The sequence below is a fragment of the Suncus etruscus genome, chromosome 8 (genome assembly GCF_024139225.1).
Source record: "Suncus etruscus isolate mSunEtr1 chromosome 8, mSunEtr1.pri.cur, whole genome shotgun sequence".
NCBI lineage: Eukaryota > Metazoa > Chordata > Mammalia > Eulipotyphla > Soricidae > Suncus > Suncus etruscus.
Genome location: NC_064855.1, coordinates 28,203,719 through 28,274,317, shown reverse-complemented (window position 1 = coordinate 28,274,317; position 70,599 = coordinate 28,203,719). Strand labels below are relative to the sequence as shown.

At 48.3% G+C, this 70,599-nt stretch overlaps 2 protein-coding genes and 1 non-coding gene across 7 annotated transcripts in view; 1 reads left to right on the top strand and 2 right to left on the bottom strand.

Moving 5' to 3' along the window:
- The window catches only part of ZBTB44 (zinc finger and BTB domain containing 44), a 21,236-nt gene extending 7,491 nt beyond the window's left edge, over positions 1-13,745 (top strand). Inside the window, exons 2-6 of one of the 5 annotated variants that reach the window (XM_049778232.1) lie at positions 1,436-1,520; positions 4,511-4,674; positions 6,888-6,971; positions 12,242-12,251; positions 13,009-13,745. In XM_049778232.1, the coding sequence (XP_049634189.1) occupies positions 1,436-1,520; positions 4,511-4,674; positions 6,888-6,971; positions 12,242-12,251; positions 13,009-13,081 (416 nt within the window). In that variant the 3' untranslated portion in view covers positions 13,082-13,745. Of the gene's footprint in view, positions 1-1,435; positions 1,521-4,510; positions 4,675-6,887; positions 7,189-12,047 lie in introns of all 5 variants that reach the window. The other 4 variants (XM_049778230.1, XM_049778229.1, XM_049778228.1 and 1 more) reach the window with 4 other exon arrangements.
- Positions 13,746-28,746: 15,001 nt separating this feature from the next.
- Positions 28,747-68,180, bottom strand: ST14 (ST14 transmembrane serine protease matriptase). The gene is made up of 19 exons (XM_049778345.1): positions 67,975-68,180; positions 43,856-44,018; positions 43,341-43,468; positions 43,117-43,187; positions 41,226-41,383; positions 41,095-41,130; positions 40,757-41,003; positions 35,762-35,901; positions 35,461-35,558; positions 34,971-35,077; positions 34,756-34,886; positions 33,593-33,697; positions 33,188-33,298; positions 32,987-33,100; positions 32,613-32,735; positions 31,352-31,538; positions 30,131-30,405; positions 29,585-29,721; positions 28,747-29,201 (listed from the first exon to the last, which is right to left on the bottom strand). The coding sequence occupies exons 1-19, from the start codon at positions 68,056-68,058 to the stop codon at positions 29,040-29,042; spliced, it is 2,577 nt and encodes an 858-aa protein (XP_049634302.1). The 5' UTR covers positions 68,059-68,180; the 3' UTR covers positions 28,747-29,039.
- LOC126016482 (small nucleolar RNA SNORA29) lies at positions 56,896-57,035 on the bottom strand. Its single transcript, XR_007498279.1, has one exon. It is a non-coding gene; the product is annotated as a small nucleolar RNA SNORA29 (small nucleolar RNA).
- Positions 68,181-70,599: the final 2,419 nt, after the last annotated feature.

Here is a 70,599-nt window from a genome sequence, read left to right as displayed (position 1 = left end):
CTGGGATTTGAACCAACGTCCTTCTGCATACAAGGCAAACGCCTTACCTCCATGCTATCTCTGAGTGATTTCTGAGTGCAGAGCCAGAAATAACTCCTGAACACCACCGGGTATTCCCCCCCCCCCCAAAAAAAAAAGGAAAAAAAGAATTAAAAGATTGGTGTCAGAGAATTATAGTGGGTAGGCACTTGCCTGTATGCAACTGACCATGTGGTCCACACTGCTAGGTGTGGCCAAAAACACTGGGGAAAATAAAAGTTCTGGTGTCAAGGAGATAGCTTTGATATATGGTGGGGGAGGGGAGGGAAGGGTCAAAGGACGGACCATTGGGTATCACTGGTAGTGCTCAAGGCTGCTCTTAGCTCTCTGCTCAGGAGCTCCTCCCTACAGTACTGAGGGACCATGAACCAGAGATCAAACCAGGATTGCTGCATGCAAAGCAAACACCTTAGTCCTGTACTTTCTACTGCCCCAAGGACAGTAGAAAGCTGGAGTACATGCTTTATATGAAGAAACTTGAGTTCCATCCCTAGCACTAAATGGGTCCCCTGACTCAGCTGGCTGTGTACCCCCCAAAAAAGTTACTTAATTTTGCTGTTGTATAGAGTCATTACATTTAATTTTTTTTTAATTGATGATGTTTCTCAAATCAAAGATATAATCCTAAAGGACTTAAGTAATTATATATCTTACAGATGATTTCTTTCCCTTTCTTTTTGGCTATACTCAATGGAGCTTAGACTGCTCCTGACTCAGTATTCAGGCCACTCCTGGTGGTGCTTCTTAGGCAATCAGGAGGTGTTGGGAATCAAACCCAGGACACCCACGTATAAACATGAGTTCCAGTCCTTCGAGCTTTTTCCTCAATCCCATGATATTTTTTTTTTAAATCATTTGAAGGAAACTTGAGAGACCCACTCTTGCCTCGGTACTGAGGGAATTCTAGGTTCACTGCTTAAGAGTCGCTCCCATTAGTACCTGGGGGACTGTCCAGTGATAGGCATCAGATTCAGGGCCTCACACCTGCAGGCAAGTGGTTAACTAGTAAGCCACATCCCCATACCATGATTTATTTGTTTTGTGCCATGTCCAGAGGTGCTCAGGATTTAATATTAGCTCTACACTCAGTGAATCACTTCTGGTAGTGCTCAGGGAATCGTATGTTTTACCACAGAAACTTCATGATTCAAATGAAAAATGGAAGCCAGGAGGGGTAGAGCAGGAAGGTTGTTAATCTATCATGCCATCAGTCCGCAGCACTGCCTATGGTCCCTCGAGCCTAGAGCCAGGAGCTTTCCTTGAGTACAATTGTGGCCCAAAAACAAAACCAAGAAAGCTAGTGATTGTTGAGGAGGTAAGGTACTTGCCTCGCATTGCTCTTTTGACTCATTTACGTCAAAATATTAATATCTGTTTCTTTTCCTTCTATCGACAGGCTCAGTAGATGAAGGTGGCACTGAAGGGCTGCCTACACTTCAGAGTACTTCGAATACTAATGCTCACACAGAGGATGATGACCGGTTAGTACTGAAATAGTATGTACTTCTGGAAGGGGATTGTGCTTTCAACTCTGAATTGAAAGCATTTTATCTGGAAATCAATGTAGGAAGGCTATTGGGACCCCACTTGAATATGATTTTCAGAGTAATGAGGCAGCATCTTCTTATGAATTACACCTATTCCATGTTGCTTATTTTGGTTTTGGTGTTTCAAAAACCATTCTCATCACTAAAACTGTCTTATCACTTTTGTAACTATAGTGATTCAGGGATATGGTAGAGCATTTGCCTTGTACGTGGGAGGCTCTAGGCTCAATGGCTAGCACCACACACACTTATAAATAGACAATAAGGACATTGACAAACTAGAAAGCAACCACTACCACTCTTATCACCTTTAGTTGTAAATCAAGTTTGGTTGGAATTTTGACATATTCATTTGTTTACATGTCGAGGCCTTTAGTCAGAACTCAGTGGTAGGGGCTGGAGAGATAGCACAGCAGTAGGGCGTTTGCCTTGCACACGACTGACCCGGGACAGACCGAGTTCGATTCTCAGCATCCCATATGGTTCCCTGAGCCTGCCAGGAGTGATTTCTGAGCAGAGCCAGGAGTACCCCCTGGCGCCATTGGGTGTGACCCAAAAAGCCAAAAAAGTGGTAGATCATAGGTCTCTCCTATGTAAAGTTCTGGGTTTTGTCACTGGGTACCACCACACAAGATAAAATATATATACATACAGTCTGTTGATGACAGGATCAATTGATTATGATTGATTGTATTATTGATGAGATAAATTTATATGATTGATATATTGCAAAGCCCGAACACAGATTGTGTGGTGTGCAAGTCCAAAAATATTGACTGCCAAGCTCGGTGCATCCATGTTGTCTTCAGATTAGCTTTTCCTGCTTATTGTCTCCACCTAGACTCACCAGGCTACAGGTGCATTTCAGATTTTACATGGCAAAAAGAAAACTTGGGTTCACAACTCCCCATCAGAGCCTGCTTCTCCAGTCTTTGCCATCTCAATAAACAGCACTGTCTCCCACACATTCTCAAGCAGTATTTTTAGGAATTACACCTGTCCTTTCTCTTCTCATCTCCCCCAACTCTCTATTAAATAATCTTTAAGCCAGTTCTGTCAAGTTGGCTTCTAATATACACTACATCACTTTTCCTTCATCCACTACAGCCCAGGTCACCATTCATTCTCTTTTATTTCTTTAGTTTACTTTATATCACAGCTGTGATCTTTTTTTTTTTTTTCATTTTATTTAAAGACAGTGCACTCACATAAATGACCATAATACATTTGTTTCCAAATGTAAGTGAGATAAGTGAGAGCAAAGTTATTTAAAAAAGAACAGAAAGAAAGAAAAAAATTTTAAAAGGGGCCAGAGTGGTGGTGCTAGAGGTAAGGCGTCTGCTTTACAAGTGCTAGTCTAGGATGGACGTCAGTTTGATTCCCCAGCTCCCATATGGTCCCCCCCCCCAAGCCAGGAGCAATTTCTGAGTGCATAGCCAGGAGTAACCCTTGAGCGTCAAACGGGTGTGCCCTCCCCCCCCCAAAAAAAAAAAAAAGGAAAGAAAAAAGTATAGTGACAAGCTAATTTGTGAAAATTACTGTATCTCGGGCCCGGAGAGATAGCACAGCGATGTTTGCCTTGCAAGCAGCCTATCCAGGACCAAAAGGTGGTTGGTTCGAATCCCGGTGTCCCATATGGTCTCCCGTGCCTGCCAGGAGCTATTTCTGAGCAGACAGCCAGGAGTAACCCCTGAGCACCGCCGGGTGTGGCCCAAAAACCAAAAAAAAAAAAAAAAAAAAAAGAAAATTACTGTATCTCTAGTGAAGTCATTAGTATAATGGTAGAAGGTTTAGTAAGCTCTTGTTAACTGCCCATTCTGCTAAACTGGTATATACTGATAGGAAGAACATCAAACAAATGAAGTTGTCCAGGAAGGTGGGCAGAAGACACATACCTCATCAAGCTGTCAGAGGTGCTCTTGGTTTAGAGCAAACTGTATCTCCTAGAGTAGAAAAGTGTCCCCCTGGTGGGGTGCTGGGCAGTTAGGGTTGGTAGTTCTGAGTCCAGTTGGAGTGGAGGAGACTTTCTTTTTCTTCTCAAAGTATATTTTCAGGGATCAATACATTGATTTTTTTTTCTGATAAAGAGCAATTAAAATTAAGTCAAGTAAATTTGGGAATCTACTGTGCATCTGGGGGTGAATGTAATAAAAGCAGCTTGATTGATGAGTACTTCTGATTTGAGCCAGAACCCAGATCCTGAAGTCTTCCCGGCCTTAACAAAGGCTTTTATGCTTCATGCTGAAACCCAGTGAAGCAGGAGACCAGGGCGAGGAGATGGCTGCAGAAGGAGTTTGTGCCTGTGATGCTCTAGCTCTGAGGTGGACTCCCATGGACCCCCAGGCCCAAGCCACTGAGCAACTATTTTTGACTCCTACTTGGTCTCTAGCACTGCTGGGGAACCCACTTTTTAAAAAGGGGAAGAGTTGACTATGATTTATTACTGTTGAAAAGCAAGGAGGACAGATTGATGGGAGGGATGCAGTACTGAAGACTTAGTTGGGGGCCGGAGCGATGATAATGCAGCAGTAGGGCGCTTGCCTTGCACGCAGCTGACCTAGGAAGGATATCAGTTCGATCTCCCGGTGTCCCATATGGTTCCCCAAGCCAGGAGCGATTTCTGAGCGTGTAGCCAGGAGTAACCCCTGAGCATCACTGGGTGTAGTGTTAGTTGGCCTTGCATTGCTGAAGGGAGATTCTCATTACAGTGTTTGTCTGATGGAAAGGCTGGGGGCGGGGAGGCCTAGGTCCCCTGGGTAGGTCAGTTTATCCTGCTTAACAAATGATAACACTAAAGAGTTGGTTTCTAAATGAGACAGAACAGTATATTGCTACATGTTGTTTGTTTTGTTCATTAATGTGCAGAAATGCGTATTCATCTTAAAAATCAGAGCCTGGTTGCCTTCTTTGGTCTGTTTTTTTAGATTGGAAAATGTTCAATATCCCTACCAACTCTACATTGCTCCTTCCACCAGCAGTACCGAGCGGCCAAGCCCCAATGGTCGTGATAGACCTTATCAGTGTCCGACTTGTGGGGTGCGATTCACCCGTATTCAGAACCTAAAACAGCACATGCTCATCCACTCAGGTAATGGCATCTTCCCTGTTATTATTAGTGTGCATTGATGAGTACTTGAAAACATTACCATAAAACCCTAGGGGAAAAAATATACAGAAAGATAGGGGACCATGAATGTTAATTCAGTGCAAGAACACTGGTCTTGAATGTCTAAGGTCCTGAGCTCAATTATCTGGCACCAGATACATAAAAGAATATGTAACTGAAAGTGTTTTGAGTTTTAAAAAATGTACGTCAGGGATAAAAGCCTTGGTATCTGTTGCTGAAATGGCACATTTCCAGAAATGTTTGCCACTTCATCTGCCACAGGCAATAAGTATTCAAGTATTCTGATTACAACTTAAAGAGATATATGTGGACATAATATGCAAATTAAAAAAATATTGTTGGGCCAGAACAGTGGCACAGTGTGTAGGGTGTTTGCCTTGCATGTGGCCGACCGGGTTTGATCCCAGGCATCCCATATGGTCCCCCAAGCCTGCCAGAAGTAACCACTGAACACTGCCGGGTGTGCACCCCCCCCAAAAAAATTGTTATGCCAGAGGTCAAACACAAGTTTTGTGTGCAGCTGACAGTTTAATTCCTGTTCAGATTCCCGGCACCACATGTCTCTGAGCACCACCAGGTGTGATTTAAAAAAACAACAACCAGCAGCTTTGCAGTGGTAGTATTGTAACTAGTGAGGTTTATCTGAGGTGCAATTATTGGTAATTGGGAAAAAGTAAAGGAAAAAAACTTAAAAATAAATGTGTGTGTGCTTGACTGAGTTGTACTATTTTTATGTAGTATAAAAGACAAATGGGAGCCAGAGAAATATACAGGAATCAAGGTCCTTGCTTTGTGTGAAGCTTACCCCAGTTTAGTCCTAGCACTACAACCCTGAGCACCAATGGGTGTGGCCCCAACTCCTTCCCTCCAGCCCCAAAAGAAATGTGACAAAGGAAGTGTAAAACAGGTTGGACATTTGAGTTCATGATCATGTTAGAGGCCACAAAAATCTGGTAGATAAAAACATGAACCACTCAGAACCAGAGCAGTAGCACAATGAACAGGGTACCTGTTTATATGCAGCCTGCCTGGGCTTGATTCCCAGCACCCCATATAGTCCCCTAGTACTACTCACTCCCCAAAAACAGGGTCCAGAGTATAGCAGGGGAAGGGAGGGCACTTGTATAACACACAGCCAGTCCTGTCTCTGGTAACCATATTACTTCCCAAGTTGCCAGGCGTGACTCCTGAGCATCTCCCCAAAAACAAATTTGAAAAAGAACAGTGACTTCCGATGAGTAAGAAATCTTTGCTACTTTTGTCCATTGTGTTATCTTCCTCTCCCTTTAGTAATTTGGTCTAGTGGTTTCATAGCTAATACCAGTTCCTGTGCTTTGTTAAATTAGAAGATTGTATTTTGAAGGTTTTCAAATTTTTGCCAAACTGTGACAACGAACTGGAGGAAACATTATTCATATGTGTGTACTTTTGGGGGACAGGCCAACATCCAGAGGTGCTACTACTTACTCCTAACTCTTCACTCAGGGATCACTCCTGCTACTGCTTAGGATGTCATATTGAGTGCCAGGAATCAAACCCAGGTCAGCCTTATGCAAGGTCTTCCCCTCTGCACTATTGATTTGGCCCTCATTAATATACTTCAGAGTTCACATACTCTCGTTTTTTGTCATTAAATTATTTTTTCATTTCTTCCTATGACGGGTAAAAAGTAGATACTGATCACTCACATCTTTTTATTAAATTTACTACTTTTTTTTTGTGTGTGTGTGTGTGGTTTTTGGGTCACACCCGGCAGTGCTCAGGGGTTATTCCTGGCTCCAGGCTCAGAAATTGCTCCTGGCAGGCATGGGGGACCATATGGGACCCCGGGATTCGAACCGATGACATCCTGCATGAAAGGCAATCGCCTTACCTCCATGCTATCTCTCCGGGCCCTAAATTTACTGCTTGATGTTTTATATATATATAAGATTTGGACTTACGCTGGAGTGATAGTACAGGTAGACACTTACTTGCATAAAGCCAACCCTGGCTCTGTGTATGTGTGTGTTCGTGTTCTCAGATCATCTATTCGTGTGTGTGTCTGTGTCTGTGTGTGTTTTCGTGTTCTCAGATCATCTATTCCTGTACTGTTACAGTTCAGAAATTTGTGAGCTTTATACCTTTGGTCTATTTTGGTTTTAGACAATATTTTGCTTTGCTTTCTTTTATAGGAATTAAACCATTTCAGTGTGACCGCTGTGGAAAAAAGTTCACCAGGGCTTACTCGCTAAAGATGCATCGCCTAAAGCATGAAGGTAAACGCTGTTTCCGGTGCCAGATATGTAGTGCCACTTTCACTTCCTTCGGGGAATATAAACACCACATGAGGGTTTCCCGGCACATTATCCGCAAGCCTCGGATTTACGAGTGCAAAACTTGTGGCGCCATGTTCACCAACTCTGGAAATTTAATCGTGCACCTGAGGAGTCTGAACCATGAAGCGTCAGAGCTAGCAAACTACTTCCAGAGCAGGTGAGGTGCAGAGTGCAAAGCCGCCCAGGAAAACTGCTTCCTAAACCCTCTTTCCTGCTTTCAGGCACCTGCTGGGTTGATCAGGTTGCCAGCTAATCAGTCACAGTCCCTCTCAGTCTCCACTCTCTCCTCTGATCTCCTGAGCTCATAAAATTTTGCTTCTCAATATATACAATGAAAATTATTTTTCTAGCTGGTATAAGAAATCTTCCTATAAGACTACTTATCCTCTTGTTTTGTTTAATGATATAAAGTTATTTATTCAAGCCAGAGATGTGACTCTGGTAAAGTGCATGCCTTAAACGCATGAGATCTCAATTCGATCACTGATATCACCAAAAAATAATTAAACCTTACTGGAAATCTTAACTGTTAAATGGTACTCAGTTTAGATTACTTTAGCTGTTATTAAAATTTTTGGCCATTACTTTTATTTTACTAATTCTGTATAAAGGAATATGCATTTACGTATAAGAGAAACAAGCCAGCAACTTAATGGAATTACTATTTTGTTTCATTTCTGTTGTGTTTTTGTGGGATGTTGCACCTAGTTATGCTCAGGGGTCAATCTTGGTGAACTTGGGACCATATGGGATGCCAGAGATCAAATCCAGGTTGGCCACATACAATCCAACACCCTACACACTGTACTATGTATATTGCTCTGGCCGCTGAAAATGATGACTTTTAGATCAAATGAATTTTTCTTTATTTAAGAGCTTCATGTTTCTAACATTCATTCATAAATTGTAATAGTTACCTTTATTCTAGTTCTTCCATCTTTGCCACTAACTACTATTATAATTGAACATGTCTCTTTATGGATAAAAGTTGAAATGTAGGGAAAGAGAAATGTCAGCTTTCAAGATAATATTTACTGTTTTCTCTAGATATAAAATTATTACCTATTTTCAAATTGTCAGAATTTGTGCATCTGTAGGAATCCTAATTTTGTAGCAAAACCTTTCTAAAGTAGACGGCTTTGATTTGTTTTTGAAGGACAGGGCAATATCACTGTGTTACTCCTGCTCTATATCAGGAATTACTCATGATGGTGTGGTGCTCAGGGGAACCATAAGGGTGCTGGGAATCTAATCTGGGCCAGCTGCCTGTAAAGGCTAAACACCCTATACACGGTGCTATCTCTCTAACCCCAAAACATAAAAGATTTTTAAAACATTTGTTTTTGTCTTTTTGAGCCACATAGCAGTGTTCAGGGCCTAGTCCTGACTCAGTTTTCAAGGATCATTTCTAGAGAGGCTGGAACCATCCATATGGGATGCTGGGGATCAAACCCGGGTCAGTGAGTACAAGGCAAACTCCCTACTCTATTATATTATCACTCCAGTCTTCCAATTTTATTTATTTTGTGTGGGGGGGGGCTACATCTGGTGGCCCTCAGAGTTATATTATTGCTCCAGCCCCTCACAATTTTATTTTTTTTTATTTTACTTTTCAGTAAAATTTTCCTGCATAAATTTGGCTTTTCTATTCAAACCAGGCATTCATTTTGAATATTAATTAGAGATTATCATGACTCAAACAGCAAAACAAACACAAAGAAGTAATAATTTCTAGTTCTGAGCAGCTGCTTATCATCTCTGTCATATCTCTGTCAGATAATGCTCAGAGCCAAGTAGTGTCCCAATTACCCATACCTTTTGCTCATGCCTTTCCCTGTGCAGTGCCCTCTCTCCATCTCACTGGTCTATATTACTGAAGCACTTTCAGAAAATAGAGCATAATGAAATTTTTAATTGTTTGCAGATGAGCAGTTTAATTCTATTAAAACTGGACAGTGAGTTAAAGACATTACTTAAGTATATTAAGTTTTGACACTCCTGGTATACGTTTTTATAGCCCAACAGTAAAGTTTTATTATTAAAGGTTTTTTGTTTGTTTTGGTTTTGATTTTTGAACTTTAATCAGCAGTGCCCAGGGCTGCTCCTAGTATGAAGTTCAGGGGTCACTGAGCTTAGGGGACACTATGAGCCTGAGCTCCCACATATTTTGCTTATGTTTCAGCCCTTTCGTGATCTCCAAAGCTTATTTCAAATGTCGTTTTTAGCTATGAAAAGTAAGTATAATTTTATAGGACATAAAATCACATAGACATTTTATGAAATACAGAAAAGTATAGGGACCTTTGTGATAGCACAACGTGGAGGGCATTTACCTTGTGTGCAGCCTACTTGAGTTTGATCCCCAGCATCCTTATGTGGTTTCCCCCACTCATCACCAGGAATGATTGCTGATCCTTGTGCCCTGAGCCAGGAGTAAGCCCTGAGCACTATTGGGTGTGGGCCTCCCACTGGAAAAAGATACATAGGAAAAGATGGAGCAATTTTAAATCTCTTGTGAATGGGCTAGGAAGATCTTTTAAAGGGCTGAAGCAAACACTTTGTGTGCAGTATTCCTGGGTTCAGTCTCTGGCACCCTACATCCCCAACTACTGCCAGGAATGATCCCTGAGCACTGAGTTAAGAGGGAGTCCAAGTACCACCTGGGGGTACTTCTATTGGTGACTCTCCCAATAAAAGTATTTTTACGTGGGGCCGGGAAGGTGGCGCTAGAGGTAAGGTGTCTGCCTTGCAAGTGCCGAGGTTCGATCCCCCGGTGTCCCATATGGTCCCCTCAAGCCAGGGGCGATTTCTGAGCGCATAGCCAGGAGTAACCCCTGAGCGTCAAACGGGTGTGGCCCCCCAAAAAAAACCAAAAAAAAAAAGTATTTTTACGTAATAAAATTCTTTTTTTTGTGGTTTTTGGGTCACACCCGGCAGTGCTCAGGGGTTATTCCTGGCTCCAGGCTCAGAAATTGCTCCTGGCAGGCACGGGAGGACCATATATGGGACGCCGGGATTCGAACCGATGACCTCCTGCATGAGAGGCAAACGCCTTACCTCCATGCTATCTCTCCGGCCCCTAAAATTCTTGATTATAGTACTCATTCAGGAATAATCCCCACTATTGAGGAAATTTTGGTTTATTTACATTCAGCAATTAAATGCTAAAGTATTATTGGATCAATAGAATGTTAACTGTTTTCAAGATGAGTAAATACTTTCTGAAGGATAGATAACATTAAGTCACATTTATAACCTTCATTTCTAAGTTCTGGCTCCAAGTTGATTTTTTACCACTCTCATATACCAAAATAGCTAGACACATACAAGTCAATCGTTTATGTTTCTCTCTGTATTAGTTTCTGTATAAGATCATTTATGTGTAAGAGCTGAGTTTTTTGTTTGTTTTGGGGCTACACCTGGTGGTTCTCAGGGCACATTCCTGTCTCCTCGCTCAAGGATCAGTCCTGGCAGGGCTCGGGGGACCATGTATGGTGCCAGGGACCCAGCCCAGGTCAGCCACATGCAAGGCAAACATTTTTACCTACTGTCCTATCTCTCCAGCTCCCTCTTTGATTTTCAGTAATTGCCTTTTTCCTTTGTTATTGAGGTGATGGGAGTCATATACTTAAGTTGGGTTCTAGAGGTTCGCACCATTAGGCTCACCAAGGGTCATACATTTCAACTGTGGGATTCGTGTACCCTTGGTTACATTGCACACTTGAGTATGGCACCGGGACTTCCCCATAAGTGCTGCTGGGCTCACTGAATGAAGTGTGTGGTTGTGCCTGAATCAGTCTGCAAGAAAGGAGGAGCTTTTACTGCTGAGCTAGGCCGGGCCTTCAGGTGCACTTTCTTTTTTTTGGGGGGGGGGGGGGTCACACCCAGCAGCACTCAGGGGGAACATACAGGATGCCGGGAATCGAATCTGTGTTCGACCTGTGTTGGCCACATGCAAAACAAACACACTACGGCTGTGCTACCTATCCACATATGCACTTTTTTAACTGACTTGTCCAAGGAATGACACAAGGCTAAGTTAAGTTGCTCTTAGTTTATTTCAGAAAACTAATTGTAAATTATTCAGATATACTTGGGTTAGTGAAAATGCTAACTGCACTTATCATATATGTACACAGAGATCCTTCTCCACAGACTAAGAAAGACTGGGTGTCTGACATGACACTGAGAGTAATCTTGTTCGATAGATAGGCTCAAAATACTTGGTTTGAGGGGGCCAGAGAGATAGCACAGCAATAGGGCATTTGCCTTACATGCAGCCAACCTGGGAGGGACCTGGTTCAATTTCTGACATCCCATATGGTCTCCCAACCTGCCAGAGGCAGTTTCTGATTTCAGAACGAGGGTGTGGCCCGAAAACCAATCCATCAATAAATAAAGTTTAAAATAAGAGTTAAAATAATTAAAGTTTAAAAAACAATACTTGTGGGCCCGGAGAGATAGCACAGCGGCGTTTGCCTTGCAAGCAGCCGATCCAGGACCAAAGGTGGTTGGTTCGAATCACGGTGTCCCATATGGTCCCCCGTGCCTGCCAGGAGCTATTTCTGAGCAGACAGTCAGGAGTAACCCCTGAGCACCGCCGGGTGTGGCCCAAAAACAAACAACAACAACAACAACAAAAAAAAAACAATACTTGTTTCAAAGTACTTGGATGACTCAGGGGAATATGGAAGTTAGAACTCAAGAACTAGGGGCTGGAGCAGTGGAGCAGCAGTAGGGTGTTCACCTTGCATGCGGCTGACCTAGAATGGACTGGCGGTTCAATCCCCCAGCATCCCATATGGTCCCCCAAGCTAGGAGCAGTTTCTGAGTGCAGAGCCAGAAGTAACCCCTGAGCGTCACCGGGTGTGGCCCCCCAAAAAACAAAACAATGAAAGAACTCAAGAACTAGAAATAAATGAAAACCCAACCTGATTTTGAAATGGGATCTTTTTGCTGTGCCTCTATTGCTCATTTGAAGAGTGACTCCCTGTTTTGTTCTTTGCCTCTGTTTAGTGATTTCCTAGTCCCGGACTACTTGACCCAGGAGCAAGAGGAGTCCCTGGTGCAGTATGACCTTGGAGAGCACACTTTGGAGAGCGGTTCCTCTGTCCAGATGCCTGTAATCTCACAGGTGTCTTCCAGCCAGCATTGTGAAAGCACCTTTCCCTTGGGGTCTCTTAGTGGGCTGGCAGAAAAGGAGGAGGAAGTGCCAGAGCAGCCAAAGACTAGTGCTTGTGCCGAGGCCACCAGAGACGACCCCCCCAAATCAGAGCTGTCTTCTATCACTCTTGAGTAAATTCTTGGGTGGGCTTTGTTTTTTGATTTTTGGAAAGTGCCTGTGCTTAGTCTTGTACTTTTAATTTAAATTTATAATTTTTAAACAGAAAAAAGTTGGGATAAGAATTTTCTTTTTTACTTTGTGAGCCCTGCAACTAATGTTACTTTGTTTTTATGATTGAGAGATTTCTTCTGTAAATGCACATTTATGTGATGTTGAAACATTAATAGAAATTATGAAACTTGAAGAGAACCAGTGACTTAAGACAGTTTCTTTTGTTAAAAATATGCTCATACCAGATCATTAGGTAAGGAAGAAATTAGAAAAAATATGTTAAAAATATGCTCACATCAGATCATTAGGTAAAGAAGAAATTAGGCGATTATGAACCTTCCTGAGATGAAAAGTACACTAGAATTAAATTACTAAAGAGAATCTAAAAAATATTCTCTAAAAGTTGTTTGCTCCTATAAACAGGACACTGTATAATATTTTGTAAAGCCTGTTGTTTTGAAAAATATTTATGGTAAGCCTTTAAAAATTATTAGGATAAATACTTCGATATTCAACATTCTTTTTTTTTTTTTTAAGCTTTTCACTTTTATTATGATTTTTTTTTTTTTTGGTGGTGTAAATTTGGTATTGGGCTATGCCTTCCCTGTACCACTTCTTTAAATAATTTTTTTTCTATGAAAGAAGGCAAAGAACTATGATTAGAAGTAGTCAAACTGTGCATGAAATGACCAGGAATGGAGAACGGAGTATGTGAATCCCAGCTACGTAAGAAATCTTTTTAATACTGCTTTTCTGACTGAAATTGTTGTTTACCTGGTCTTTGAATGTTACTGTTTGGCTAATTAGGACATTGCCTAAATCAGTTATTCTTGTCCTATCAACAGTACTTTCTATTGCATATACTGATGTGTTACCATATAGAGGAAAAATATTGGAGATAGTCTATATTTTATATGTAGGTTTATGTACTGTTGGGGATGTTTTTATTGTGCTGTTTTGGATATAATAAAGAATTAATTCTCTGTTAAGGCTATGTTCTTAACCCAAGTACGATTGTTTACAAAAATCCCATCTGACAACTATCCATTGCCCTTGTATCAAGATATTTTTAGACATTGCCAAGTTTATTAAAAAGCATTAGTATAGTTTTTACACAATGAAAGCAATAATGTAAAAGTTGAGAAGAGGTTATGAAATGATCTATTATTCATAAACCTGGGAAAAAGAATTGTTAGACTAAAGAAATAGTAAAAACCTTAAATTGATGAATATCACCTTTTGCTGCTAAAAGAATTAAACTTATGTGATACTCTAGACTGGAGTGTAGTTTTCATCTGATGCTTAATTGGCTAATACTGTAACTTATTTTCCCCCATCCCCAGTATGTAAGAAAATGGAAAGTAAAGTCATTGAAGATATTTTTAGTCTTAAGGTTCTTTCTGTTTCTATATTGTTTTTAACATATTTCAGACTGCTTATGTCCTTCATGAACTTCTTTTTCTATTGCCCCCAAACATCTCAGTAGGTTGTTTTTTTTCTTTTTTCTTTTTTTTAACCTTCATGAACAACTAACTACAGGATGTAATGAGCTTCCACTGTTTCTTGCAGCAGGGCAAGAAAGAGAGGTTCAATAGCCTGAACAATAGCAAATGAATCTTTGTATGCATGAAACCCAGCACTGTATAGTCCCCTGGGCACTGCCAGATGTGACCCAGAAACCAAAATCATTCATTACTATTTTACTTACTGTAATACTAGTAACAGTACTGTTGATTCCCATCGAGAAGGTCAGGGTTTTTGTTTTTAATATCCTATCCTTTGGAAACTGTTACACTTCTCATGTTACGTTAATCATTGTTTTATTTTGTTTTTGTTACCATGGATTAGACCCAGGACCTCATACATGCAATACAAGTGCTCCACCAGCCTACCGCTAGATAAGTTTTAAAATTACTTTTCAGACTTTAAAATTTAAGACAAAAATAGGGCAAATCATGACTGTAAATCAGTGTTTCCTTCAGTTCTAAAGAACCTGAAATTTGAGGCCGAAAAGATAGCATGGAGGTAAGGCGTTTGCCTTTCATGCAGAGGGACGGTGGTTTGAATCCCAGCATCCCATATGGTCCCCCGTGCCTGCCAGGGGCGATTTCTGAGCATAGCGCCAGGTGTGACCCAAAAAAACAAAAAGAAAAAAAGAACCTGAAATTTTCAAGTAAAATTTGAAAAGGAAGAAAAAGAGAAATGTGTGAAAATTACTTGGAGATTTGTTGGCTCAGTGTCTCATCATAGCCCCTCTTCTTCCATCTCTGTGTGAAGAGCTTTGCACCACCACAGCAGCACTGGATCGATAGTTTTGTGTTCTCAGGACAGGAATCCCCGCCACTGATTCTCCTTTCCAGGCCTGGATGTTTGTTTGCTTGTTTGTTTTTGTTGTTTTGGTTTGGTTTTTGTTTGGAGGGCCACACCCGGTGGTGGTCGGGAGTTATTTCTGGCTCTGTGCTCAGAAATCATTGCTGTAGGGCCTGAGTGACCAAATGGGATGCTGGGGATTGAACTCCAGTCAGCCACTTGCAAGGCAAAGGTCATCCCTGCTGCACTTTTGCACTGGTTTTAAGTCTTCATTGGTAATTACAAATGATACTGATTTCCCAGTTCAGTGGAAAAGGTGGAACATACTTTAGAGTGCTGGCCTCATTTTGGCCTTCTCCCTACCCCAGAGCAGGTTGGTGCAGGTAACTAGAATTTAAGTACTTGAAAGTGCAAGAAACAAAGTCTTCTCCTTTTGCAAGGTGGCAGGAATATGCGAGGGGTTAAAAGTCCAGGGCTTCATACAGGAAAGGCAAGTTCCCCAAAGGCCTTTCTCTTTCTCTTCTTTTCTTAAGGCACATTTCTCTTGATGCACTTTAAAAATTCTTAGCTATTTCCAGATACTAAACTGAAAGGGACCATTTATATAATGCTATTTAGATTTATTTCAAATTAATTTAAGAAAGAATACATTCCTGGGTAACCAGTATATAAGGAAAGCATTGCAAGGAGATGAAAACCAGTTTTATGCCATCCATTAGAAATCACCAGTATAACTAGATTTAAAAATATATATATCTAAATATATTGCTCTCTAGTTTAGAATATGTAAGCATAGCTGCCTTAAGGATCAAGAAGGTGATTTTGTGATAAAGTACTTAGATTTTAGAATACAAATATTTTATACAAGAACAGCATTTATTTCCCATTTCTCTGCTATCTAGTGAATGTGACAAACTTTAGAAGTGAACATAGGGGCTGGAGAGATAGCATGGAGGTAGGGTGTTTGCCTTGCATGCAGAAGGACAGTGGTTTGAATCCCGGCATCCCATATGGTCCCCTGAGCCTGCCAGGAGTGATTTTTTTTGAGCGTAGAGTCAGGAGTAATCCCTGAGCAATACCAAGTGACCCAAAAACCAAAAATAAATAAATAAATAAATAAATAAATAAATAAATAAATAAATAAATAAATAAATAAAAGGCAGGAGAGAGAGAGAGAGAGGCCAGAGTGACAGTACCTTGAATAGATAAGGTGTTTGCCTTGTACACAGTCAACCCAGGTTCAGTCCTTGGTATCTCATGGTTCCCTGAACCTTCCAGAAGTGATTTCTGAGTACAGTACCAGGAGCAACTCATATCCTGAGCGCTACTGGGTATGGCCCCCAAATCAAACCAAACAAACCCAACAAAAGAAAAAACCCTGCGACTTATTGATTGCAAGTGTTAACACAATTAAAATAAAAAAAAAAAAAGTAGTGAACAGAGTTTCTCAGACACTGGGATTCTGGACCCTTTAAGGCTGTGTTCTAACCCTGAAGCTGCATGTCAACAATCAGACACATTCAGAAACTAATCGGTTTGGTGGTGATGGTTCTTAATTTTAAGTGCTCAATTTTGGTGGAAAAAAAATGCTAAAATGTCTTTAAAACCTCACTCAGTTTTTACATTTTAACATTATCAGTAGTCCTTATGGCTTACAGTAATTTGGCCCCATAATTCTGACCTGCTGTTTGTTTAAAAGTACTTTTTCATGTACCTAAAATACTACTGTGAAAGATATATAAGCCAATATCATCAAAATAAAAATTAAAAAAAAAAAGTACTTTTTTATGGAGGACTGAGAGTGGATCACATCTAACAGTGCTTGGGAGAGGGGGACCTGGAGGTTCCAGGAGTCAGACCTGAATCCCCTGAGTGCAAAATATGAGCCTCTAGCTAGTGGGCATCCCCCCCCCCCCCACACACACACACCACTGTTAAAATCTTTAGTACCAAGTGGAATGCCTCACTCAACACACTACCAGGGACTTGTGACTTACCAGTCAATTCTTCACTATTGAACTAGAGGTCTCCATGTGTTCTCAGTTTCCTGAGAACACTGAGAAACTAGATTAACTTGTCTTTTACCTCTTATCATTTAGTTCTCATACTTAATCTAAAGTGAGGCCTATTTTTGGTTTAATAGCATTTAAAGGTGTTCATAGTGGTTTCATCTTTTAACTTTGTAGTCTCTACAAAAATAAAGCATTATTGTATAGTATATGGCAGTTCTATACCATTCTACCACATGGAGAGGATGATGATGATGATGTGATACCATCTGCAAATTATATTGTAACTGAAAAGTTAGGAGAGTCAATGGAGATAATTAGAAGCTTTCATGTGGCACTTTTTCTATTTTTACTTATCTGCAAAAATTGTGAAGTTATAACTGAAATATGTATCCAAGAGAAAGAATAGTTTTCTAGATAATAATGGGCACTAGGAAAGTTTGCATTCAGAAGTGACCCAAAGGTTCTAAAAGGTAGTATGGTTTTCGCTATAACTTATTTGACAAAAGATGCTTTATATGTAATATACTTCAAGTTTGAAAGTTAACTGAGAAAAGAATATGAAGAAACTAGATATATTTTTTCTGAAGCAGTGGAATAAAATCTGGGGTGCTATTGTAGTGTATATATTTAAGGAATATTTATAACTAAGTATGCTCCTATAGACTTAAATAATCAAAATTTAAGTTATTCCTTATTAACTTATCCATTTATCTTCCAGTTTAAATTTCACTTGCCATTGTTTTTTTTTATTTATTTCTTATTTGTTTTTATTTTTGGTTTTTTGGCCACACCTGATGACGCTCAGGGGTTACTCCTGTTTATGCACTCAGAAATCGATCCTAGCTTGGGGGATCATATGGGACTTTAGGGGATCGAACTGCCCGCCATCTGTCCTAGGCTAGTGGGGGCAAGGCATAGATGCCTTACCGCTTGCACCACCGCTCCGACCCCCAACATTGTGTTTTTATTTCCAAAGTCCACAGCAAGACTTTTCTCCAAAAGCAGAATGGTTCAGAAGTGGAATTGAACCAATTTTCAGTTTTATCACTCTGGCTATTCTATTTTTAAGTTAAAATGTATGATATTGAGCTTTATTAATAGAGAAGTGGGGACCAGAGAGATAGAGTGGAGGTAAGGCATTTGCCTTGCATGCAGAAAGACGGTTGTTCGAATCCCGGCATCTCATATGGTCCCCTGAGTCTGCAGGAGCGATTTCTGAGCATAGAGCCAGCAGTAACCCCTGAGCGCTGCCGGTATGACCCAAAAACCAATTAAAAAAAAAAAGAGAGAAGTGAGCAAATGTCATAGGTTGAAGATTGAGTGGTACTAAGAATATATTTTAGTTTCATACTAAACTCACACAGCTTGATGTTTCTACATCTTAGTAATTACAATATTTTCATGATAGACTAAAATTGATTCCCTTGTCCTTTGCAAATAGTTTCTGCAAAGTTGTCAGATAATGTTACTGGGATCGCAGTTTGGCAGTTTCCAAAAATCAAGACTGCCCTAAGGATGTTAACTGATGTGATCTCCTTCTGAGTAGACCCAGGTCAGTTCCAGTCTGATGTCAAGTTCTTATGTATGTAAGAGTTTACAAAAATTTTAAAGTGTTAAAACATTAATCCAAAACAATAGCTTTCTATTTTTTGTAGAAATGTAATGTTTTACTTCAGGACCAAGTGATAGAATAGTGATAAGGCACTGCTTTACACACAGCCTATTAGTGCTTGATCCCCAGCACTCCATATGGTCTCCACCACCCAAACCCTATCAAGATTGGTCTCGAAGTGCAAAGCCAGGAGTAAGCCCTGAGCACAGTTGAAGGTGGCCCCAAAACAATAAGTAAATAATAAATAAATAAATAAATAAATAAATTTCTCCCCTTACCTTCAGTTTGAAGTGCCTGGTTTATAAAATCAAAGCTCCTTTATTATCGTCTTTCTCTTTAAAATGGACTGATTTTAATAATTAAGCTTAAAGCTGTGGTGATGACACACACAGATAATTGCTGCTTGATGACTTAAAGGGTAACAATATCATGACTTAAAATGTTTTTGTTTCACTGCCAGGGAGATAGTAGTACAGGGATTTAAGCATTTTGCTTGACATGTGACCATCCTTGGTTCAATTCCCAGCACAGCATATGATTCCCCAAGCACTGCCAGCCCAAAAGAGAAATACAGTAAGTAAGAGACTTTGTTTTCTTAATTGTCATTCTAACCATATCCAGATTTTATGATTCACTTAAACAAGTTAAAAGAAAATCATCTCTCCTGCCTGATGAATGTTGTTCCAGTTAACAAAGTACATCCTTGATCCCTAGGTTTCTGGGTATTAGTGGGGGTCAGTACCAGGGCATGGGGAGCCGGCTCTGCAGGACTGCTCTGTCCTCTGAGACTTTCACTCCCGTTGCCAGTGTAATGTCCATGTTGTCAGATCTGTCTACCCTGTCACAAGCTGAGAGTAGTCCAGTGAGTTTATTGGGGGGGGGGGGGGGTTTGTTCTTTCTCTTTGGGGTGCCTGAGGTTAATGCCTTTCAGGCCTTTGGAAGGAGTAAAGTTGAGCTTGATTCATGTGTTTATTTGTACAAAGTGATATGGTCACTTGCACTTCTATTTCAAAAGATACTTTGTAGAAAAGTAGTGATCCCTAATGTGGTTAAAATTTGGTTTCAGCCCAAGTCCTAGTAAATATGTTTATGTTTCCCACTACTCGCCTCCTGCTGCATTAGACAGCAGCTGGCCGCCTGTTAGGCTCCCTCTGGCACCTTAGACCCCATGGGAGGGTGGTGTGGCTCCCTCTGCCACCACACTCTCAAAAGTCATTTTATAAAAATCCTAGGTAAGCTATTTTAATATTTAGGTAGATACATATATATTTGTGAGGGATACTTTTAGAACAGTTTTTTTTTAACCTTAAAATCCTTTATTCCCATTTTTGAGAGTAAATAAAGCTTTTCCAAGATTAGAACTTGTCTTTTTCCACAGAAGCATATTGAGAAAGTCAGATTAAATTTATACACCCTAATTTAGTGATAGAAGAACTAGGTGCCTGCTTAAAGGACATGGAAATGGGGTGGGGTGGAAGGTGTTGATTTAGAAATGGATTTCTAAATAAATTTTGTATTTGTCTCTTTACTGCTGCAGTAACTGCTCAGTGTTTCACAGAAGAAGCATATCAACCAAGCTCCATTTATAAAACTGAAGAACATTCTAGAATAACAGTCTTCCAGTGGGGCGACTGACTGTGTTGTTTAGCTAATGCATGCTTCAATATTTGCATTGAGAAAGTCCAGGGAAAACTTTTGTTAACTCGCTAATAATCTTGGTGTTCTTTGGGGCCACTTGCATTCTGTGCCACCCTTGTTGAAAGTGTTGTTCTGGTGAGGAGCTGTGTTCTATTCTGTAGCCTTCCCTCAGGAAGAACTCAGCCAGAGCTTCCTCACCCGCCGGCTTTCTACTCAGTTGTCGTCTCATTTACCCGGTGATAGTGGCCACAGCGAAGTTATTTGGCATGTTCCACTTTCAACGATTAAAGAGAAGATTTTGGTTTGGGATGTGGTTTTGTTTTATTTTCTAAAAAATGTATACAATGTCAAACTTCACATTTTATATACTAGTAGCTGATTATTGGTATTTTTCAGGAATCATCATTCTTGGGGTGACTACACACACACACACACAAACACACACACACACATATATATATTTGTGACTTTTGTAAACTAAGTGCCGTTTCAATGTTACAATCATTTTTAGAGTTTCTGTAATTAATGTGAATATTATGGTTTTTCAAATCTGTTCTGAGTACAGTGTTTGCTTTGTGAACCTGTGTGTAATGTATATATTCTGTATAGTTCTATTGTACTGAAATTTTAGCTTGTTTGATAATAAGGAAAATATGTATTGAGTATCTTTTTGCTAGCCTGGTTGTTTAATCTTTTTTTTTTTTTAAAGGTTTAAACTATTTTTTAAAAAAAAATTTTTAAACTGGCCTTTATTACATGGTCACAAATAAAGTTGGAGTTAGAAGGTCAGGGAAAAATGGTTTTGGATGTCTTAGAATAGAACCGTAGGACTAAGATTTGAGGGTTCTTTTTCTCATTAAAATACTTATTAATCCTTTATGGAGAAAAACTTCCTGGGATTTTTTCTTGTTGTTGTTGGCTAGAAGAATTGGTACTATTGGATGAGGCCAAGTCAATACAAAATAATGTATCCCTGAATAATGCAATTCTTAATAACATGTTACTTAAATAACATCTGCTAAACTTGTTCAAACCAGAGGATGGGGGCCGGAGAGATAGCTTGGAGGTAAGGCATTTGCCTTTCATGCAGAAGGTCAGTGGTTCAAATCCCGGCATCCCATGTGGTCCCCTGAGCCTGCCAGGAGCAATTTCTGAGCATAGAGCCAGGAGTAAGTAACCCCTGAGCATGGCTGGGTGTGACCCAAAAATCAAACCAGAGGATGTATGTCAGCTTCCTGGGCAGGCAAGGACCTCAAAGTGCCAAGGACCCCCAACTATCTCTTAAGATTGAAGGGGATGGTACAGAGAGTCTAGAAAAATTCTTAAGATCCTAAAGGTCCTTGTACACAAGCTACTTCCAGAATCATGCTTTGCATCTTTAAAAGTTGTTCTAGATCCTTTTGAAGAGACAATAATATTGTTGGTGATGCTTCACTATACCCTAACCAGCATGTAGAAGTGGGTCCTTAGCAGAGGCTGCTCATACTTCATAATGAGGGCAGAAGCAGGACCATTCTATTATCTTGATATGGTCTTTGATAACTGGTAACAGGTCTGCAGAATATGGGCATAACATGTAAAGTGTAACATGTAAAATGAAATAGCATTGATTCCGCATCATTTTTGCTCAGAAAGAATGGGTGCTCTATCTTTTTATTTATGAGTAAGCTTTTATATTGCATACCAGTCATAACAAGGCTCAGACATTGGGATCTGGAATGTGGAATTTAAAATGTTTTTAACCTATATTTATGACATCTATGAGAAAATTTTCTTTGGTAATATGGTAATAGGCTAAAAGTAATGACCAACATATCTATCTCTTTAAAGAAGTGGGCCCGGGCCCGGAGAGATAGCACAGTGGCGTTTGCCTTGCAAGCAGCCGATCCAGGATCAAAGGTGATTGGTTCAAATCCCGGTGTCCCATATGGTCCCCCGTGCCTGCCAGGAGCTATTTCTAAGCAGACAGCCAGGAGTAACCCCTGAGCAACGCCGGGTGTGGCCCAAAAACAAAGAGAAAAAAAAAAAGTGGGCCCAGAGTATTTGTAAAGCAAGTATAGAGCGCTTGCCTTGCACACAGCTGAACCTGGGTTCCACCCCAGCACCACATAGTGTCCCCCAAAGCTCTGCCAGAAGGGATCCCTGAGCATGGCCAGGTGTGGTTCAGAAAAGAAGTGAAAGAGTTGAAATGATAACTTTGTGCATTCCCTGATTTGGAGCCTGGCAGCAATCCTCATTCAATGCATGCACCCCTGCATGCACTGGGCCATTCTTGCTCTAAGTACTAAAGTGAAAATGTTTGGTTAATGTTATAGTTAGATTTTCTACAGACATCCATGCTTTTCAGTGGTGGAAATTTGCCTCAAACAAGTTCCATGGTATGTTACTCATTTTTCATGTGAGTAGACATCCATAAGATGGTGAAGATCAGGCATTTATAATCTAGGAAGTATTATTCAAATACAAATGGGACTTTAACTTGTTTGGACCCACACTCGGTGATGCTCAGGTTACGCCTAACTACTCAGGGATCATTCCTGACAGTGCTCGGACTGGGGGGACCAATGGGATTTGAGGATTGAACTTAGATTAACTGCAAGGCAAATGCCTGGCCTGTTGTACTATCTATTGCTCCAGTGTCCTAGAGAGTTTTTTTTCCCCCTTTTCCCCCACATCTTAGTGTAGAATTTAAATGGGATAAATTACATTTTCTTAGAATCTGATACTTGAATTCCCCCTACCCCCAAATTTTTTGAGATACTATTTTAATATATTTAAATACCTCTTTACTTACTTTATTTACTAATTGGAGGCTTGAAATCATATCCAGCAGAGGGGTTTGCCGCATACAAAGCAAGTGCCTTTACCCCGTACTGTTTCTGGTCCTCGCTGCTTGTGTTACAGGGGAGTGGGCATGTCGTTTTGGGGGTGTGAGTGAACATTGACAAGTGTTCAGTCATCCTGAGTTGCTCTCCCCATTGCCACCAGCTTTCCACAACCAGCATTCCTAGAAGCCTTTCCCCAGAAGCCTTTTATGAATGAATGAATTTCCAGACTTTGTTTGTTTTGGACCCATCCCCAGTGGTTTTCAGGGATCACTCCTGGCAGACTCTGGGAATCATATGTGGTACCAGGGTCAGCCGTGGTCCCTCCCTGCTATACTATTTCTTGGTCCTGACAAGAGAACTTTGACACAATCACACAACCTCAACTGCTTCTAAGGATTTTTTTTTTTTGTCATGAGAACCTTCATCAGAAGAAAATAGCTGTAGAACATGAAGAAGTGCCACAATTGCTCTCATTTTCATTCAGGCAGAGTCTAGACAGTGTATATAAGTAAATGTAGGGCCTAGGATAACTTTTGCCCAGGAAGAGAAACTCTTTTAGGTGCAAATGTTTTACAGTTTACAAAATACGACATTTCTTTTTCTTTTGACCTTTCACCTGGTGCTGCTGGGGGTATTATTCTTGGTTCTGTGCTTAAGGGACCATGTGTTGGGGTCATACCAGGGCATGTGCTGCACCCATTGAATGATCTCTGGACCCCAGTGCCTGCACTTGAGTGGCCAGTGTGTAGGAGAGGAAGTAATGACAGGTATGTAGTTCCATGGGCCTTAGTGCCAGGCTGTCCTCCAACCTCTCCAGGTCACTCACCCAACCTGAGTGCCAGGCTGTCCTCCAACCACTCCAGGTCACTCACCCGACCTGAGACACGTGGACTGGACCTCTCTGGACTTTGGACTCCCTAGACAGCTGTCTAGATTGTCTAGAAGACAGCAATCGCATGAGAAGCCAGGACATGGAGGGGAGATGTGCTCTTAAGCCCCTTGGTGCTGAGTTTCGTGTATTAGGTCACTTCTCTGAGTCTAGGCTTAACTTGGACACACCACATGGACAATGAGGCTTCTAGGCTTGCTCTGGCCATTGCAGGCCCACATTTCCCCTCCTCTTTGGGGGGAGGGTTGGGTCACACCCAGAAGCGCTCAGGGGCTACTCCTGGCTCTGCGCTCTGAAATCGCTCCTGGCAGGCTCAGGGGAACATATAGGATGCCGGGATTTGAACCACCATCTCAGCTGAATTGGCTGCGTGCAGGGCAAATGCCCTACCGCTGTGCTCTCCAGACCCAACACATTTCCCCTCCTAACCTAATTCATCTGTCTGGATTCTTGCCCTTGCCCGTTATTTTTTATGGGGGGTTGGGGCGTCACATTCAGTGAGTGCTCAGTGATCACTCCTGGTGGGGCTCACGGAATCTAGCCTGCGTCGGTGCATGCAAGGCAAATGCCCTTCCAGCTGTTTCCCCGAGCTCCTATTGTGAAACCAGCCACTGCTCCCTGCGGCTCTACTGCACAGAAGCCTCTGCTGTGCTCCTCCCTCTGATCCCCTTGCCCCTTGCTGCTCCTGAGTAGCATTGGGTGCTCCCAGCAACTGTACCACACACGGGTTCCTGAGCTTCTCCAAACCTCTTTTTTTTTTTTTTTTTTTTTTTAATTTTTGGGTCGCACCCGGCAGCACTGAGGGGTTCCTCCTGGCCCTACGCTAAGAAATCGCTCCTGGCAGGCTCGGGGGACCATATGGGATGCCGGGATTTGAACCACCGTCCTTCTGCATGCAAGACAAACACTTTACCTCTATGCTGTCTTTCTGGCCCTCCAAACCTCTTCTTAGTCATACCTTGTCTATCTAAAGAACTCCCTGAGCTGAGCTGCTGAGACCAGCGCATCATGTTCAGGACCCGCTTTAGAGTGGCCCCGTCATCACCCACGTCCCAGCGCTGCAACCTTGCATGCCCCTGGAGTACATGACATAGAAGCACAGCACGTGTGCTCCCAAGGGGCAGCTGTGTGTGTGTGTGTCCCAGGGCAGCACAGGGCCCGTCCTGTCACTCCCGTGATCTTAGTCATGCTTAAACAAGGTTTTAAAGTAAAAGGATAGGGCTGGAAAGTGCAGTGGGTGGGAACTGACTTCCATTCATTCCCCAGCACCACTAAAGGTCCCTGAGCACTACCAGGGATCACTTCTGCACAGAACCAGAGATTGCCCTGAGCACCCATGAGTATGGTCCAAATTCCCATCAGCTGCAGCTGTGTTGCTGAACTCCTAGAGTAAAAGGAAACAGCATGAAAGTAGTAGATAGGTCCCAGTGATAGGGCCAAGAGAACCTGCAGAGGCTAATTGGGAATGGGGAAGGCTGGGAATCACAGAAAGTATAATGCAACTAATTGCGCGCTTTTTGGGGGGCCACACCCAGGAGTTACTCCTGCGTTCAGAAATCGCTCCTGGCTTGGGGGGGCCATATGGAACCCCGGGGGATTGAACCGCGGTCCGTCCTGGGTGTGTTTTCACCCAGGGGAACTCCCGCTTAGGGCTGGACGGGGCTGGCGTGTGATGTGCGGTGTGGGAGCGCCCCCTACTGCTCTCTCCTGGAAAGAGCCCGAGGAAATGACAATAGTTTGCAAAGTAAAATTGAAGTGTGAGGGAAAGGTTTTTGGGGTCTAGGGTGGCTTTGCTGTTGAGGGTCGGAGCCCAGACCTCACACGTGCCAGGCCTGCTTTTCCTTGCCTTTGTCTCTGGGCTGCACCCAGCCATGCTCAGGGCTTCCTCCCTCAGGTAGGACCTGAGGGATCAACCAGGGGACCTGAGAGCTGACCCGGGTTGGCCACTTGCAAGAACACGTCTCTAGCTCTGAGCTCCCACCCTCTGTATTGACTCCTCGCAGGTGCATCGGCCGGGAGCGTTGTGGCCCAGTCTGCTTCGGGCACTTCCCTCTTTCCTTCCTTCCTTTCGTTCTTTCTCCTTTCCTTCCTTCCTTTCGTTCTTTCTCCTTTCCTTCCTTCCCTCCCTTTCGCTTTCTTTTCTTTTTCCTTTCTCTTCTTTCTTTCCTTTCCTCCCTTCCTTCCTTTCCTCCTTCCTTCCTCCCTTTCCTTCTTTCGTTCTTCCTTTTTTGGTTTTTGGGTCACACCCAGCAGTGCTCAGGGTTACTCCTGACTCTATGCTCAGAAATCGCCCCTGGCAGGCTCAGGGGACCTTATGGGATGCCGGGATTCGAACCACCGTCTTTCTGCATGCAAGGCAAATGCCCTACCTCCAAGCTATCTCTCCGCCCTCCCCCCACTTCAGGCACTTTCTACACGACCCGAGGAGAGATGCTTTGAGGACCGAATGTGATGCTTTGCACCAGAATCAGGGCCACTCCCTGGCGTCTCATAGGCCCCTTGAACTAGCCCGGAGTAACTAACCCCTGAGCAGCGTTAGGTGTGGCCCAAAACCAAAACGAAAATAGAAGTGACTCCGTTTCCACCGGCTCTCACTGGCGTAGGGGCTGGCCAGGAGGGGCTCCATGGGGGGGGGGGAGAACCCCACAAGTGACTCTGCTCTCCCCGGGTCACCTCCATCCTTCTGCCCTGTGTATGGACGGGACTTCAAGGGGACCTTCTGGGGACTTGGGTAACTAGATATGTTAACTATCGCCAGACATCATTCTTGGTCATCAGGTCCCCTGAGCCCCTCCTCACTGCAGGGTCGCCCCAGGGATCTGCGAGGGCAGAGCGAGGTGGTTGGAGGGAGTTTCAGAGGCCCCTAGCACCCGGCCCCTGCCTCGCACACATCGCCCAGGAGGCTCCCCCAGAAGGGACTTGCAGCGCCTTTTGGGCCATTGGGCCAGGGGACAGTGTCGCGCTTCGTTCCAGAACCCCCCCCCAATTGTCACTTAGCAGCCACAGCATCATTCTCCAGGAGGAGAAAGAGGGTGGCTCCTTGTGCCCACTCATAAGTCACGATGCTGGAACACCTAGATCTCCCGTGCCTGGCACGCTGGTGACTGCTAGGTGGGTTGGCAGATTGGGCAAACTCATGTCTGCGTGCATGTGAGGGCCTGGATCACACCCCAACACCGCAGCCTCCGCTGACCCAGGGCAGAAGGTCAGACTTCCCCTCTACTCCCTTCTGAGCCGGAGAGAAGTCATCCAGCTTTGGGCATTGGCACTGGGCAGTGTGTCCAGGCCTCGGAGGCGGGGACTGCAGGTCGTTTGGTCCTTTGGAGGAGCATTTGGGGCACAGACGTGGTGGGTGGGGGACAAGCTGAGCTTGCCCTTCCCGGGAGACCCTGCACAAAAGTGTGGTGTGGATGTACCAGGGAAGGATCAGGATCCAGCCTATAACACTTCCAGGGCCTCTGACACTGCTAAGGATGCCCTGAATCCCCTCTATAACCCTCAGTGCAAGGACTGGGGGCTGCACTGGCCTGTAGTGAAGGGGGAAGGTGTCTAGTAGGGCTCTCCTGGCAGTTTTCAGGGGACCACCCTGCACTAATTTTTGCAGAGGCTTCCAAGAAATGCTCTGGGGGTCCAGTTCAACCCCAACACCACAGATAGTCCCTCAAGCAACACCAAGAGTGACCCCGAGCACAGAGACAGAAGGAATCCTTGAGAACCTCCAGGCACGGCCCCCAAACACACAAACATAAAGTAAAAGAACCCAGAGGCATGGGGATGTGTTCTGCGGCAGGGCGTTGTCCTGGGGGCCGGCACTGAGTACTACCCCTGACAGATTATGATCTGCTGCATCACAACCAAGTATGCGATCTTACTCAACTCTCCATCCTTCTCACCATCATCCACCACCATCCAGGACTCAATAACAAATGTTTTTCAACAGTGCGCTTTCTGCAAGACATCTTCCCAGATTACTCCATTGGAGTGTCTCTACTTTTGTTCCCAAGATTCAACAAAGTTTGAGGGTAAAGAACAGTCAAGAATTAAGTATCAGCATCTTCCAGGCAGCAGCCTGGATGGAGATGCAGGAATGAGCAGAGAATCCCATCTTTCCTCCCACATGGCCTGTCTGCTCCGTGGCCCATCAAGAACTCAGTCCTCTCCAACCCTTAGTACCATCCTGCCAGGCCACCCAAAGCAAAGCAAAGCAAACAAACTTCTTACTTTGTTATGAGCCACACTCAGTCGTGCTTAGGGGCTACTCTGAGCCCTGTGCTCAGGGAAACATGCAGTGCAGGGGACCCAACCCAGGCTACTTGTGTGCAGAGCCTGTGCTCCAGTAGGGTGAGCTCTCTCCAGCCAAGGAGAGAGAGAACATCCTGCATTAATAAGTAATGAATCTGGGAGTGGAGAGTCAGTACTGCAGGTAGAGCGCTTGCCTTATGTACGACTGGCCTGGGTTCAACCCCCAGCATCCCATATGGACTCCGGTGAACCGCTGGGAGTGATTCCTAAGTGCAGAGCCAGTAGTAAGCTGCTGAGCATTGTTGGATGTGGCCACCCCAAGACCCCCAAAATTATTTTTTGGTAAATCAAAAGAGGTACTAGTAGAGAACGCTACTTTTTGGGAGGTTGGGGTTTGGAGCCACATCCGGCAGTGCCCAAGGGTTTCCCCTGGCAGGCTCCAGGGACCATAAGGGATGTAGGGATCAAACCTGGGTCCGTCCTGGTTCAGCGGTATGCAAGCCAAATGCCCTACCCGCTGTGCTATGGCTCTGGGCCCGCTTCAACAAGGCAGTGTCATTAAGAGAGCTCAAGAACACCCCCAACCCTCCCCCCCAAAACACACACACACACATCATTCCCCTGAGGAACTCTTCCCCCAGCCTCTCCCTTCCCCACCTCTCTCCATCCTCCAGGTTTCCTCTCTCCTTCCCTCCTTCCCCATCCCCCAGTATAGTGCCAGGCCTGGGCCCATGCACCCCACCACCACTACCACCCCACCCCGGGCAGGCCCAGCTCCAGGGTCTGGAGCACAGAGATTCCAGGGCTGGAACTAGAGGAAGAAGCAGCATAAACTCTGGTAGGAAAAGCTTCCCTGGAAAGGAAGTGTATTCCTCACACAGGCACATATCCCAATGGGCCAGAGTCCCAGCTTGGCCCCATCTGTTCCCAGAGTCCTGTTCTGGGGTTCCTTAGACCCCACCCCACATCCCCGTCTACAGGGGTTCCCGGGGTAAGACCCTCTGCAGGAAGGGGCTGTGTCTTCACAGCTGTCCAGTACATGGTGGCTCTTCCCGCCTGGCTCTCCAGAGTCCTGGGGGTTCAGTTCAGTGCTGGGGCCCGAGGCAGGGGTGCAGCGGGCCATCCTGTTCTCAGCTGGGCATCTACACGCCGGTCTCCTCTTTGATCCACTCCCGAAACACGGGGAGCCTCGTGTATACGCCAGGCTTGTCCTTCTGCGCGCAGCCATCACCCCAGCTTACCACACCTGCCTGGAAAATGCGCCCTTCGGCCTCCACGCTGGACAGGGGACCCCCAGAATCACCCTGCAGGGAAACAGCCCCAAATAAGTGTTTCCGCCTCCTCGACCAGGAACCTACATTTCTCCTGAAGCTCAGCCCCATTACTGCCCTCAAGCCAATTCTGTGCCCCATTGCCTATCCTTGACCCCAGCACCCGCATCAACTCTGATCCCTGCAGCCCTAGTTTCTCCTTCCCAGCCTCCCCATCCCTAATCCATGCCAGCACCCCAATTTCAGCTTTTCTCCAGTCCCGAGGCTCCACCGTGTCTACACCCACCCCTGCGATGTCCACCACTGAGCCCACCCCTTCCCCCGTGCCCAGACCCTTCCTGTACCTCCCCCCACTGGCACCCCATCTTTTCTTGCCCTTTTAAGTCCCTGCCCCTTCCCAGTGCCCCTTTCCCCACCTGGCAGGAGTCCACGCCCCCGCTGAGGTAGCCCACACACATCATGCGTGGTGTGATCTGCTGCGGCAGCAGCTTCTCACAGGTGGTCTGGTTGATGACACGGATCTCCCCCTTCTGCAGAATCACAGCTGGGGAGCCTGGAGCAGAGGGAAGCGGGTGCAGTGTGAGGTGTGCATGTGGCTCTGAGGGGTGCCCGGCCCAGGTGCGCCCCTAAACTAACCACGCTGAAAGCACCGTGGCTCGTAGTAGCCGCTATGCACATGCAGGGAGGGAAGGAAGAGAATCAGGCCCAGCTGGAAGGGCTTCCAGGTCTAGCTTTTTCCAGAACAATGGTTTTTCTATTTAAGGGCTCAGAAGCGACTGCGCTCAAGGATCGCTTCTGGCAGAACTTGAGGGGCCATATAGAGTGCTGGGGTCAAGGTCAGCCCTGTCACCCCGGTGCTATCTGTACGGGCAACAGAACAATGCGCCTTTGGGGAGAAGCCAGAACCTCCCTGGAGGGAAGTGCCCTCGGCACCGGGCAGCAGGATGGGGTCCCCTGCTCACCTCCCTCCTTGGTGTGGCCCCAGCCGGTGACCCAGATGGCCTTGCCCGTGGGGAAGGAGTGCGTGGTGTCGGGCAGGCAGATGGGCCGCACCGTGCTGCTGTATTCGGCAGACTTCTCGAGCTCCAGCAGCGCGATGTCATAGTCGAAGGTGTAGTCGTTAAAGGAGGGGTGGCGGATGATGCGCTTCAGCCCCAGCTTCTGCACCCCCGCGGCGTTGCGCTTGCTCTGGTCGTGCAGGCCCAGGAAGGCCGTCCACTTCTTGGGATCCGAGTAACTGGGCAGGGACAGAGGCTGCGGTGAGCACTCCTCTACCTGCTGCCCGGTGCCAGGGCCGAGAGTGGCTCCCACCTGGCTAAGACTGACAGTTCTGTGTGCCCTCCCCTCAACGCTCACCCCCTTTACTGCTTTTCCCGCCTTTTTGTGCACAGGTTCATTCCTGGCAGTGCTCGGGACGATATGGGATGCTGGGAATCAAACCCAGGTTGGCCACTTGCAGGTCAAGTGCTTTACCCCACTACTATTACTGCAGCCCATCCACTCTCATTTCTCTCTTTTAATATGTATAATACACACACACACACACACACATATGTAAATATATATTATTTTGGGGGGCACACCCAGCATGCTCAGGGTTAACACCTGGCTCCACACTCAGAAATCGCTCCTGGCAGGCACGGGGGACCATATGGGATGCCAGGATTTGAAGCAATGACCTTCTGCATGAAAGGCAAATGCCTTACCTCCATGATATCTCTCCGGCCCCCTCTTTTACTATATTTTTAAATATCCATTTAGTTTGTATGCCCTCCCCCTTCCTCTCAGTGTTGTGGTGGGTGTCCAAGACGCCTGCAACAGGAAGTCACTGAGGTCACACAGGATTGCAGTCAGTGGACAGAGCTGCTAGAATTGCATTTGGTGCATGTGGGACACCAGGGAACAGAGCTCAGAACCACAGGCCTGCAACCAGGGACTCTACGTCCACAAGACATAAAATCTTAGCAATCAGATCTTCCAGAGAGATCTGGGAGAAATCACAAATTCAACTAAGTAATTTTTTTATATAGAAGCTTTTTGAGGGGAGGGGGGCAACACCCAGCAATGCTCAGGGCTTCCTCCTAGCTCTGCACTTCGAAAATCAACTCTGGAGGTATTGGGGGACCAAATGAGGTCCCAAGCAGGGATTACCACAGGAGGGAGGGATGGGGACAGTGACCCACCTGAAGCCACTTTCGTCCGTGTAGCAGTGGGCGGCAGATACCATCCAGTCGGGTGAGATGAGCGAGGCGCCACACACATGGCCTTGATCCTGGGCATGGAGACTGACCTGCCATGGCCACTCGCCCTCATCTGCATTCTTGCCCCCGACCACACGGGACTGCTTGGTGAAGGGCCGAATCCCACAGTCTGTGGAGGAGATGAGAGACTTAAGACCCACAACAGGGGCTGGAGAGATAGCATGGAGGTAAGGCATTTTGCCTTTCATGCAGAAGATTATTGGTTCGAATCCCGGCATCCCATACGGTCCCCCGAGCCTGCCAGGAGGATTTCTGAGCATGGAGCAAGAATAACTCCTGTGTGAACCCCACACACACAAAAAAGACCCCACAACAGACTCCAAACTGAGTCACAGGTCTCTGCCTTGACCCTTCCTTAGGTGCCCAAATTCCAATCTCCCTCCTGGCTGGTTACAGCATGGGGTTAACACACTTAGCTTTGCATGCATTCAATCCCAGTTTGATTCCTGGCATTGCAAATGGTCCCTCAGCCCCTATGGTTCATTTTATTGCCACATCCAGAGGGTGCCAGAGACTGAATTCAGCTTGGTCGCACACAAGGCAGATGTACCCACTGTGCTATTACTCTGGCTCCTCAAGGGTCACTCTTGAGCACAGAGCCAGAGTAATCCCTAAACACTGCTAGGTGTGCCCCCATAAAAACCCAAATATACATGGAAGAGGGAGAGGGCAAGGCTGCAAATGCTGCTTCACTTAAATTTCAGCTGCCGCCATTTGTCTTGAGTTCCCTGGGGGGAGGGAAAGTTTGGTTTGGTTTGGTTTTGGGTCCACCACCACCTCATGGTGCTCAGGGACCCTGCAGTACTGGGGAATGAACCCAGGCTCCAACATGCAAAACACAAACTGCAGCCTACTGACTCTCTTTTTGATACTGAGGGAAGAGCAGACGGCAACTTGAGGCCACAAGACACCTGTACTCAGCTCCGGGCTTCAGAGGCAGGAGGCTAAAGCACAAGGAGAGCATCAAGCAAAGCCCTCATGAGAGCTTCAGGTTGAGCAGGGAAGCAGGGCTCTCTTCCCTGCAAGAGGCGATGCCAGCTTTTGTGCCAGCTGCAGTCATTCCCTCAGCCCTCGCCCCTCACCAAGGCAGAACTAGATGAGAGAAGCACCATCCCGATGCCTACCACGGTCTGCACTGTGCACAACGAACAACCTGCCCTCCCAGTCAGGCCATGCTGCTCACCACAGTTCTTTTCATCTGAGCCATCATTACAGTCCTTCTTCCCATCACACTCGGGGTTGGCCTTGCTCACACACAGCCCATTGTTGCATCGATAGGTGTCTTTGGTGCAAGTGACCACATTCACTGCTCAAAGAGGACATGGGGAGAGGGTGTCACCCAGACAGGCCGGATGCGCTATCACCTGAGCCCCTCATTCTGCCACATCTGCCCACCAGCTTGCCACCCCATTAACGGTTCTTTCAGAATCTTCTGGAAGGTTCTACCTGAATGGAGACATCCTTTCCTGCCACACTCAACATGAAGGTGTGCCCACTGCCCCTTGGTGCTCCCGAAAGCTGTATTCCCCAAGGATGCTGGGCAGGGACAGGCCTCACCTCTTTTACAGTTGGCCTCGTCAGACCTATCCCCACAGTCATCCTTGCCGTCACACTGCCGCGTCTTCGGGACACACTTGCCATTGTTACACTTTAAGTTCTCAGCTGGACAAGCTGGGGAAGCAAAGAGCATGAGGTGCTGGCTGGGGGCAGGCAGGGAACAGGGATGCCGAGGCCCAGCAGCCACCCGCAGACACTCACCGCACGCAAGCTCATCACTATTGTCCCCACAGTCGTTGACGGTGTCGCACATCCAGAAGAGGGGTTTGCATAGCTTATTTGCACATGTGAACTGATAGGTTTCGTTGCACTCTGGGGGTGGGGGGTGAGGTCAGCCATGCAGCCTGAACCCACATCCCCACAGTCCTTGCAAGATCCCTACTAGAGGGGCAGTAGGAGCCATCTCCTTTTGTACCCCAAAATTCACAGAACCCCATGGGGCACCCCATTGGTGAGGCCATTGAACCCGGGAGGGTTGATAGTTGTGCAACAAGGTCAATGTCCACCCCCAGGTTCTGGCTACTGTGAGCTGGCGCCCAAGGCAGAAGTGGGTCGAGGAGCAGGGTCAAGGGGAGGAGTGGATCGAGGTGTGGGGGTCCCACTCACTGCAACCAAGCTCGTCACTGAAGTCAGAGCAGTCAGTCCAGCCATCGCAGCGCAGCCTACTCTCTACACACCGGCCTGTGTTGCACATGAACTTCCCAGGACAGGCTGTGGGGAAGAACAGGCCGGACTCAGGGTCCTACTCACACCCCTGCCCCCAGGGCGCTGTCTCTGCCAAGGCACAGAATGTAGGAGCCTTCCAGAGGCCACCAGGCTGTGACATGGGACACATCCTGCAGCCAAAGGAAGGCATGTGGGGAAATGTGGGGCCTGCTGAGAGCACAGCCCATGTGCCAGCACACTGCCACCACCACCCCTGGGCTGCAAGTTGGATGTCCCTGTACCACATATAAGTCTCCTGATATTCCAGATTCCACCTCTGAGCCCTGAACGCCAGCACTCAACCAGAAGCCACATCCTGGTCCACAGATATTACTTTGGGGAATTCCCAAGCAATATTCCAGGAGGCCTGGGGGTTCCTGGCAAGATGTGGCCAATGGGATCAACGTGCAAGTGGTTGGTCTCTGCAGGAGGGAGCAAAGGTGCCAGGAACTGACCCCAGAGTCTCGCTTGGGGCACTGCCCTGATCCAATCTGGACCTTCCCCTATGGATCTGGGGTGGAAGGTAGGCCCCCATGCATGACAGGCAGCGAGTGTCAGGCTGCACTCAGCCCTGGTTCTGACTTAAATTCAGAAAAGAACCTAGGATCATTGAGCACATGGAGAACACAGCACAGCAGAGCACAGAAGGCCACAGAAGCTTCCAGAGAGCTTAGCTAGGCAGGGGCCAGAGGTCCAGGGTAGCCTCTTTCCTTTCTCTTTTGGTTTTGAGCCAAACCTGAGATGCTCGGGAGGCTGTGTGTGGTGCTGAATCCCTGCCCTTTCCTGTCTGAAGAGGCTTTTCAAAGCTAGGAGGCCTGGCCATACTTATTCTTGCCTGATAATTCCCGAGTGGCCAACTCTGAAAGGTGCCGCAAGAATACAAGAAAAACTCCTAGTCGTAAAGATGCCAAAAGACCCACAAGGTTGGGGAAGAGAGTTGGAGTGGCAGGGGTGGCCTCCTAGCTCTGGGAAGACCTTTGCCCTTTGCACATGCCTGACCCTGCCCTCTGCAGCCCTTCCCTCTCCTTCCAGGGTCCAGCCTCCAGAGTGAGAGAGGGACTCACGGTCACTGGAGTCGAAGGACAGGTACTCAGCCAGAAAGCCCGTGTCTGTGTACGACTGATCCGAGTGGAAGCGAACCGTGAGCTTGTTGCTCTGACTGGCCACTACGAACTGGGGCTTCTCCCCACAGAACCTGCCAGAGGACAGGGCAGGAAGAGACCTTTGGAGGGGGCCCAGGCATCCCTCCTGCACCCCCCTGACTTCGCCCCAAACTCACTTCTCCCCATTGACCTCCACGTAGTCCTTGGTGCAGCTGCCCAGGGCCACACCAGGCTCGAGCAGGAAGAAGAATGTGAAAAGGACCTTCACGCGGTCTGCAGGGACCTGAAGGCGAGACGGTCAGTTCCTGTACCCCCAAACCCCAGTGGTCAGCTCCCATGCTGCGGAACTGGCCTCTTTACAATTCTGTGCAGAAAAGCAGGGACAGGACATGTGCAGCAGCATGACTGAAGGTACCCATGGCAGGGGTAATGTGAGGCCCTTAGGGGCTACAGGAAAAGGTGCTGGTATCATGCAGGGAACAGAGATGAGCTCGAGGGGAGTGCAACCCCATGGCAGGACTCAGTCTCCATGGCTCACACACATCTACTCCAACACAGGGACAGACAGACCACCCACACCAAGCCCTCAGCGCTGAGGACCAGGACTAGCTAGCAACCAACCCTAAGGAACAGGGTATTCCCCCCACCAACACTCCATAGTCCCACCTCGATGTCCCAGGTGCAGTCCGTGTTGGGGGGGTAGTGGGCCGGGTAATAGGGGCTGCTGAATGTCCCCTGAGGACCTCGCAGGGAGCCTCCACAGCCTGAAAGCAAAAATGGGAGAGTCAGCATGGCCTGTTAGTCTTCAGGATGAGGACAGGGCCTGAGTTAGTGCACCCTTACATGGGCCCCCAGTGCTCCAGGGACAAACCACTGCAGGTGACTGCCAGTCCCTGTGCAGGACAGAAGCCCAACTGGCCCTGGCCCTGCCCCTGTTCCTGGGCTGCCCACTCCCCACCATCCTCACTGTGCATCTTGGGCAGCTGGAAGAACGTGGCCTCGAAGCCAGGATGCCGGCGCTCTGTGGTGATGACCAATGTGACAAGCAGCACATTCTGGGAGGAGAGGAAGGTCAGGTTGTAGGTGGGCGAGAAGGTGCCACACAGCCTGCGGGGGCAGAGGGGACAGGATTAGAGTGGGCAGAGCCCAGACACGGCCCCTGAGCACAGCCAGATATGGTGTCACTCTCAAACCAAAGCAACAACTACAGTCTGCAGCTGTACAGTCTGCAATCTAGCTAAAGCCTGTGGCATAGGGCTGGAGCCATAGGACAACAGGGAGGACATTTGCCTTGTACACAGCTGGCCCTGATTCTATCTGTGGCATCCATACGATCTCCTGAGCACTGCCAGGACTGATCCCGAAACACAGAGCCAAGCATAAGACCTGAAAACCACAAGGTATGGCACCAAAACAAAAACAAGCAAACAAACAAGTGTGCAAACACCACAATCAAGGCTGTGACAACAGCAACAACCCAGGGAAGGACATAGTTGTGAACATGTAAGGGGCCCATCTGCAGATATGCAGGGACCCAGTAGAGGATGCAGATGTGTAGAGTGAGGGAAATCCATGCTGGGCCCAGACTGTAGTAACCACAGAGCAGTGACATCCACACGCGCCCATATTCAGAGCATGCCAGGCACTGCTGTTCCAGTGTTCCTCCATCTGCTATCAACTTGGAGTTCAACGCCACAGGGCCGGAGAGATAGCACAGAGGTAGTGTGTTTGCCTTGCATGCTGAAGGAAGGTGGTTCGAATCCCGGCATCCCATATGGTCCCCCGAGCCTGCCAGGAGCGATTTTTGAGCGTAGAGCCAGGAGGAACCCCTGAGCGCTGCTGGGTGTGACTCAAAAATAAAAAAAAAAGTAACAACGCCACAAAGTAGAGGCTGTTACCCCCATATTGCAGACAAGGAAATTAAGGCAGAGATGAGCAATAACACACCCAAGAATCCACAGTTAAACAACAGGACCAACTTCTGGAAACATAAGAAAAGTCTTTATACCAGGCTCCATTCTAGGATTAGCACAATGACCAAGACCACCAACTACAGAAGACGGATTAAAACAACACTGAAGGAACAGAACTTTTTTTTTTTGTTTTTTGTTTTTTGTTTTTTGGGCCACACCCAGTGTTGCTCAGGGGTTATTCCTGGCTGTCTGCTCAGAAATAGCTCCTGGCAGGCACAGGGGACCATATGGGACACCGGGATTTGAACTAATCACCTTTGGTCCTGGATCGGCTGCTTGCAAGGCAAACGCCGCTGTGTTATCTCTCTGGGCCCAGGAACAGAACTTTTAAAATCAAAAAGAAAGGGCCCGGAGAGATAGCACAGTAGCGTTTGCCTTGCAAGCAGCCGATCCAGGACCAAAGGTGGTTGGTTCGAATCCCGATGTCCCATATGGTCCCCCGTGCCTGCCAGGAGCTATTTCTGAGCAGACAGCCAGGAGTAACCCCTGAGCACCGCCGGGTGTGGCCCAAAAAAAAAAAATCAAAAAGAAAGACTGCAACATAAGCTCCATTCCTTGACCTATGCAGATACCAAGATCTCTAGATACAGAGGTCTGATATTATCACCCATGACGGAGCAGAAGTCTTTCAGACACCACAAAAGCACCGAGGGGAGAGTAAAGGAACATGCAAGAAAACTGTAGTTATCCCACGACAGTATTCTTCAAGGATGGAGAAACCCTGTGTCTCTTAGGCCAAGGGAATTCCCTTTCTGATTTCCCCAAGATTTACTGTGTCTATGCAGGGGGAAAAGAAAGGCACAAAATAATATTTTTTATTTATTTATCTTTTTTTTTTTTTTTTTTGGTTTTTGGTTTTGGGGCCACACCCGGCGTTGCCCAGGGGTTACTCCTGGCTGTCTGCTCAGAAATAGCTCCTGGCAGGCACAGGGAACCATATGGGACACCGGGATTTGAACCAACCACCTTTGGTCCTGTATCGGCTGCTTGCAAGGCAAACGCCGCTGTGCTATCTCTCCGGGCCCTTTTTTTTTTTTTTTTTTTTTACTTCTTTGTTTTGGTGTGGATATTGAAGTTGTTGTCTCCATTTTTTTTTTCTTTTTCCTTTTTGTGCTATCATGTTTGGTTGTTTTTTTTTCAGGCCACACCCATTTGATGCTTAGGGGTTACTCCTGGCTAAGTGCTCAGAAATTGCCCCTAGCTTGGGGGGACCATATGGGACGCCGAGGGATCGAACTGTGGACCTTCCTTGGCTAGCGCTTGCAAGGCAGACTCCTTACCTCTAGCGCCACCTTGCCCGCCTCGCTATCATGTTTTGATTTCAGGACCGTGGCTATTATGTGGTGCTTGTCTATATTGCGGTAGTGTTCACTGGCTATTTTATTTTATTTATTTTATTTTATTTTATTTATTTTATTTTTTTTATTTTATTTTATATTGTTGTGGTATCTCAATTCCTTTTCTCCCTCATTCCCTGAAACTGAAGTGGAGAGCCTCTAGAAGGACTCCACCCATTTACGACTTATTTGAGTTTTACCCCCCATTTTATTGCTTTTCCTTTCTTCAACCAAAACCACATCACTTGAACTATCTAGTTCTGCCTCTCAAATAGAGGGGGAAATAATGGAGGGTACCAAGGCCAAACAGCTGTATGATCACTAAGTAGTAAGCTAGACACAGAGGGACCACTCATTCTAGTGGCCAGAGGGGTGAGGATAGGGGATATGGAATGCACAATGGGAATGGGGGTGGAGGGAGGACAGGTTTGGGGATGGGAATTCCCCTAATTCAATGTTAATATGTACCTAAAACATTACTGTGAAAGATATGTAAGCCATTATGATAAAATAAAAATTATATATTAAGAAAAACAGGACCATGGGCCCGGAGAGATAGTACAGCGGTGTTTGCCTTGCAAGCAGCCTATCCAGGACCAAAGGTGGTTGGTTCGAATCCCGGTATCCCATATGGTCCACCGTGCCTGCCAGGAGCTATTTCTGAGCAGACAGCCAGGAGTAACCCCTGAGCACTGCCAGGTGTGGCCCAAAAAACCAAAAAACAAAAAAACAAAAAAAACAGGACTGAAATTCATTCCTGTGTCTTTAGCCCTGGATTTGATCCCAGCATTGTGTGGTCCTCTAAGCTCTCTCAGGGGCACTCCCTGAGTATAAATGACTCCAAGTGAAACAGGAAAACTGGAGAGTGGAAAACGGCTAACAGATTTAAGAACACAGAGGCGCTGAATTATGAGAGCAGAGTCACTCAAGCCAATAGATTAGTGCAAAACACTTTTGCCTGTTCAACGCCACACCAGCTGCAATTTAGAATATTTTGTTCTTCAAGGCCACATCAGCTTAGCCTGCAACTTAGTTTGTGTAAGAATGTTTACTTGTTTGTTTATTATTTCCATTGTAGAATGTCTAAAAATAGTGTGGACTTTTGTTTGCAGCCAAGACTTGGTCCACAAATAAACTCGTTTCTCTTTCATCCACTTTGGCTGCAATCTCTATTTTTTTTTTCTTTTTTTTTTTTTTTTTTGGTTTTTGGGTCACACCCAGCAGTGCTCAGGGGTTACTCCTGGCTCTATGCTCAGAAATAGCTCCTGGCAGGCATGGGGGACCATATGGGACACCGGGATTTGAACCATGAACCTTCTGCATGAAAGGCAAACGCCTTACCTCCATGCTATCTCTCCGGCCCCGGGCTGCAATCTCAATTCTTTGATTTTTCCCAACACAAGCATGCTGGGTATGACATAAAACAGAACAAAAAATCAGGGGGCCCCACACCTGGCCAATGCTCAGGGACTATTTCTGGCTCTACATTCACCCCTGGTAATGCTCAAGGAACAGAAGCAGTCAGTGTCAGCCACATGTAAAGCACACACGAAACCCCTGTATGGTCTCTCCAGTCTAAAACAAAACCATTTCTCAGAGCCACACCAGTGGTGATGGGGTCCCAGGAAGTGTTCATGGGGTCAAGGTGGAGCCTGGCTTGAATCTCAGTATCATGCTCCACCTAATCCCTCTCCTCTCCCTTCTTCAAGCAAAGAAAAGGTTCAAATTGGCTATTTGGTTTGGGTTTTGGCTGGAGGTCACACCCAGCAGGGCTCAGGGAGTCACTTTGGGTGGTACAGGGGGACCCTGCAGTGCCAGAGACCAACCCTGGAGCTCTCACATGTGGAACCTGTGCTCCAGTAGCCTTTGGAAGCTACTTCCCAGCTCCCCAAGATTATTTTCTCTATAAATTTCCTACTTCTTCCCTGAGGAACCCCCTCTTGTTGCCAGCTAAATTTGGCAAGAAGCAGTTCCTCAGGCAGCGATGCTGTATCTGGTTTGTGGCCATATCACATCCCCCTTTGGCATTTCCCAGGCCAGACCCTGAGTGAAACAAGCAGGGGGGTGTGGGCATGTCCTTGAGATGTGCCACTGTGCTTTCTGCCCCTGGCGCTCTGCTGAGGGGCCTCCAGACACCTGGACAGAGAGCAGGCAACCAGGCTAGCCTGTGCCCTGTCCGCTACCTACTCACCCCCTACCCTTGTGTAGAAATTTCATCCATAACATCCTCCAGCCCCCTCTACCTCCTGACTGTCAGGACTGCCCCGAGTGACTTATCTGGCCCCTCTGCTGGGGAACTCTGTGGAATCACACTGGCAGTGCTCAGGAGCTACTTCTGACTCTGTGCTCGAGGGACCATGTGGTGCCAAGGATCAAACTTGGGGCTAGGGCATGCAAAGTCTGTGCTCCAGTCCTTTGAGCATCTCCCAGTCTGTAAGGTGCACTGCAGAATAATGGCGCCTCAGGGCAGGGGTAGAGCTTGACTCCGGCACAAAGCAGGAGGCTACCAGCTGCTGTTCAGTGCCAGGCTGATGAAATCACCTCTCAAGGCTCCTGCTGACACTGGCATCGCACCTGGCAGTAACCTCCCACCTCCTTGCAGCAAGCTCGACCCCCCCCCCCATTTCCTGTCCCCACTCCAGAGATACTCACTGAACCACAGCACGGGGCTCCATGGGGCTCAGAGCGTCGTACACTGCAACCAGGTCTGGGTGGCTGCCGGAGCCATCGCAGGGTGCCACGTCGAAGCTACGGAAGGTGAGGCTGAGCACCGACTCGGCGTCCCCGCGCAGCGCCCACTGGCAGCGGGCTCGAGCGGGATATGGGCTGTCGGGGAAGCCTGGCGTGGTGAAACGCTGGGGCTCTCGGCCTTGGGCGTGCAGGGCAAAGCTGCAGCTGTCTGCAGGGACACAGAAAGAGTGTGGGTGGAGCCTGGGAATCCCCTGATCAGCTCCCTCCTCAGCGCCTTGGAGACGGGGCAGGTTACTCACTGTCCTGTCTGGTTGCTATGGTCCGGGGGTCAGTGGCTGAAGAACAAGAGGGAGGAGAAAGTGTCATGTTCTGTGTCCTGGCACCTGGAAGAGCTATGCCCCAGCTGGCCAGCCCATCACCCCACACTCACGGAAGGCCACCACGGACGTGAGCTCAAAGCTGTAGAGGTTTCGGCCACGGGGCGGCAGAACGAACACACGCTCTTCGGCCATGGCCAACTCGGCCTCCCGTACTTGCTTCTGGGGGATGCTGAACTCCGACCAGTAGTAGGCGATGACGCTGCCCTCGCTGGGGACAGGAGTGTTTTTGAGTGCAGAACCCGGGGCCTGCACAGGCCCACACTTTCCAGATGTTGTGCGGGGCAACTGCAAACCCCTCAAATATATGCAAAAGGGTGGCCAAAAGACATCCCTCCAGGATGAGAGCAGTAGTACAGCAGGCAGGGTGCTTGCTGGATTCGAACCCCCACAACCCTTATGGCTTCGTAAGCCCTGCCGGAGTGACCCCGAAATGCAGAGTCAGGAGTAAGCCCTGAGCACAGCTGGAGTTGCCCTCACAAATGGAAAACAAAAACAAAAACAAAAACAAATAAAAGGCCGAAGAGATAGCATGAAGGTAGGGCATTTGCCTTTCATGCAGAACAGTGGTTCAAATCCCGGCATCCAAACGAAACAAAAAAGAATGGGAGAGGGCCAGAGAGATAGCTTGTGGGCAAGTCTACTTGCCTTGCACATGGCTGATCAAGATTCGATCCTTGGGGCTGGGCGGTGGCGCAAGAGGTAAGGTGCCTGCCTTGCCTGCGCTAGCCTAGGACGGACCGAGGTTCGATCCCCCAGCGTCCCATATGGTCCCCCAAGCCAGGAGCAACTTCTGAGCGCATAGCCAGGAGTAACCCCTAAGCGTTACCCGGTGTGGTCCAAAAACCAAAAAAAAAAAAAAAGATTCGATCCTTGACATCCCATTCGGTTCTCTAAGCCCTGCCAGGATAACCTTAAGTATCACTGGGTATGGTCCAAAAACTAAAAAAATAAAAAAAAATAAAAAATAAAAAATAAATAAAAATGTCCCTTTTAGAGGCCAGACAGATAGCATGGAGGTAAGGCGTTTGCCTCGCATGCAGAAGGATGATGGTTCAAATCTCGGTCCCCCGAGCCTGCCAGGAGCAATTTCTAAGCATAGAGCCAGGAGTAACCCCTGAGCGCTGTGGGGTGTGACCCAAAAACCAAAAGAAAAAAGAAAAAAGTCCCTTTTGTGGGCTTTCTGCCCTAGAGCCTAGATCCAGCCAAGCATAGTGTAGTCCAGTGTCCCCCACACCCTGCACTTCAGGGTGTGCCCCAAACAACAACAAAACCCCAAGATGGAGTAGACAGGTGCCACCTGCAGTGCTGCCCAGCTCTCAGCAGCTTCTCTGTTGGGTTTTGGTTTCTGGGGATAAACCTGCTGTCGATCAGGGGCTATTCCTGGTTCTGTGCTCAGGAGCGACCCCTGGTGGTGCCAGGAATTCAGACTAAAGGTCGCAGCTGCCATGCCACAGCTAAAGGCAGCACCCTGTGCAGTCTCTCTGGCCCCGTGCACACAATAGCACCAGACAGCCTGTGACAGCAGCTCAGTAGCTCTACTAACAGCACTTTCAAGAATTCTTTAGCAATGCTCGTGGACCTGGGAATATGCGGGAGCAGGTCCAACAGTGCAGGGCTCAGGCCTGTTGAGGCGGGGCTAGGGACACCCAGAGGGCCTGCAGGGCCCATGCCAGGGTCAAATCCACCCTTTCAGTCATCTGTCAGCCTGCATCTATTTTCCTTAAGTACTTTGAAATTTCCCCAAAAAAGAAAGACAGGGAACAATCCAGTAGCCCTCCCAAACACCCCATGGGCACACTTGCACACTAGCAGGAACTAGGCAGGGCACGGTGGGCACCATGATGGGTGCCCATGACTGAGACACCATCAGAAGCTGGAGCAGTCACAGCCTTGCTCTGACCACATGGCTCCCCTCTGTCCCCACGAGGTCCCTGCACCCACCTGAACGCGGTCACCTCTGATGCCTTGTGGTAGGGGCCAAGTGCGGGGATCCGGCTGTAGTGCACCTTCAGCTGCAAGGACAGGAGGTCAGGAGGATATGCCCGGGATATGCCCACCATTCCAACCTGTGTCCCAGGGTTCAGGGGGCAAAGAGGGGTGTCCCTCTGGCCCTCGTGGTGCAGCCAGAGGCCACCCAGGGTCCTGCCAGAGGCCACATCACTCACCGCTTCCTTCACCTTCTGAGCCAGGTTAGCAAACTCAGTGGAGTTGGGGTCCTCATAGGCGTCCAGGAAATTTTCATTAGTGATCCGAAGGTAACCGTTAAAAACCTTGTACTCCTGCACCTCTGGGTCTGGGTGATCAAAGAAGCGGGGTCAGGTCAGGGGGGTGAGGACAGAGAAATGGGGGTTGACGGTAGTGGGGCCTTGGGGAGGGAGCAAGAGGGAGTGGGGCCAGAGAGGAGATCGAAGGGGAGGGCTGAAGGGGCAGGTTCGGAGAGGAGAACAACTCAACTATGGGAGCCTGGACTGGTGATGAGGATGAGGGAGGCACCCTATGGCCCACACAGTTCTGACCACTGGCACCAGCACCGAACCTCAGACCTATACCCTCCCTCCGGGCCTGGACGTGGTTGTGTGTGTCTGGAGGAGGCAGCACACTGCAGGTCAATCACTTGGAGGTGCCACACCAGCCCTCCCCGTCACACACACAAGCACCCCACAAACCCACATCCACTCACTCTGCAGGTGCCACCACACCAGCAGCCCCGTGGCTAGCGCCAGCAGCAGGCACCCGACCAGCAGTGCCAGCAGGACCACCCAGCGCCTGGGGCCGCGCTTCTCCACCTTCTTGGCATTGTTCGCTGGCAGAAACTCGATGCCTTCCTCGAAGCCATTCATGCTCTGCGAGAAGGAAAAAGCCGAGCTCACCCAGGGCCATTGGCCGCTCCAGCTCTGCTAGCAGGAGCGCTCGGGGCACTTACCTTCTGCCCAGGACAGCCCGGCCACCAAAGCCAGGAGCAGGGCCAGGATGCCATCCTGTCCACACATCCCAGAGCCCAGGCCACCCCCAGCATGGACGGTGGAAAAAGAGCTGCCAAGCGAAATGATGCCAAGGGAAATGAAGAGAGTCTTTGGGGCTCTTCTCTTAAATGAATCATCCTGGACGCAGGCAGATGCCCAGGTTGGGGCAGGAGGGGCAGCTCTGGGCTGGCTAGTGATTGGCCGCTGCAGGCCTCTGCCAGCTTCTAAAGGTGGCACCTCCTCCTGGGGCCCAGCAGTTGGGCTGGCGCCAGGGGGTGGTGGAGGGGCACCCCTCAGCAGGGACCCAGGGGCAGAGCATGAATTGCACCCCCGCACCCTAACCCAGCTCCACCCTTGTTTAATAGCAGTAAGTAAAAAGGAGCAAGTCCAGGCAGCAATGTCAAGTCCCACTGCACCACTGGGGCCGTGAGGAGCACCTGCAGAGAGCAGGAAGCTCTCCAGAGTGCCCCAGGGCCCAGACCTCTTGCTCAGCACTCTTGCGGGCTAGAGCACAGTATAGAGGCTGAGGACTTGTATGAACGCTGCTGGCCCTGGAACCCCATATGTTTCCCCAAGTTCCACCAGGAGTGATCCCTAAGCACAGAGCCACAAGAAAGCCCTGAGCTTCACTGGTGTGGCCCCAAACAAAACACCAAGAGTTTGTGTGCAAAGCTACTAGAGTTCCGACTTCTCCTCTGCCTCTTCTGGTTCCTCCCACCAGGTGGCATCCAGAAGACTAGACCTGAGCAAAGACAGTGTGGGGTCTCTGTCCTGCACATACACCCCACCCCTAACCCAAAGGACCTGTCATAAAGGCGAGTACCACCACACTACGTGAAGACACAGTCCTTTCAAACCACCTTCCTAATTCCACCTGAGATTCCTGAGCCATGTTTCTGGATCTTTCCACACTGTCTGTGAGGTCCCGGTGAAGCCAGGTTCTCCCCACTTCCACTGCCACCACAGTGACTTGGGCCCCATTGCTCTTTCCCTAAAGGGTTGGGTTTGTAACTTATCTATGGCGTCGATGTCACAGCCATGTAGCTGCAGAACCAACACAAACTAGAAAAGTATCTGATCAGTAGGCTGCAGGCACAGTGAATGGTCGCATCTCAACAGAAACTTTTTGAGGTCACATTCAGTGGTGCTCAGGATTTACTCCTGGCTCTGTACTCAGGGACCATCCTTGGAGAAACTCAGGGATCCTCTGTGGTAAAGGGTATTGAATCCAGGTTGGTCATATATGCAAGACATCTTGCCTACTGTACTATCTCTCCATTCCTTGGCCCATGGAATTTAAAAAACAGCTTCACCGAAAAGGAACTGGCATCAACATATAGTATTTTTTTTGTTTTGGTTTTTCGGGCCACACCCATTAGATGCTCAGGGGTTACTCCTGGCTACGCGCTCAGAAATTGCCCCTGGCTTGGGGGGACCATATGGGATGCCGGGGGATCGAACCGTGGTCCTTTCCTTGGCTAGCGCTTGTAAGGCATACACCTTACCTCTAGCGCCACCTCGCCGGCCCCAACATATAGTATATTTATAAGGTGCACAATAACTTTGGGGCTTACATAAACCCCCACAAAACTATCAACACAGGGGCCGGACAGATAGCATGAAGGTGGGGCATTTGCCTTGCATGCAGAAGGACGATGGTTTGAATCCAAGCATTCCATATGGTCCCCTAAGCCTGCCAGGAGCGATTTCTGAGCATAGAGCCAGGAGAAACCCCTGTGAGCTTCCGGGTGTGACCCAAAAAACAAAAACAAACAAACAAACTAACAAACAAAAAACTATCAACACAATATCATGAGCTTATCCCTCACATTCAGAAATTTCTCACATTCAGAGATTTCTCTATGGCCTTTTCCTCTTCCTGCCGTTCCCTCACCTGCCTCAGACAATCCTGCACCTGTTTCTCATGAGTAAGGATAAGTGAACACTGCAGAGTTTTGGAGCAGGGCAACAGAAAGCATTTCCCCACCACCATTCCTGTTCCTCTGCATGCATACTAAGCTGTTCCTATGAAAGTCCTTTCCATAGTCGAGAAGTTTCTTTGTGTGGGTGAAATTTATTTTCCTCCAGACACACTACAGGTTCCAGTTTGGAGCTGTTACCCATAAAGTTGCACTAAGCATCTCAGGGCCAGGCCTTGTTTTGCATAAACTTTGACTTCTCACGGGTAAATGCTTAGCTAGAGCCAACACTGTAAGCTGGGCGAGCTGGGAGATAGGAGAGGTGTGTGTATTTAACATCTGACTTCTCTAGAAACAGTCCAGATATCTCAGAAGCGAGGGCTCCTCTTCCCTCGCACCTGCAATGCCTGTAGGTCTTGCCAGTTTCCACCATCAAGCTCTACACTATGGGTTGTTTCCATGTCAGCCATTCTAATAGGTGTCCAGTATCCAGTGACCTGTCACTCAGTTCAAGGCTGCTCTTCCTATTAACTGATGATAGTAAGCCAGGAGCCATCCCCAAGAAGCAAGCTGGGAGCAGCCTTTAAGTACTGCTATGAGGGTCCCCCAAACCAAAAACCATACCAAACCAAGACAGGCCAGGGATGAAGCTCAGTGGGAGAGCACGTATGTGAGGCCTGTCCTGATCCCAGAGCATAGGGGAGGTCCTGCCCCAATCTGCACAACAAGATATAAAAGATACAGGTCAGGGGCAATAGTACACAGCAAGGAGGGAGTTTGCCTTGCACACAGCTGACCCAAGTTCGATTCCTGGCATCCCATATGTTCCCTGAATCCTTCCAGGAATAAGACCCAAGTATTGGCACTTGTGGCCCAAAACCAACTTCCTTAAAACTGTGACTCACATGGTTTTGCTTTCTGTTTGAGGGCAACACCCAGAGGTGCTTGAGACCCGAGGCCAGACCTCTGAAATGGACAGCATGTGCTCTCTCTTCTGAGTCATCTCTCCCAGAGCCAGCTGACTTTTTAAAATACCAGCTTTAGAACTTTCTCCTTCCCTTTCTGGCTGTGGATTTTCTTTCTCTGTCCAACAATCTTAGGTTCTCTGAACACATCAAAAAGTAGGACTTTGATGGGCCGGAGTGGTAGCAGTAGAGGTAAGGCGTCTGACTTGCAAGCGCTAGCCTAGGATGAACCGCGGTTTGATCCCCCAGCATCCCATATGGTCCCCCAAGCCAGGAGTGATTTCTGAGCACATAGCCAGGAGTAACCTCTGAGTGTCACCAGATGTGGCCCCAAAATAAAAAACCAGGGGGCCAGAGAGATAGCATGGAGGTAAGGCATTTGCCTTGCATGCAGAAGAACGATGGTTCAAATCCCGGCATCCCATATGGTCCCCAGAGCCTGCCAGGAGCAATTTCTGAGATCAGGAGTAACCCCTGAGCGCAGCCTGGTGTGACCCAAAACCAAAAAAAAAAAAAGTAAGACTTTGGCTAAACTCTAGGAACAGACTGTGCGTTGCTGCAGGAATCTGTGCTATGTTGCATTCCAATGTGATTTCCCAGCTCTTTCTCAACAGGTCCTCATGACACCACTGCAAGACTGTTGAAAGGCTCCGGGCCATCTCCTGCATTAGAGTTGGGGGTAGAGTGACAGTCAAAAAACTGCTTGCTGGCAGAGGTGACTTTTGTGGCCAAACCGTGTGTGCTCAGAGTTTACTCCTGGCTCTATACTCAGTGGTCACTCCTGGAGGTGCTCGCAGGACCCTACAGGGGTGCCAGGGATCAAACCCAGGTCTGCCACATGCAAAGTGCCCTTTCCAGTACACTATTGCTCCAGCCCCAAGGCAGAGGCAATCTGCCTGGTTCCCTGTCACACTCAGCCTCCAGAGTAGGGAAAGCAGAGCACGGAGAGAACTTAGGGATCATAGGCCATCCCAGCCTGGCCCAAAGGCAATGGGTAGGCTTGGTAGCCTGCCCAGGAACTCAGAAGTGCTCTGTAATGAGTAATGAGGCAACTTTTATGACCCTCCTCTGCCTCTACTTCAGACTGGTTTTACATATACATACACTAAAGGCAGAACAAAGTCACCATGACACTGAAGGCTAGGCACGGCCACGCCCTGGGAACCCACCAGCCCAGGGGGATGTGGAATTGGCACTTTGGAACCCATGGTGGGGAACACAGGTGTCAAAAGCAACACTGGGAACCAACACTGGGAACTGGAGAGATAGCATGGAGGCAGGACATTTGCCTTGAGTACAGAAGGATGATGATTCGAATCCCAGCATCTCATATGGTCCCCCTGAGCCTGCCAGGAGTGATTTCTGAGCGTAGAGCCAGGAGTAACCCCTGAGCGCTACCGGATGTGATCAAAAAACCAAAACAAAAACAAAAAAAGCAACACTGGTGAGCCCCAAACAAAACAAACAAAAAGTACGAGTGAGTTTGAAACTCAGTAGTGTGAGAGAAACAAACCCTCCCAAAGCCGATGGCCGGTGGTGTTTTTAGAGACTCACTTACTGGAGATGTGGCCCAGGGGAAGAGCACAGACCTTCACCTGGGAATCCAGCCTATGGGCCCCCAAGGGTTCTGTACCACCAAGCAGGGCCCCCGCAATCCCACCAAAGAAGCACTGAATACACGAGTATTCGGGGCTGGAGCTCAGCTTTGCAAACAGACTTGGACTGTGCCCAAGTTCACCAGGAGTTCCCACATGCAGGAGCCTCCTGACCTCCCACACACCCATGTCCTCTTCCCAGGCTCCAGGAACCTACAAGTGTGGCCTTCGAGGGGGCTTCTCAGGAGAAGAGCTGGGGAGACAGTGCACACAGCAGCCGATTAAGTTCCCTTCCCGCCACCTTGGGGTCCCCCAGCCACTGCTACGAACAGTCCGAGAACCATGGATGTGGCCCCAAACTGAAACCAAACTAAAGCAATCAGAAAAGCAACAGGGACCAGTGCAAACTGATCAAGAGTAGAAGAACAGGACAGGGTAAGCGTGTCTTGTACTCCCAATGCTCTGGAACCTCCAGGGCTCTCACCCTTCATCACAGAGCCAGGATCACCCCACTAAGCACTGCCCAGTGGAATCCTCCAAGAGATGAAAACAAAACCACCACACAGACCCAGCAAATGGGAAGGGAAATTCTTCTGCCAGGTTTTCTCTTAGTGTTTTAAAACTGTTCCTGGTAGCCAGGTGGAACCCAACAGGCCAGCCTAGCCTCATATGTGGGCACCCTGGACTCAGTCTCAGGAGTGACTTCTGAGCACAGAGACAGGGCCAGCCCCAGGTATGGCTCCAAACACAACTCCATCCTCCTGTGGGATGGTGTGGCTGTGGGATGGTGTGGCCTGCTGGGAAGTCAAAGATCTACCTGGAAGCATGTGGTAACCAGCAGCCCCCAAAGGGACCTGTAGGGACCCACCTGCTGGCCAAAGCCTCGAGTGCGTCCCCTCAAGCACATCCCACAGACGGGGTGGACAGGGACTTGCTCAAGTGAGCAGCAGGTGCTAAGTTGTTTGGGTGACTCACTGTCCCCCGCCAGACGGGTTTCAATTTCATGATGTCACAGCCACCACACACCGGAGTGACCGGCCCCTGAGAGGACAGAGGAGGAGCAGGAAGCAGCGGGCAGAGCTGAGCTGAAGCAGCCACTCCCGCCCAGGTCAGGGCTGCCTGGGTCAGCCCTGGGCTGGTGACAGTAGCCTCACACCCATGACAGCAGCCAGCACTGGAGCCTAGGACAGCAGCCAACCTGGGGACACATGCAGGGGTCGGAAAGCCCAAGCAAGGGGTTAATGACTCCACTATAGAGCTTCATCCTCAGGGTCCCCAGGACTGTAGGGGTGACCCCTGAACATGGGTGTGTCCACCCACAACCCCATTCCCAGGAGCCCACAGAGCCAAGCTGCCCTCCAAATTTCCCAGACTTGTTAGATCTTGAGAGCAACCAGCCAAGCCAGCCAAGCACTGTGGAGGCCCCAAGGCTGGAGTTGAAACAACCCTCTAGGTTACCCAGAGGATCCAGAAAGTTCCAGAACCTCCACCTTCCCTTGCCTAGAGGCAGGCAAAAGTCTGGTGGGTCTGCTCCAAGTCTCATTTATGGAGAACCTCCCATGCAGGCCCAGGGTCTCTCCAGAAATCCAGTGGTAGGCCCATTCCTGACCTCCTCACTCTTCTTAGAACACACCCAGGGGGCGGTGGAACCTCGAAACCTCTGCCTCTATGGGTGATGCCCCACCCTCACCCTTGCCCTTTGACCCCATCCAGTAAAAGGTGCTGCTGGGAAATGGGTGAGGCAGATTCAACTGTAACCTTGGCCCCAACCCCCAGACTTCCTGTAGGGACCCATCTGGGCTCCCCCAACCCTGCCAAATCCCCTCCACAAGTCCATACATATAACCCCCATGATCTCTTCTTTCCCTTTGGATGAGAGGGAAGCCCAGGAGCCCCGAGATAGTGCTGTGCCTAGGTCCCCCCTTCTGGAAAGTGGGTTAATAGCTGCTTCCACTGGAAGCGGAGGAGCAGCCACACATGACAAGCTGGTCCTGCTAATGATAGGCTCATGTCCCACCCACTCCGGCCTCTCCCAGAGCCAGGCAGGTGCCCCACTCAGGGTCCAGCGCAAGTTCAAGCACAGACAGTCAAAGGAAACAAGCCTATTAAAAACAAAAGCTGAGCAGTGTGTGGATGCCAGGAGGCCCAGCTGTGGGAAAGCAGAGCAGGGCTGCACAGAACTCCTGGACAGATCAAAGCTGGGGCCTCTGCCCAGGACTGCCAGGCACCTCAGGGGAAGCCAAGGGCAAAACCCAGTCCGTGGGTGGATATCAGACTCTGGGAGCTGAATCATGCCACCTGGCTCCTGAACTGAGAGCAGATGCTGCAGGTGTGAGGCCCTGAGTTTGGTCCCCAACACTGCTGGGCTGAGTCTCATCCGGACTCCCAGACCCCAGCACCACAGGTTAGTCCCCTCTGCTGTTTCTGGGGTGTGGGGAACACAACATCCACTGCCCCTCTTCTGATGCCACAAATAAAGCCAGGGATCAAACACTGCACGCAAGACAGGAATCTTTCCTTTCTCCCTCCTTCCTATTGTTGCGGAGGGTGGCATACCTGGCTGTGCTTGGGGCTTACTCCTGTCCAGGAATGAGTCCAGGCAGTGCTCAGGACCATGTGTGGTAAAGGGCTCTAGCCCAGGATAATGGCATGCACAGCTCCCTCTTGGGCCCACCCTTCCTTGCCTTTTCATGAAATCACATCCTGTTTCCCTGGACTGGGCTTCTCCCCCATTACTAACACTTTCATGAAGGTCATCACAGATTCTATGCCACTGGAAAAAGCTGCTCCGGGGGGCTGAGCGTTGCTCTGCATGAGATGTTCGGTCACCAGCACTACAGGTGTGACTCAAAAAGCAGAGATAAAAAGCAACAATACCGAGGTCCCCTGTTCTTCCCTGTGCTGGGGTCACTGGCCCAGGCTGCCTGGAGCCCTAGTGTGCGGACATGCACCGTTGAGTCCACTGACCTGTCCTCTCCACAGATGTGGGGATCCTTTCATATTTGGTGCTGTTTCAAGGGAATCCATAGGCTGAGGTTCAGTCCCTGATTGCCCTTTGGTAAACACATCTATGTACTTCTTTTCTCTCTTGATCCTAACTTTCCTCCAAGGAATGAGTCCCCAGGACTCTAACCTTCAGGGTCACTGACTGTCCTCCCACACACAGGCCATGGTAGCGGCCATTCCCTTTGGGAGACGATGCAGCTCCATCAATGGAGTCTTTTCCATTTTTTTACTTTTCTTAGGGTCCACCTGGCAGTGCTCAGGGCTTAGTCCGGGCTTCAGGCAGTACTTGAGGGTACCTTATAGAATGCTGAAAATCAAACTCAAGTCAGCCACATGTAATGCAAATGCCCTACCTGCTGCTCTGTGGCTCTGGCCCCATGTTGAACCTTTTTAAAGATTCCACTGCAGTTCTGCAGAAATCAGTGCAAAAGCTCCAGGTCTTGCTTTTGGACTGGATTCAGTTTCAGAACTTCTCCAGAGCTCTCAGGCTGGGACACAACATGAAAAGAGATGCCTGAATATGCAGAGAAGCACTCTGGAGGGGCAGGGAGACCAGCAATCAAACCCTTGCGGGTCTCCCATCATCCTTTCCAGTAAGCAATGCTCTCATCAAGTGTGACTATTGGGGAACACTCCCCTCATCAACACTATCAGCCCTGCAAGGACTCCTATGGTCGGTGTTATAAGAAAAGGAGAAACATTTCTCTCTCCTGAAACTCCCCCAGGTTCCCTGACTAACCTTGCTCACTTTCATCAAGCCAACCATTGCCTAACACCTGGCCATCTGCTTCCTCCTCACTTTTGGCCATTTGATCAAGCAAATGCAATATTGAGAAAACAACAGCAAATTTCAAATCAAGGAGCACACTTGCTCCATAGCCCTGTCCGTCACAACCTCCCTCCCTCTGCCTGACTATTCACTGTAAATAGAGCCGATCAACATACAAGGTTATTTATTTATAAAAATAGGGCCCGGAGAGATAGCACAGCGGCATTTGCCTTGCAAGCAGCCAATCCAGGACCAAAGGTGGTTGGTTCGAATCCCGGTGTCCCATGTGGTCCCCCGTGCCTGCCGGGAGCTATTTCTGAGCAGACAGCCAGGAGTAACCCCTGAGCACCACCGGGTGTGGCCCAAAACCCAAAAAGAATATATAAATAAAGCAGCCAATAATAAATGCCTCACAGGCATCTGATCAGGCTTCGGTTAGCAGTCCTCCAAACAGCTTTCCAGAGTGGAAACAGAAAAACTGGTGACATTAGAAAGGTGTTGATGGCAATTCCAGCATCCCAGTGGTAGCTCCCCCCACCCCATCTTTTGGTCTTGTTTTTCTTTGACAGTGGTTTTTTTTTTTTTTTTCTTGCAGGTGATTTCCAGCAGGTTTCCCTAGGGGGGTCTACATACACCTTTCTCCACCTCCAGTCTAGCACCTGCTTCTGGGAGATGGAGAGGGAGGGAGGTGAGGTATTTGATGGAGGTTTAACACATTCTTTTCTTTTCATGTTTGGGGGTGGGGAGGGGGTGGTCCCAACTCTGCTTAGAGCTTGCTTTAGCTCTGCACTCAGGAATCAGTCCTAGCAAGCTAGGAAGAACATATGTAGTACAGAGAACACACCCAAATCAGCCATGTGCAAAGCAAGTGCCCTGCCTTCTGTACTATTGTTCGAACCCCATCTATTATTTTGAACACACTGTGTTAAATCATAATGGCTCGACAATATGGTAACCCTATGAGAGTAAAGATTTAAGTCTCTTCACACCCACCACCGAAGTTCTAGCTGCATTAAAATGACGCCCTCTGGCGTTGGAACATAGCACAACAGGTAGAGTGGTTGCCTTACAAACAGCTGATCTGGCCTGGAGCACATGGTCCCTACCAGTGAAGCCTGAACACCACTACTTTTGGCCCCAAAACAAACTATAAAATGATGCCTGCAGCTACAGAACCTTGGAATTATATCACAATCCCTGAAGAGAACATTTGAGCCCCCATCTATGAAAGCCCCATATACAGATTTGTGAAATATATGCCAAACTGTTTCTACAATGACTTGATACAATCTGGGGAAGAATATTCAGGAATTTTACTTTCATCTGGTATATTTCTGGACTCCTTGATTTAAAATATAAACAAGCAGAAAACCTTGCTAATTTTTTTAATTGGAGGGGTAAACCATTTCTTTTGGTGAAGCAATATAGTTGTTATTGAAAATTGTTATTTAGAAAGATGTGAGGGGAGAGAAGGGGAGAAGTGTGCGTTCAAGAGAGAATGTGGGATTTTCCAGAGTGGAAATCGCCAAGCACAAAGGCATAGAGACAAACGAGCAAGTTACATGTTCCAGGGAGAAGATGGGCTTGAAGAACACAAAAAAAGCAATTTGTACAAAAGAAAATACACACAAGCAAGAAAAAAATGACCAAACTTCACCTGCATGTACCTCTCCCATTTTCACATGCTTCCAACACATCTGAGTTACTCACTTTCCCTTCCAATAGAGAACTATGAGTCTGTTCACGATGGTTTCTATAAGGCATAAATAAATCAGAAACTGGCGGGTTTGAGTCACCACATTCTCCGTGCTACCCTCTAAGCTCGCAGTCAGCTCAGAATTCTGGACAGCCCCACTGCCATCTGCTGCCTCCGCCTCGGAGCAGAGGGCAGGCGGAGGTGGTTTTCGTTTCGGTGGTGGTAGTGTGGGATGGCGGCACTCACACCTAACATGGATGGACAGCTCCGTGTCTGGCAGCCGATCATGCAGACTTTCCTCCTGTCCTCTGATTCATAGTGAGGTCATCCACACACCCAGCCTTGCTCTCTCCCTGGAGAATATCATCTACAGTGAATAAGCCATAGCTCCCAGCCCTCTGGTGAATTGTCGCTCAATAAGGAAGACCGGGGAGACCCCAAGGAAAAGGCAGCACATCAGTGATAGCATGTAGTTCTAAATTCAATCCCCTGCCTAATCCCCTGTGCTAAGCACAGTTCTAACAACTCTTAACTACTTGAGCCAGGAAGCTCTGTTGTCGGTGATCCTGGCAGCACAGAAAAACATGCAAGGAGAAACAGAAAGAAGTACATGCTTAAGAGAGAACACCGGCTTCTCCAGAGTGGATATAGAGCAAACAAGCAAGATACATGCTCAACGACTAATGCATTAGAAAAAGATGTGAGGGCCACTACCATCAACCCAGCAACGTGTGAGCACTATGGCCAGCCCTGGCAAGCACCCCACCTTAACTCCTGTGCCCCCTTTAAGAATGAATCAGAGCCAGAGCAATAGTAGAGGTTACAGTGTTTGCCTGGCACACAGCCAACTAGTTTTGATTCCCAGCACCACACATGGTCCTCTGAGCCCTGCCAACAGTGATCCCTGGGCACAGAGACAGAAGTAAGCTCAGGTGTGGCCCCAAAACAAACATTTTGAGCCTTATGTAAGTCTAACAACTAAAGGAAACACAAACCAGGTCCAGCGCGATATCACAGTGGGTAGAGCATTTGCCTGCACATGGCCAACCTGGGTTAGATCCCTGGCATCCTCTATGTTCCTTCAAGAACCCAGAATTAATTCCTGAGTGTAGAGACAGGAGTAAGCCCTGAGCAACTCCCAGGAGTGGCCCCCAAACCAAAATAAAATAAAGGAGCACAGTTCTTGGAGAACACCACAGCCTACAACCTGTTATGCGGCCCAGCAAGCACCACAGCTATAAAAATGTGCACAGCTCAGGCTGGAGAGAGAGGACAGGGGTAACAGTGCTCACTTGCATGCAGCTCACCCCAAGTTTGAGTCCAGGACCTGCATCTGGATCCCCCAAGCATGGCCAGGGGTCACTCCTGAGCACAGAGCCAGGAATAGTCACTGAGCACTGCGGAGTGTGGCTCCAAATCCCCAAATCCCCAAAACAAAAACAAAATGGACAAGTCGGAGAGATAGGGCAGAGGTTCAGACACTGACTTGATTTGCCTGTGGCAGACCCCAGTTTGATTCCTGGTACCAATGTATGGTCACCCAACACCACGGGAGCAATGCCTGAGCAACCCCCTAAAATTCTTTCCTAATAAAGAGAAGGCGGGAAAAGAGAAGCCTTGGAAACTTCTCAGAAGCTAGAGCTGCCAGAGAAATGGAGAGGGAAGTACACTCAGATAGATCAGCAGATGAAACCATGTCCTCCGGACAAACCCACAAAGAAAGCCACCGCCACATCCATCAGACTTGGCTCGCACACACATCAAGAAACAGTTCCGGGCCCGGAGAGATAGCACAGCGGCATTTGCCTTGCAAGCAGCCGATCCAGGACCAAAGGTGGTTGGTTCGAATCCCGGTGTCCCATATGGTCCCCCGTGCCTGCCGGAAGCTATTTCTGAGCAAACAGCCAGGAGTAACCCCTGAGCATCGCTGGGTGTGGCCCCAAAAAAAAAAAAAAAAAAAAAGAAACAGTTCCAACTCTTGCTCCAAAACCCGTCAATAACACAGCTTTTCATTAGGATGAAGACAGTGAACCAGAGGAAATGCCTCCCGCAGCAAGATGAGGATGAGAAATATCGGAAGGAATAGGTCAATATTCACTGGACCAAACCTCTTCAAAAAAGGAAAACATGACCTTTCTGAGAACCAGAATCTCTGGAAGCGAAATATAAAGTCTCCTATTAAAAATGTCATGACTGGTGGCCAGAGCGATAGCACAGCAGTAGGGCATTTGCTTTGCACACTGCCAACCTGGGATGGGCCCCGGTTCAATATTCGGCATCCCATGTGGTCCCCGAGCCTGCCAGGAGCGATTTCTGAGCTCAGGGACAGGAATAACCCCTGAGCACTACCGAAAGAGATAGTATAGTGGGTTGGGTGCTTGCCTTGCACACAACCAATCCGGACTCAATCCTAGACACCCCCTATGTTTCTCTGAGCACCACCAGGAATGACTCCTAAGCAAGGAACCAGGAATTAGCCCTGAGCAGTGCTGGATCAATGTCCTTGCCCAAGACAACTAAGAGATATGTCTTGGGCCCAGAGAGATAGCACAGTGGCGTTTGCCTTGCAAGCAGCCGATCCAGGACCAAAGGTGGTTGGTTCGAATCCCAGTGTCCCATATGGTCCCCCATGCCTGCCAGGAGCTATTTCTGAGCAGACAGCCAGGAGTAACCCCTGAGTACTGCTGGGTGTGGCCCAAAAACAAAAAACAAACAAAAAAACAAAGAGATATGTCTTGAAAGTGATGTAAAATTAAAAGGTCATGGGGTGCATCATGGGATGAGTGTAAAATTAAAAGGAAGTTTTTTTTCCTTTTTTCTTTTATTTGTATATAGAGGTGGATACAAATAAAGTCTTCCTCACCAGATCATGGAGATTTTACTTTATCGCATAAGCAAAGTCACTAAAATCTATTCTGAGGAGAAATTGTGGTAGTCAAATGGGAAGGGTAGTCTCCTTTGTAAAGAATAGTAAAAGACATCTTTGGAGACTGTTTTTTAAGATTGAGTGGCTGCAAGCAGAGTGATAGTACAGGGGGTAGAACACTTGTCTTGCATGGTGCTGATGTAGGTGCAATCCCCAGCACCACACATGGTACACCCCTAGCCCACCAAGATTGATTGCTAAGCAAAGGGCCAGGAAAAAGTCCTGAACATCACTAGGTCAGGCATGTCCCACAACAATAAAAAACTGAGTGGTGGGGCCGGAGAGATAGCATGGATGTAAGGCGTTTGCCTTTCATGCAGAAACCACCTCGGTGGTTTGAATCCCAGCATCCCATATGGTCCCCCAAGCCTGCCAGGAGCGATTTCTGAGCATAGAGCCAGGAGTAACCCCTAAGTGCTGCCGGGTGTGATCCAAAAACAAACAAATAAAAACAACAACAACAACAACAAACCAAAAAACTGAGTGGCACACTCAATCTTAAAATAGTTTAAAATCAGAATTAAGTTTGTAGTTTCATGTGACAGTGATTAGTTTCCAGTTCAGTTTTCATGTGATTGGTTTCCAACATCTAATAAAAATCAAAAAAGTTAAAAGAGAGGGCAAGAAATAGTGGGGAGAGTGCTGGCCTTGCACACAGCAGACCCGAATTCAATACACAGCACCACACAGAGTCCCCAAGCCTGTGATCCTGGAGAACAGAGCCAGGAGTAAGCACAGAACACCACTGGGTATGATCCCAAAACAAAACAAAAGACAAGGCAAAACATAAAATAAGGGCCTGGAGAGATAGCACAGCGGCGTTTGCCTTGCAAACAGCCGATCCAGGACCAAAGGTGGTTGGTTGGAATCCCGGTGTCCCATATGGTCCCCCGTGCCTGCCAGGAGCTATTTCTGAGCAGACAGCCAGGAGTCACCCCTGAGCACCGCCGGGTGTGGCCCAAAAACCAAATAAATAAATAAATAAATAAATAAATAAATAAATAAATAAATAAATAAATAAATAAATAAATAAATAAATAAATAAAATAAAAGTAAACCAAACTGCAAGCATCTCAGCTAGGAGAGTGCGCTACCATCTGAACCACAGCAAAGGGATGGAGGGCTTGGGGAGGGTGAACAAAGGAAGGAAAGAACAGCACAAAACCCAGGTGGTGGTGGGAGCAGAACTCACAGACAGTGCTCGGGTACAGCGTGAGGCCCAGACAGACACAGGCTTCACAGAGCTCACAGTCCCCCAGCTCTCAGCACCCCAAATTTTTCCCAGGACTCCAGGCAACTAGAACACCCCATTAATCAGGAAGCGGTCATGCGGTTAGGAATGGAGAGAGCCAGAAACAGGCAGACTTCCTGATGGAATTATTTGTTCCATTTAAAATTTATTTAAAATTTACTTGTTCCATTTAAAATTTTCCAGTAGGGGAGGCCAGAGAGGGCATTTGCCTTGCATAAGGCCAACCCCATTTCAAATCCCTGGCATCCCAATGGTTCCCTGGAGTCCCACCAGGAGTGGTCCCTGAGTGCAAAGCCAGTTGTAATCTCTGAGCATCACCAGGACTAGCTCAAACACAAAAATAAAATAAGCTGTTTTAGCAAAAGTGTTCAGCAAATGTGTAATAAACCCAGCAGCTACACTTTGTCCGTGGCTGGACGGCTGTCACTGGCCATGCCACATGTCCCTGATGAGTAACCTCATCAAAAGTGTGCGTAGACCTGAACTGCTCCAGCAGCCTGAGTGCCTGGCGCCTAGCCGGCCTGTGGCTGCCAGTTTAATGACGACTCCAGGGCTTGGATGAGGCCAACATCAATCGTCTGGCTCCAGGACCCCACTCAAGGGTGGCGTCCTGGGGAGGATCAGAAGCTCTGAAGTCACAGGCTCCTGTCTGGACTGTGCAAATTGCTGTGCACAAACCTTTGAGCCTCACATAGCGAATGGGACCTGTGCAGGCTTCTTGCAGGGCAGCTGTAAGCAGAGAATGTTGGGGACAATGGTCATCGTGTGTCACCTGACTCTCATCTCCAGAGCCACCAACTCGGAGACCACAGGCCTGTCTTCTGGCAACAAGAGTAAGATGCAAAGGAGTCTGTCTGTTGCTCGGCAAATGTTGAAAATAAGGAAGACTTGGTGCCAGCTTCCTTTTTAGGTGTGTGTGTGTGTGTGTGTGTGTGTGTGTGTGTGTGTGTGTGTGTGTGTGTATGAGTGACTTGGTGCCAGCTTCCTTTTTAGGTGTGTGTGTGAAGCCTAGATCTGCACACTGAGCCTTTTGCCCAGTGTGTGTGTGTGTGTGTGTGTGTGTGTGTGTGTGTGTGTGTGTGTGTGTGTGAGTGTGTGTGTGTGTGTGTGAGTGACTTGGTGCCAGCTTCCTTTTTAGGTGTGTGTGTGAAGCCTAGATCTGCACACTGAGCCTTTTGCCCAGTGTGTGTGTGTGTGTGTGTGTGTGTGTGTGTGTGTGTGTGTGTGAGTGACTTGGTGCCAGCTTCCTTTTTAGGTGTGTGTGTGTGAAGCCTAGATCTGCACACTGAGCCTTTTGCCCAGTGTGTGTGTGTGTGTGTGTGTGTTTGTGTGTCAAGCCTAGATCTGCACACTGAGCCTTTTGCCCAGTGCACTGAGGTCTCCTCGGCCCACGCCAGCTTTCTTTTGTGTGTATGTGTGTGTGTGTGTGTGTGTGTGTGTGTGTGTGAAGCCTAGATCTGCACACTGAGCCTTTTGCCCAGTGCACTGAGGTCTCCTCGGCCCACGAACTAGTTTGAATCAAAACAAAGGGGGTAGTGATTGCACCTGAGCACTGAGAAATTACCCAACACCCTTGTGCCACTGCCAGCCTGGTGAGCCCCACCCCACCCCACCAACCAAACTATGATTCTGACTTCGCAAAGTCCAAGGGTTGTCAAACATCCAGAGAGAAATCCAGTTTCTGGGGCCAGAGTGCTAGGACAGCAGGCAGAGCATCTGCCTTGCCTGCAGGTGACCTGAGTTCAATTCTCCACACCCATAACCCATATAACTCCAGCAGTGATCTCTGTGTGCAGAGCATGGAATTAGCCCTGAGCATCACTGGGTATGACTCAAAAAGAAGAGAGAAGAGTGGGGGCCGGAGCGATAGTACAGCAGGACATTTGCTGACCCAGGTTCTAATCCTAGGCATCGCCTATGATCCCCTGAGCCCCACCAGAGAGAGAGAAAAAGATCCAATTGCTAACCAAATCAAACCAAAGCCTAACTGAGGCACTTATCTGCCCCCTGGTGACAGCTCAGACCTGCACTAGGGTGACCAGACAAGTAACAATCAGTGACCCTGGGTTCAAGACCTAGTCCAACTCCTGGTATGCTCTGTGAAAACAGCAAGTTACTGAGCCTCTTTGAGCTCCATTCTCACCCTTAAAAGGATAAGGAAGCAAGAGAGAGAAGGCATAGGGTTGAGCACAGAATCTGAATGCCAAGGTCTGTTTTAAACCCGCAGCACTTCTTTAAATAAATTAATTTTAAAAAAAATTCTAAGGGGCCGGGAAGGTGGCGCTAGAGATAAGGTGTCTGCCTTGTAAGCTCTACCAAGGAACGGACCGCGGTTCGATCTCCCGGCGTCCCATATGGTCCCCCCAAGCCAGGGGCGATTTCTGAGCACATAGCCAGGAGTAACCCCTGAGCGTCAAACGGGTGTGGCCCAAAAACAAAACAAAACAAAAAAAAAAAAAAAAAAAAAAAAAAATTCTAAACCCTCCTCGATTCAAATCTTATTTAAAAAATATAAATTAGACAAAGTTCTTAAAAATAGTGATCATGTATCAAATATAACTATATTAACTTGCAATTGTAAAACAAGTGAAAATAGGCAAAAATATTTGGTAGAATCTTGTCATCAAAAGTCTGAAAAAGTTCAGTGTGGTGATTATTATTACCGATTTAATATAATCCTACTGCTTTTCCATTTTGGATTGATTTATACTCTTCATCTGTTAGATGGGTCTTGAACACAGAAACCGTTGCTCTCTTGAACTTAAATGATAATGTAAAGGAAAAGTCACCTTCCCTGGAGCTAACAAGGCCATGGGTTTTTCTTTTGCTTGAGTATTTTTTTTTTGTTTTTGTTTTTTTTCTTGTTGTTGTTTTGTTTTTGGGTCACACCCGGTAGCGCTCTGGCTCTATGCTCAGAAATCGCTCCTGGCAGGCTCGGGGGACCATATGGGATGCCGGGATTCAAACCAATGACCTTCTGCATGAAAGGCAAACGCCTTACCTCCATGCTATCTCTCCAGCCCCTTGCTTGAGTATTTTGATTAACATAAGTACACGCTGCTCATTGTAACCCTGCCCAACCAGGATGTTGTGTGAATCAAATATAATGATACTAGTAAAAATAAAAAATAAAAATAATTAATTAATTAATTAAAAAAAAAACAACAGCACACACGGTCCCCTGAGCACCACTGGCCATGACCTCTGAGCTCTTAAGCACCACTAGGTGTGGCCCCAAATCTAAAAGTAGATAACTTTTATGAGGCCATAGCAATAATGCAGTGGGTTCAATGCCCAGTATCCCAGATTGCTCCCTGAGCAAGCCCCTGAATGAAGAATCAGAAGTAGCATAAGTTCAGTAGTATAAGTTATTAGGGGAGGGGCATACCTAGCAGTATCAGGGGCTACTCCTGGCTCTGGATTCAGTGGTCACACCTGAATGTGCTCATGGACCCTGTGGGGTCTCACAATGTAAGAATAGCTCATGAAGCCGGAGTGGTGGCGCAGCGGTAGGGCGCTTGCCTTACACGTGGCTAACCTAGGACGACCATGGTTCAATCCCCAGGCATCCCATATGATCCTCCATGCTAGGAGCGATTTCTGAGCGCATAGCCAGGAGTAACTCCTGAGCGCCACTGTGTGCCCCCCCCCACAAAAAAGAATAATTCAAGGGCCTGCACTCCCACCCCCAGACTCTCCTGGAATAGACACAGTGCCACTGTGAGGAGAACCTCAGGTCAGACACGGAAATGTGTCAAGGAAGTACAAAACCACTGCGACCAGAGCGCAGTCCAGCAGGGTGGGGTCAGCCACACTGCTGCCAGTAACACCCTGGGAGCTGGTAACCCGCCTCTAACTCAGTGTTCTCCTAAGCCTGTTTCCCTTTTTCCCAAGAACAAGCAGAGGGCAGGTGTCTCCTGGTCCTCTTGTCCATTCTGGAGAGGATTTCCAGTTCCCCCTGAAAAAATGACAAGAGCACAGCTCATGTGGGGCCCTGGGTTTAACCTCACAACTGCAAGGGCAAAAACAAGGGGCTGGAGAGGCAACAGAGGAGTTCCAGTGCTTGCTTTGCAGTTAGTCCTGGTTCAATCCCAGCACCACATCCCAGAGAATATCCAGGAGTAAGTCCTGAGCACCGTCATGTATGGCCCCAAAGCAAACAAACAAACGGAAGAAGGAAAAGGAATCAAGGTACTTTCCCACTGCACATTCCTATCCTTCCCCCAGTCTCGCCTGTGCTCAAGAGAACCAGGAAAGAAAGTTGTTTTGCTTGTTCCCGTGGTCTAAGGCACCAATGGTGAGTGAAGTACCTTTTAGCCTTTAGCCGAACCTTCGGGCTGACATTCCATGTGGCCCTCTGAGCATCACAGAGTGTTAGGGGAGGAGAGGGGAGGGGAATGGAGGGGAGTGGAGGGGAGGAAAGGAGAGGAGAGGAGGGGAGGGGAGGGGAGGGGAGGGGAGGGGAAGGGAGGGGAGGGGAGGGGAGGAGAGAAGGAGGGAGGGAGGGAAGGAAGGAAGGGAGGAAGGGAAAGAGGGAGGGAGGGAGGGAAAGAAGAGAGGGAAGGAAGAGAGGGAAGGAAGAGAGGAAAGAAAGGCAAGGGAGGGAGGGAAGGACAAATAAACACAGAGCCAAAGATAGTAAAGCAGATAGGTTGCCTGCCTTGAATGTGGCCAAGTTGAATTCAATCTCTTGGTACCTCATATAGTTCCCCATGCCCATCAAGAATGATCCCTAACCTAAGGGGCTGGAGCGGTGGCAAAAGCAGTAAGGCGTCTGCATTGCACACGCTAGCCTAGGACAGACCTCGGTTTAATCCCTCAACATCGCATATGGTTTCCCAAGCCAGGAGCGATTTCTGAGCACATAGCCAGGAGTAACCCAAGCGTCACCAGGTGTGGCCCCTCAGATATATAGATAGATAGATGGATGGATGGATAGATAGACAGACAGACAGACAGACAGACAGACAGACAGACAGACAGACAGACAGACAGACAGATAGATAGATAGATAGATAGATAGATAGATAGATAGATAGATAGATAGATAGATAGATGATAGGTAGGTAGGTAGGTAGGTAGATAGATAGATAGATAGATAGATAGATAGATAGATAGATAGATAGATAGATAGATAGATAGATAGATATGATCCCTAAGCTTAGAGTCAGGAATAAGCCCAAGCACTGTTGAGTGTGGCCCCAAAATACAAATCACACACACACACCCCACCCCACATACAAAACCCATAAAGTTCTGACAGAACTGTCAAAACTCACTGCACCATGGGCTCGAGCACTAAACCTCAGGCCTGTACCACTGGACCAACTATCACTCTCAGAGCCTCCTGCACCCCTTGCATCAGAGTGGAGCATCACCCCCAAAAGCATTAGTACTTTGGCTAGGAGCCATGCCCAGAGATCACCACCATAGCACCAGCAGATACATCCAGAATGTGTGAAACCCCGGAACTCCAGTAAGCACATGTGTGTGCAAGCACCACCACTAAAATGTGAATCCAACACAGCAGGTGTACAAGCAGGAGTTCGCCATCACCATTACATTGCCAGCAAGTGGAGAGACTCGGAGAGGAATGAAGTGGGAGCAAAGAAAAAGGCTTCCTGAGAGCTGAAAGACCAGAGCTCATGCCTGGCAAGTGCGAGGTCCCTGATTCCACTCCTACCAGCCCAAACAAGAGTGTACACCACTTGAACAGACCCACAGTTCCAGGGTACATCGAGAAAGAGTCAGATGGAAGTTGTGAGTACAGGAAGGTGGATCTGTGATGGTGGTCTTGGCACAGCTTTTAACAGAGAAGTTTTCTCAGGGAGATTAATTACATGGTGGGAAGGAAATGAAAACGAATGAAAATGAAAAGCCAGGGACCAGCGAGGTGGTGCTAGAGGTAAGGTGTCTGCCTTGCAAGCGCTAGCCAAGGATGAGGACTGCAGTTTGATCCCCGGCATCCTATATGGTCCCCCCAAGCCAGGGGCAATTTCTGAGCGCTTAGCCAAGAGTAACCCCTGAGCATCAAATGGGTGTGGCCCGAAAAACCAAAAAAAAAAAAAAAAAGAAAAGTAAAGAAAAGAAAAAGAACATGAAAAGCCAGAGGATAAGAGATCCTGATGGCTACAAAGGAGTCCCCTCAGAGCCATGCCTACCCCCTCACTCCCACTCTGCTCCCTGCATCGAGGAAAGCCAGGCCAAAACCTCTCGCTTGCTCCGCCTCCCCTTTGCATGCATGTCTCCAGCTTTTCCAGCTCAGAGAATCACGCTGTGATCTATGTGTCTCTCTGCAACACTCCAGGAGCCCCAGCCAAGGGGCCCTTTCCAATCTTTCAATGAGCCCTGCATGTACATGCAGTCCGTTTCCTGCAATTCTGAGCCGAGGTATCAACTCAAATGAGCCGTGGCCTGGGCCTGCACGCCCACCACTTCTCACACTTAGGGGCCCTGCAGGTCCATCCCTCTTAGCTCATCTACCTGGAGCTGCGCACTTACTGCCCAGAGTTTAAGTGCCTGAGTCCCATTGTTCTGGAGATTCCGGGCAGGGGAGTTAGTCTGGACACTTGTGGTTTCTGAAGAGAGTCCAGTGGCACAAGTGAGCAGTGGATAGAGGTTGCTTCGACTGATCAGTGCCGCATAGCCCTGCCCACAGCTTCAGGTCTCCAGCCCATCCACAAATCCTGCAGAGGTGGTGACAGGGCTGTGGGTGCAGCCACCCCACCATCACTCCCCACAGGCCTTGTGCCCTACTCTAGGCTCTGATCCCCAGGCCCAGGTGCAAGTGGGAGCCTGAGGGGGCCACGCTGCTGGGGAGTGGGACGAAATGGAAAGTAGGGACAAAAAGGGCTGCAAAAAGAAACTCACGTAGACACCACCCCCTACCAAAGGCAACAGGAATGATGAGAATAGACATAGGAGCCTGCCAGGAGTGATTCCTGAGCACAGAGACAGGAGTAAGCCCTGAGCACTGCCTAGTGTGGCTCAAAGACCAAATAAGTAGGTCTGTAGTACTCTCAACACTGGCTCTCAGGGGTCCCCCAAATCACCCCCAACATTCCAGGAGTTTGAGTGTGGTGCCAAGGTTCCCTCAGTGAACAGAAAGGAAACTGCAGTCACACCTGAGCAGGCTCCTGAGGGCAAGTGCCCTTAGAACAACCTCTATTCTTCTATTGTGGCCACACCCTGCTGTGTGTGGGGTGTCTTCAGGCTGGGGTGGGTAGGGGTGCCAGAACATAGAGTACCCAGGTTTCATGCATGGAAAGCAGTAGGGCTGGGCCAGAGAGATGATACCAAGTAAAGCACTTGCATGTGGCTGACCCACATTCTTTCCTGACACCCCACAAGGACCCCAGAGCCTCTCCAGGAGAGATCCTGAGCCAGAGCTGGAGTAAACCCTGGGAGCCACTAGGAGCTCCTCAAAGAAAACAAAGCAGTTGCTCCAGCCCCTGAGCCTGCCTCCACCATCCTTTTTTTTTTTTTTTTGGTTTTGGTTTTGGTTTTTGGGTCATACCCGGCAGTGCTCAGGGGTTATTCCTGGCTCCAGGCTCAGAAATTGCTCCTGGCAGGCACTGGGGACCATATAGGACACTGGGATTCCAACCGATGACCTTCTGCATGAAAGGCAAATGTCTTACCTCCATGCTATTTCTCCGGCCCCCACCATCCTTTTTTGTTTTGGTTTTTGGACCACACCTGGCGGTGTTCAGGGTGCACCTCTGGTTCTGTGCTTAGGGATCACCCCTGGCAGGGCTTGGGGAACCATATGTGGTGACGGGAATCGAACCCGGTCAGCTGTGTGCAAAACAAGCACCCTCCCTGTTGTGTGTCACTGTAGTCACAATCTTATTTGTCTGCAGTCTCCCTTCCACAGTCTTGGGGCAGCACTGGCCTGGGCAGAGATGCTGCAGAAGGAAGGGCACCAAATGGGTTGGCTAAGGGGAGAATGGAAATGGCAGGAGAAACCTTGAGCTGCCAGTTGCGCCAGGAGCATGGGGGACGAGCTGGAGCAGAAAGTTCCAGAATGTGATGACAAAGGGAGCAGACTGTGGGGAGTGAGGACAAGCCAGCCCTGGGCACAGGGACAGTGCTGAGAAGGCAGGTGTGCTGGCAACAGCCAGATTCAAAACAAGCAAATAGCAGGAAAGCAAAGGTGCCCTTCGTGGCAGACCTGCGCCCGGCTCGGTCTCCAGCTCCCATTAGGGCCCAAAAGGCCTCAGCACCACAGCACCTCAGCACCTCTAAAGAAGCTGGGATTGGCCTCCTGGAGACAGGGATGAACTGGAAAGTTCCTAAATCTGGTCTGAGCTGGGAATGGGGTTCCAGTGAGTCTAAGAGAGGAATCAGTACCCAGGGAAAGAGAAACACACACACACACACACACACACCACAGGCACAAATACAAACATACACACTCATTCACACACTCATTCACAGAGCACCACAGGAGCTAGCACAAAATCTCTCTGTGTCACTCTGTCTCTGTCTCTCTATCTTCCTTCTCTCTTTCTTCTCTCTCTGTCTCTTCTGTCTCTCTCTGTTTCTCTCTCTCTGTCTGTCTCTGTCTCTCTCCCTCTCTCTCCCTCTCTTCCCCCCCCCCCCTCTCTCTCTCTCACACACACACACACACACACACACATAACTGGACCTCCTCAAAACACCTGTTGAGGGGCCGGAGAGATAGCATGGAGGTAAGGCGTTTGCCTTTCATGCAGGAGGTCATCGGTTCGAATCCCGGTGTCCCATATGGTCCCCCGTGCCTGCCAGGAGCAATTTCTGAGCCTGGAGCCAGGAATAACCCCTGAGCACTGCCGGGTGTGACCCAAAAACCAAAAACCATAAAAACAAAAACAACAACAACAAAAAAAACACCTGTTGAGGTAGCCCTGGCCTTCCAGGAGACCTGGGGTCCAGGTGGGAGAGATAGGGGAGCCAGGCTCCTGTCCTGGGCAGGTGTGTCCTTCTTCACACCAGTCACCAGGGAAAATGGGGTAGGCAGGGGTATTGTTCTATAATCTTCTCACTGTTCTTCCAGCCAACAGCATCCATGCTTCCAATGGCCCCTTTCAAAGGGCTCAGTCACTCACCACCTATGGTCAGCTCCATCCCTGGTAGGGAGGGGAGAACCCCTGATGCTTTCTCTAGGGAGAAAAGCAAGAACCGCTCCCCACACCCACCAGCTGATGCAGGGCCTGGGATGGGGGTGAGGTTCTGGGGGGTGTGGGGTCCCCCAAAAGACGGACTAGGAATCACCAGGCTCTGACCATGGCTGCGTAAAGATGGAAGGCAACACCGCCACGCCCTCATGGAAACTTCCTCGTCCAGCGTGGGCGAGCCCCTGACCGCCTGTGCACCCCCTTAATCCCCTCCTGAGCCCTCCCAGTCTCCCCCAGACCCACGCGGACCGCGATCGGTTCCCGCCCCGGTGGAGACCGAAGCCTCTTGGGAATGGGGACGGGCCCGGGGCCCAGAGTGGCCGCCGGTACCAAAGGTCCGGCCGGGAGCCGCCGAACTGGAATTTCCACCTGTCGGCCGGGGACCCGCCCCATGGGCACCCGAGCGGTTCCCGGGGCTCAGACTCAGTCGCTCCTGCACCCCGAAGCCCGGATTCCGGACCCCGGACCCTGGAGCCCGCGCCGATGGCTCCGGGGCGCCTGTCGGGCCGGGAAGGGGGCTCGGCCGGCCCGGCCGCGCTCGCCCACCTACCTGCGGCCGCGAGTTGTACTTGAGGCCGGCGCCCGCGTTCTTGGGGCCCCGTCCGCCGCCCTGGCGGCCTCGATCGCTCCTCATGGTCCCGGCTGCCGCGCTCGAGGGCTCAGAGGCGCCGTCCCGGAGCACTGCGGGGTCCCATGGCGGCGGGCGGGCGGGCGCGGGGCGCGGGTTCCGGCCACCGCCGACTCTCGCTCGTCTTCCTGTCCCGCGCAGGTAGAGCAAGGTGTGGCCTGGCCCGGTCCGGCCCTCTCTCCCTGCCGGCCGCCGCTCCCCGCCTCCCAGGCGCCGCCCCCGGGGAGCCCTGCGCTGCCTCGGGGGCCTCTGCCCCGAGGGAGGCCTTGGAGACCTTCCCGAGGGCCACCTTGCTTTCGCTGCCCCCCACCTGGCACCCACCCCCGGCCTTCACTCAGGACGTGACAGGCTCGGGGCACCCACCCACTCAAAGCCAGAAGCCAGGCAGCTCCAGGGCTAGATTCAAGGAACCAAGGAACCAGGGTCCATTCCATGGACAGCTTGGATCACCCCCATCTACATCCCAGCATCACCAGGAGCAACAGAGATGAGTACTGCTAGGTGTACCTCCAATCACACTCAAGAAAGAAAAAGAGAGAGAGAGAGACAGAGAGAGAGAGAGACAGAGAGAGAGAGAGAGAGAGAGAGAGAGAGAGAGAGAGAGACAGAGAGAGACAGAGAGAGAGAGAGAGAGAGAGAGAGAGAGAGAGAGAGAGAGACAGAGAGAGAGAGAGAGAAGGGAGGGAGGGAGGGAGGGAGGGAGGAAGGAAGGAAGGAAGGAAGGAAGGAAGGAAGGAAGGAAGGAAGGAAGGAAGGAAGGAAGGAAGGAAGGAAGGAAGGAAGGAAGGAAGGAAGGAAGGAAGGAAGGAAGGAAAAGAAACTCATGAAGGCTAGAGAGACAGTGCAGTGCATGGGGCTAGGATACTTGCTTTGGACTCAGGTTTGATCTAGAGCACCACTTTTGGTCCCCCAAGCACCACCGGGTGGGATCCTCTAACTCAGAACCAGGAGCCTAACTAAGCATTGCCTGCAGTGGCCCCAAAACTAAAAATCAAACCCTTGGCCCCAGAGTATAGCAAGGAGAAGGAAAGAAAATTAGTGGAAGAGGAGAAATACAAATATGAAAGGATGGGGGCTAGAGACCAAGCGTTCTCAGGTGCATTGGTAGAGTTAAAAAGGACAGAACTGGGGCCAGAGAGATAGCATGGAGGTAAACTGTTTGCCTTGCATGCAGAAGGACGGTGGTTGGAATCCCGGCAAACCAAATGGCATGTAGTCCGAGCCTGCCATGAGCGATTTCTGAGCATAGAGCTAGGAGTGACCCCTGAGCGCTGCCGGGTGTGACCCAAAACCCAACCTCCCCCCCCCAAAAAAAAAATGGACAGAACTAAATATCCAAGCCAAAGGCAACAGCAATGGAATCAAGAGACCCAAACTTTAACAATCTAAACTTAAAATGGGCCTGTTAGACTGGAGATAGTTATAGGATGCACTTGGAGAACATTGGTGCAGGGATGTGGACACTGGTGGTGGGATTAGCCCTGATATTTTGTATGTCTGAAAATCAACAATTTCATATATAAAATCAAAACCAAACCCAAACCAGTAACCTTTTTTAACTCAGCCTCTCCCTTGTCTCCTCTCCTGTCATCCCCAGGCTCTTGCTACAACTTGCCCACCCAAATGGCTTCTGCTACCTGCAACAGGCCTCACCCATCTACAGCTGTGGATGTCCATCCAACCAACTAGCCCCTGAAGGTCGCTAGTCACTTCATGTCAGTGTCACAGGTCCCTCCCAGCCTATTCTCTGGCCCCTTCCTATCTCTCTGACCCCTTGTGTCTCTGGCTTCTCTGAGCAAGCTTGCCTTCCTGGTGTTGACATCATGAAGAGATAGGATGGGATTTGCACTCACAAAGACCCCGGAGCTCCTCAAGTCCCATCCTAGTAAAGTTGCAGTTAGTAAATACAATTTATTGGTTACTATTTACTGATGACTGAACACATATCTACTGTGCACAGCTGCATCAGCCAGACAGGGGACTCCATCCAGTTAAAAGCCTTCCTTGCAGCCTGCAAATCCCAAACTTCCTTTCAGAGACTTTGGCCTCTTCTGCAGTTTTCTCTAAAAATTATTTGAATAAAAATTATTCTCTTGGAATCATCACTGTCCCTCAGTGCAGTAACAGGGAACAAAGCCAGATCCTCACTCATGCCAAGCAAGTGCTCTGCCACTGAGCTACATGCCAGTCCCTCAGAAACTAAAGTCATCTTTGAGCTCCAAACCCTCCTGCAAATCTTTCTCAATCAGCTCTAAATCTGGTCAGGCCCTTCTCTCCAATAGTTGATAAGCATAGTCCAGATTTTGCAGATTCTCCTCACTCAAAGTCCTCATCACCCTTTTCCTGGATTTTCATAAACAAATTTAGAACCAGGAAATAGCTCAAGAAGTGAATGCAACAGTATTGTAAACTGAGAGAGAGACAGAAGGCACACTGGGAGTGGAGGGAAACTGGGAACATTGGTGGTGTGGTGGAAAATGTGCACTGAGGAAGGGATGGGTATTGGAATATTAGATGACTGAAAATCATGAACAACTTTGTTGCTAT

Bases quoted from the DNA above. Each gene is read 5' to 3' on its own strand.
- ST14 (XM_049778345.1), bottom strand. From the start codon at position 68,058: ATGAGGAGCGATCGAGGCCGCCAGGGCGGCGGACGGGGCCCCAAGAAC. The intron at 44,019-67,974 runs GTAGGTGGGCGA...TCCTTCTCGCAG, and splicing joins AGTACAACTCGCGGCCGCAG to AGCATGAATGGCTTCGAGGA. The intron at 41,131-41,225 runs GTGAGTGTGGGG...CTTGTTCTTCAG, and splicing joins CACGTCCGTGGTGGCCTTCC to CCACTGACCCCCGGACCATA.